The sequence below is a fragment of the Propithecus coquereli genome, unplaced genomic scaffold (assembly GCF_000956105.1).
Source record: "Propithecus coquereli isolate 6110/MARCELLA unplaced genomic scaffold, Pcoq_1.0 Scaffold643, whole genome shotgun sequence".
Classification (NCBI taxonomy): domain Eukaryota; kingdom Metazoa; phylum Chordata; class Mammalia; order Primates; family Indriidae; genus Propithecus; species Propithecus coquereli.
The window spans coordinates 874,452-945,179 of NW_012152430.1; the positions used below are offsets into that span (position 1 = coordinate 874,452).

The 70,728-nt window shown below is 44.1% G+C and overlaps 2 protein-coding genes across 2 annotated transcripts; both read left to right on the forward strand.

Moving 5' to 3' along the window:
• Positions 1-19,742: 19,742 nt before the first annotated feature.
• On the forward strand, positions 19,743-33,445 carry GABRQ (gamma-aminobutyric acid (GABA) A receptor, theta). The gene is made up of 9 exons (XM_012659958.1): positions 19,743-19,902; positions 21,990-22,078; positions 27,059-27,126; positions 28,504-28,724; positions 29,278-29,360; positions 29,878-30,015; positions 30,561-30,713; positions 31,559-31,815; positions 32,601-33,445. The coding sequence occupies exons 1-9, from the start codon at positions 19,754-19,756 to the stop codon at positions 33,360-33,362; spliced, it is 1,920 nt and encodes a 639-aa protein (XP_012515412.1). The 5' UTR covers positions 19,743-19,753; the 3' UTR covers positions 33,363-33,445.
• An 18,447-nt stretch (positions 33,446-51,892) lies between these two features.
• LOC105822887 (melanoma-associated antigen 11-like) lies at positions 51,893-52,848 on the forward strand. Its single transcript, XM_012659946.1, is given in 2 exon segments — positions 51,893-52,082; positions 52,085-52,848. Coding segments are annotated over 2 exon segments (954 nt in total).
• The last annotated feature ends 17,880 nt before the right edge of the window (positions 52,849-70,728 follow it).

Sequence of the window (70,728 nt, forward strand, 5' to 3'; positions counted from 1 at the left end):
GGGAGGGGGAGGAGGGAGGAGGGGACGGGTATTTGCATACACAAAGAGTGCAATGCGCACCACCCGAAGGATGGACATATTTGAAACTCGGACTTGAGGGCGAGGCGGGCAAGGGCAACATACGTAACGTAAACATCTGTATCCCCATAATATGCTGAAATAAAAAAAAAAGCAGATGGTCGTCTCAATTTATGCAGAAAATGAAGTTTACAAAAGCCAACACTCTTTCATGATAAAAACACTCAACAAACTAGGAATAGAAGGGAAGAACCTCCTCACAAGATAATAGACACTTATGAAAAACCTACAACTAACATTATTCAATGGTAGAAAGCTGAAAAGTTTCTCCCTAAGATCAAGAATAAGACAGTGATGCTGGCTTTTGCCGTTTATATTCAACATCATACTTCAAGTTCTAGTCAGAGCAATTAGATAAGAAAAAGGGAAAAAGGCATCCAAATAGGAAAGGAAGAAGTAAAGCTCTCTATTCACAGATGGCATGATCCTTGTGTTAGTCCATTTTCGTTGCTATAAAGAAATATCTGAGGCTGTTTAATTTATAAAGAAAAGAGGTTTATTCAGCTCACGGTTCTGCAGCCTGTACAAGAATCATGGTGCCAGCATGTACTTCTGTTGAGAACTGGGAAGCTTCCACTAGTGGCAGAAGGCAGAGGGGAACAAGCATCACATGGTGAGAGGAAGGGGACAAGAGAGAGAGGAAAGGAGGTGGAAAGCCTAAGTGTACAGTGCTTTTTAACAATCAGATCCCATGGGAACTAATAGAGGAAGAAGTCATTTATTACTGAGAGGGTGGCACCAATCTGTTCGTGAGGGATCTACCCCTGTGACCCAAACACCTCCCACCAGGCCCCATCTCCAACATTGGGGATCAAACTGCAACATGAGATTTGGAGGGGACAAATATCCAAACTACATCAATCCTATTTAAAGAAAACCTCAAAGGATTCCCCCCAAAATATTAGAGTTAATAATTGAATTGGGCAAGTTTTCAGGATACAAAATCAACACACAAAAAAAAATTAGTTGTATTTCTATAGACATTCATGAGCCACATAACAATGTTTTGATCAAGGACGGACCACATAGATGACTATGGTCCCATAAGATTATAATGGAGCTGAAAAATTCTTATAACCTAGTGATGGTGTGGCCATCATACCATTGTAACACAATAAATACATTACTCACGTGTTTGTGGTGATGCTGGTATAAACAAACCTACTGTGCTGCCAGTCTATAAAAGTCTAGCACATACAGTTGTGTACAGTATATAATACTTGATAATAATAATAAACAACTGTGTTACTGGTTTGTGTATTATACTGTACTTTTATCATTATTTTAGATTGTACTCTTTCTACTTATAAAAAAAGTTAACTGTAACATAGGCTCGGGCAGGTCCTTCTGGAGATATTCCAGAAGAAGACATTGTTATCATAGGAGGTGATAGCTCCACGCATGTTCTTACCCCTGAAGACCTTCCAGTAAGACAAAATGTGGAGGTGGAAACAGTAATATTCATAAAATATATCCTTATTCTATAAGCTTTTTTCTATTTTATTTTAATCCTTTTTTTACTTTTTAAACATTTCTGTTAAAAACTAAGACACAAATGTAGACATTAGCCTAATAGAAAAAAGCTTATAGAATAAGGATATAAATAAATAAAATATTTTTGTACATTTGAACAATGTGTTTCCATTTTAAGCTAAGTGTTTTCACAAAAGAGTCAAAAGTTAAAATATTTAAAGTTGATTAGGTAAAAAAGTTATAGTAAGTTAAGGTTAATTTATTATTGGAGAAAAAAATTTTCAAATAAATTTAGTGTAGCCTAAGTGTACAGTGCCTGTAAAGTCTATAGTAGTGTATAGTAATGTCTTAGGCCTTCACATTCGTTAACTACTCATTTACTCTCTAACTCACCCAGAGCAACTTCTAGTCCTGCAAACTCCATTCATACTAGTGCCCTGTACAGTTGTACCAGTTTTATCTTTTATATCATATTTTTACCATACTTTTTCTATCTTTAGATACATTTATATATACAAATATTTACCATTGTATTATAATTGCCCACAATATTCAGCACAGAAACATGCTGTACAGGTTTGTAGCCTGGAAGCAATAGCCTACAGCCTAGGTGTGTAGTAGGCTATACCATTTAGATTTGTGTAAGTACACTCTATGATGTTTGTGCAACAACAAAATTGCATAATGACAAATTTCTCAGAATATCTCCATCATTAAGCATGCATGACTGTACTAGCAATGAACAATCCTAAAAGGAAGTTAAGAAAATAATTTCATTTACCATAGCATCAAAAAGAATAAAATACTTAGGAATAAACCTAACCAAGGTGGTGAAAGACTTGTACACTGAAAACTACAAATCTTTGATAAAGGAAATTAGACACCAATATATGAAAAACATACCATGTTCAAGAATTGGAAAACTTAATATTATTAACATGTTTATACTACCTAAAGTGATCTACAGATTCAAATAATCCTTATCAAAATTCCAACAATCTTTTTTGCAGAAATGGAAAAGCCAGCCCTAAAATTTGTATGGAATTGCAAGGGACTCCAAATAACCAAAAAAAAAAAAAAATTGAAAAAGAACAAAGTTGGAGGACTTGAACTTCCCAATTTCAAAATTTACTACAAAGCCACAGTAATAAGAACATTCTGGAACTGACGTAACAATAGACAAATAGATGGCCAGGCACAGTGGCTCATGTGTGTAATGCTAGCACTCAGGGAGGCCAAGGCAGGAGGATCGCTTGATGTCAAGAGTTTGAGACGAGCCTGAGCAAGAGTGAGACCCCATCTCTACTAAAAATAGAAAAAAAAAATTAGCTGGGCAGCTAAAAATAGAAAAAATTAGCTGGGCGTGGTGGCGTTCACCTGTAGTCCCAGCTCCTTGGGAGGCTGAGGCAGGAGGATCACTTGAGCCCAGGAGTTTGAGGTTGCTGTGAGCTAGGCTGATGCCACTGCACTCTAGCCTGGGCAACAGTGTGAGACTCTGTCCCAAAAAAAAAACAACAAAGACAATAGACATACGGATCAATTGAATAGAATTGAGAGTCCAGAAATAAAACCATATATATATATATATATATAGTTTTATATACATATATATGGTCATATTTATATATATGGTCAATTGTTTTTTCACAAGGACGCCAAGACTATTTAATGGGAAAAGAACAGTGTCTTCAACAAATGAGAAAGGGACAACTGGATATTTACATGCAAAAGAATAAAATTGGAACCTTATCTCACACAATATATGAAAATTAACTCCCAGTGGATCAAAGACCTAAATATAATAGCTAAAACCATAAAATCTTTCCCTTTTGCCCCATTTCTCCCATGTGGTACCTAATGAGTCAAGGTGAAGCATGAAGGGTCAACATGCCTTAGTGCAGTGCTCCCCAACCTTTTTGGCACCAAGGACCGGTTTCATGGAAGACAATTTTTCCATGGGGGTTGGGGGAATGGTGAGTGATGGGAGGGGCCCATAAACACAGATGAAGCTTCATTTGCTTGCCCACTACTCACCTCCTGCTGTGCAGCCCAGTTCCTAACAGGTCGTAGACCAGTACCTGTCCATGGCCTGGGGGTTGGAGACTGCAGCCTTAGTGTGCAAATAGCCATCAAAACTATGTTTATTAACACCAACATGGGGCAAAATTTCATGACCTTAGATTTGACAATGGTTTCTTAGATATAACACCAAAAAACAAGCTACAAAAGAAAAAATAGATAAACTGGACTTTATCAAGATTAAAAACTTTTGGCCGGGCGCGGTGGCTCACGCCTGTAATCCTAGCACTCTGGGAGGCCGAGGCGGGCGGATTGTTTGAGCTCAGGAGTTCAAGACCAGCCTGAGCAAGAGCGAGACCCCGTCTCTACTAAAAAATAGAAAGAAATTAATTGGACAACTAAAAATATATAGAAAAAATTAGCCAGGCATGGTGGCTCATGCCTGTAGTCCCAGCTACTCGGGAGGCTGAGGCAGTAGGATCACTTGATCCCAGGAGTTTGAGGCTGCTGTGAGCTAGGCTGACGCCACGGCACTCACTCTAGCCAGGGCAACAGAGTGAGACTCTGTCTCAAAAAAAAAAAAAAAAGATTAAAAACTTTTGTGCATCAAAGGAAACTATCATGAAAGTGAAAAGACAACCCACACAATGGGAGAAAATATTTACAAAGTGTATCTATGATAAGAGCCTAGTATCCAGAATATATAGAGAACTCGTACAACTCAACAACAAAAAGACAAACAACCTGGTTTTTAAAATGAGCAAAGAACTTGAATAGATATTTACCCAAAGAAGATACACAAATGGCCAACAAACACATGAAATGATGCTCAACGTCATTAGTCATTAGGGAAATTCAAATGAAACCACAATGATACTTCACATAAGTGGAGTCATGCAGTGTTTGTTCTTATGTGACTGACTTTTTTTACTTAGCCTAAGGTCTTCCAGGTTCATACATGTTATTGCAAATGGCAGGATCTCCTTTTTTAAGGCTGAATAATATTCCATTGTATGAATATACCGTATTTTTTTCTTTTTCCATTCATCCATCAGTGGACATTTGGATTGTTTACATATCTTGGCTATTGTGAATAATACTGCAACGAACATGGGTGTGCAGATATCTCTTCAAGATCCTGATTTTGATTCTTTCTAATATATACCCAGAAGTGGGATTGCTGGATCATATGGTAGTTCTGTTTTTAATGTTTTAAGGAACTTCTGCACAGTTTTCTATAGTGGCTACACCATTTTACATTCCCACCAACAGTGTACAAGGGTTCCAGTATCTCCATATACTCACCAATAGTTACCTTTTGTCTTTTTGATAATAGCCATTCTAGCAGGTGTGAGGCAATATCTCATTGTGGTTTTAATTTGCATTTCCCTGACTATTAGTGATGCTGAGCACCTTTTCATATACCTGTTGGCAATTTGTATGCCTTCTTTGGAGAAATGTCTATTCAAGTCCTTTGCCAATTTTTAAATTGGGTCATTTGTTTTCTTGCTATTGAGTTGTAAGAGTTTCCTCTGTATTTTGGATATTAACCCTCATCAGATATATGTTTGCAAAAATTTTTTTATTCTATAGGTTGTCTTTTCAATCTTTTGATTGTTTCCTTTGCTATACAGAAGCTTTTCAGCTTGATGTAGTCTCACTTGTCTATTTTTGCTTTTGTTGTCTGTGCTTTTGGTGTCATATTGATGAAACCATTTCCAAGACCTGGGTCAAGATTTCCCCCTATGTTTCCTTCTAGTATTTTTACAGTTTCAGATCTCACATTTAAGTCTTTAATCAATTTTGAGTTGATTTTTGTGTATGGTGCATAATAGGGGTCCAATTTTATTCTTTTTCAGGTAAATATCCAGTTTTCCCATCACCATTTGTTGAAGAGACTATCCTTTCCGCATCGTGTATTCTTGGCACTCATGTTGAAGATTAGTTGACCATATATGTGTAAGTTTATTTCTGGGCTCTCTATTCTGTTCCATTTGTCTCTATATCTGTCTTTATGCCAGTACCATGCTTTTTTGATTACTATAGTTTTGTCATATATTTTTAAATCAGGGAGTGTGATGTCTCTGGCTTTGCTTTTTGTCAAATTTGCTTTGGCTATTCTAGGTCTTTTTGTTGTTGTTGTTCCATATGGATTTTAGGAATGGTTTTTTTCTGTTCCTGGAAAAAATTCTATTGGAATTTTTATGGGGATAGGATTGACTCTGTAGATCACTTTGGGTAGTACAGACATTTTAATAATATTAAGTCTTCCAATCCATGAACATGGAATGTCTTTCTTTTTTCTTTTGGGGTCTTCTTTAATTTCTTTTATCAATGCTTTGTAGTTTTCAGTGTACAATTCTTTCACCACCTCAGTAAAGTTTGTTCCTAAGTATTTTATTCTTTTTGATGCTATTGTAAATGGAATTATTTTCTTAATTTTCTTTTTGGATAGTTTGCTGTTAGTGTATAGAAATGCAACTGATTTTGTATGTTGAGTTTGTACCCTGCAACTTTACTGAATTCATTTACTATTTCTAACATTTTTGTGGTGGGATCTTTAGGATTTTCTACATAGAAGATCATGTCTGAAATAGTTAAACTCATAGAAGCAAAGAATAGATGGTAGTTGCCAGGGAGTCAGTGGGGAGTAAAATAGGGAGTTATTCAATGGATATAAAGTTTGTTATGCAAGATGAAAAAGTTCTAGAGACCTGCTATATGACATAATTCCTATAGTTAATAACATTGTATTGTGCACTTAAAAATTTATTAAGAGGGTAGATCTCATGGTAAGTGTTCTTACAACAACAACAACAAAAGAAACACAAAGAGAAGCACAAGGAAACTTTTGGAGATGATGGATATGTCTATTGCTTTGATTGTGGTGATGGCTTCATATGTGCATATGTCTAAACTCATCAAATTGTATTTATTAAATATGTGTAGTTTTTTATATATCAGCTATATCTCAATAAAGCTATTTTTCAAAAAAACACACAATGAGATACCACTTTACTCACTAGGATGACTATAATTTTTAAAAATGAAAAATAACAAGTATTGGTGAAGATGGAGAAATTGGACCTTCATATATTACTGGTGGGAATTTTAAATGTTGCAACCTTTGTGGAAAAAAGTTTGGTGTTTCTTCTATAATTTAAACATACAATTAACACACAATCCAGCAATTCCACTCCTAGGTATATTCCCAAGAAAATTGAAAACAGATGTTTTCAGATGTGTACAAAATAAAGACACACACTTAAATTTTCATAGCAACAATTTTCACAATAACCAAAAGGTGGAAACCACCCAAATGTCCAGCAACTGACAAATGGATAAACAAAATAGGGCATATCTATGCAATGGAATATTATTCAGCCTTAAAAAGGAATAAAGTACTGATACATGGTACAATATGGATAAACATAGAAAACATTAAACTAAGTGTGAGAAGCTAGTCACAAAAGGCTACATATTGTATGATTCCATTTATATGAAGTGTCCAGAATAGACAAATCCATAGAATCAGAAAGTAGTTTAGCTACTGACAGGACCAAGGGGAAAGGGAGAATGAAGAGTGACTGCTTAATGGGTACAGGGTCTCCTTTGGGAGTGATGAAAATGTTTTGAAACTAAATAGAGGTGACAGCTGCACAGCTCTGTGAATATACTAAAACACATTGAATTGTACACTTTACTAGAGTGAGTTGTATGGTATGTCAATTATGTCTTAATAAAGATGCTATTTTTAAAATAAGAAAAGAATGAAGGAAGGAAGACCATGTCTATCACCTTGAGTCCACCTATTTAGTGGCCTGGTGAATCTCTCTGTATTAAGGGGCAATTATGACTTCCCATTCATTGCCGGTGCTGCTGGATGTATCTACATCTCCTAGCATGCATTGTGAAACCCTTTGGGTAGTCAGAAACTAGAATTCAAATCCAAGTTAGGCCATGATATCCAGCCTTACTCAAGCCAAGAAACACTACATTTGGCTGAATTTTTCCTTTGCTGTCCAGGGGAGGTGTTTGGTCTATTTAAGCACACTGTATCTAATTATGCCAAACCAGAAACATGAAAAAAATATTGCATCTTGCCCTGTGCTCCATTGTGAACCAGCACCATGTCCACATCAATATCTGAGATGAAGTTGCTGACAGCAGGGTATAAATGCTGAAGCTGCTGCTATAAAAACTTCCCTGAGAGTGTGACTAGAAAGTAAAGGTGAGACATTAGTTAGTTCAGCATGGACTGAGAGCTTTGAATGAAACTCTATTTGAAACATTTAGATTGTGCAATGAAAATAAAACACCAAGTCAAATCATTAGAAATTCCAGGGTAAGATGACAGGGTGGTTCCACCTTGTTAGGGTTTATGACACACCTACTACATAAGCCAAAAACTGTGCTCCAGGTCCCCCAAAGAAAACCTAGGCTGAGTGGTCAATTGCTTTGTAAATTGCCTGATCTAAATTAAGAAGGTGAATTAATCATTTAAAAATGAACTATGATTCATTGAGCTTAGTAGTTTGCATATTACTTGAAGTTCTAAACTCTTCCTGGAGTCTAGTCTGTGTAGGAAAAGGCCTTTTCCCATCTCCTGGGCTTCAGGAGCTTTAAGCTGGGGCAGACACATTTGGGACACATCTCAGGCATTGGCTCCTTCTGGCCTGCATTCTGCAACCCTTCTATACTTATGCTCCTGCCGCTGACCAGAATCACATAGCATCTCTCGAGAACTATGAATAAGGCCAACCTGCTTTAATGACCCACATTTTTTTTCCTGCATCCCACCTGTCTTATTGATTAGCCAGGAAATGGCCACCAAACTCCAGAAGAAGATTTCTTATTTCTTGAGTATTGACCATGTGCTCAGCATTGCTTTAGATATTTTCCATGTATTAATTCATTTTACCCTGTGAGGAAGTCCTATTACTATTACCCTTTAGAGATGAGAAAACTGAGGCACAGAGAAGTTAGGTAACTTGCTTAAGATCACATAGCTAGTGAGTGTCAGAGCTGGGATTCAAACCCAGGCAGTCTGGCATCAGAACTCAAGCTCTGACCTCCATCACATCCCCTCCACTCCTGGCTAAAAAATGAAAGGATAATAGTACTCAGCTTACAGGGCTAGTGTGAGGATTAAATTGTTATTATTAGGCATCTGGAGTAGGGTGGCCATTTTCTGACCAGTGGGCTGGGATAGGGAGTATATTTTGCAAGTTAAGTGTCTGGAACAAGAATTTACTGTAATAAACCTAAGTGAACTTAAAGTGAAGTTCTGTATAAGAAGAGTTCCATAATAATGCATTTCATTGGAAAGAAGCTCTTTTAACAAGTTTACATTTAGTCCAATAGATCAAGGGTCACTTTGACTTCATTTCCAAAGTTCACTCCTAACCAGTATCTGCAAGTTCACAACAAAGCTTTCCTGCACATAATAACTTCTGGAACAGAGTCAAGCACTTAAATATGAGCGCACCCTGTTCTGAAAGCCCTTTGTTATAGTTAAGTGGTGTTGGTGTTAATAAACATAGTTTTGATGGCTGTTTGTACACTTTGGCTGCAATCCCCAACCCTGGGCTGTGGACCAGTACGGATCCATGGCCTGTTAGGAACCGGACCACACAGCAGGAGGTGAGCTGCGGGCAAGCAAGCTAAGCATCATCTGTATTTACAGCCACTCCCCATCTCTCACCATCCGCCTCACCCCCTGTGGAAAAATCGTCTTCCATGAAACTGGCCCCTGGTGCCAAAAAGGTTGGGGACTGCTACACTAAGGCATGTTGACCCTTCACGCTTCACTTCAACTCATTAGGCACCACATGGGAGAAATGAGTCTAGGGGAACGAATTCACTGTATAAGCAACGTTCTCATAAACAACATCAGGAACATGGGAGCTGTCAGGTGGACTGTTGTGGGTTCCTGTGAGCTTATTTTATGGAAATTCACACTGCCCAAATAAATGCTGTACTCACCTCTGGTTACTGTGTTAGCCCACTCTGTAAATTGAAGGGATTAAATAAATGCAATATGCACACATGCTGAAAAGCAAACTAAAGAATGGCTCAATTCTTAAAAAACCCATAATCCCCAAGAATAAACCAAAAGCTTAAGCTAGTCAAGCTTGCAAGCTAAGAAATGAATCAAATAAATAGTTTAAACAACCTTTCCCTTGGGCTTGGCATTTCCAAAGAGAAGAAAAGGGCACCGGGGAGCAAACGTGGCTCCTTGTTGGTTAATTAAGAACACTTAGGCAACGTTCACTGGAATCAAACATTTGTAGCCTGAGTTTTTTTCACTCAGACTTCTACATTGTCAATTAGTCCCTAAAATGACTTATGTAATTTATGCTTTTAGGATGTCAGGTGTTAAAATTACTTTTCAGTACAACCCACACAAACCCTGATTGAGTTTATTCATTTATTTGTTAAATGAGGTAGAGACTCAGGGGAGAAATCATGGTGGACAAAAAGAGTTTGTTTTTAAAGTGAGAAAATATATGGAGAGAATGTAGCTACTGATGAGAGAAATGAAGCTGACAGACTTTTAAGAGAAATAAAAAATGCACAAATGCACACACAGGACTCTAATAAAAGGTATCATGTGATCAGGGCACAAATAGAGACACACAGTCAAAGCCCTCACAGCTGGTTTTAGCGAAAAAGGTATATGGCCTTGGGTTTAAAAGATAGATTGAATTTTGGCAGATGAAGGAGGCAAACTGAATATCTGCCAAGAGGAGTCACTCAGGAAAAGACCAATAGCCCTTTTGGCTTGGAGCTGAGTGCACATGACAGGAAGAAGGGGGAGGAAGGAGCTAAAAGGGTAGGTTGAAGTCAGAATAGATTAAAGAAGGGGTGACCACCAAAGGAGCAAATCAATTAGAAGGCTAGTGCAAAAGCCCAAGACAGAGATGAAGGTCCGAGTTGGGGGTGGGAGCAGCAGTGTGAGGAGGACACAGTGGGCAGAAGCATCATGGAGGTAACTTCAAAAGTCAAATTGAAAAAGAGGTGGTAAGCCACACAGAAAAGTCAAGATAGCCAGCACTCTTTCTTATTGTACCACTTCCTGAAGTCTTCTCCCAAAACAGGAGTCAATTACGATAACACTGCAAAGGAGTAAATGAGAGATTAGCACGGGAGGCCCCAGTTGACTGAGTCAAAGTATAAAATGAACATGCAGTCACTTTGGAGGCTTATTTAATTATGGGACGGACATGTAGTGCTGAGGCAGGATGCCAGGTGTGGCGGCAGCAGGCAGCACAGCTGGCGGTGTGCTCTCAAATCAGAGACAGCACCACTGAGCACACAGCACCACTGTACACATGTACAGGCCCTCAGACGGCATATCCCCTCACCCTTAGACCAATTGCTCTGAAAAGACCCCATCTGAGCATGAGTGCTCCACTGTGAGCAGGGTGGTTTCAATAGCAACCTTCGTGTCTGTATTTCTATTGCTTGGAATTCTTATAATTATAAAACTCAAGACTGGATAGGACCTCAATTTTCAACTGGTCCTGCCATTAGAATACTTTCATAAAGTTCCCATAAAGTGTTCATGTGATCTGTCCTTGAACATATCCAGTGATGGGGAGCTCATTCCATCTTTGGCTTGCCCTGATGTCTTTTCTCTTTTATCCACTCTTTCCTAACAATTACTGTGTTAGTAACTATTCCAGGTGCTTTACCAACTTGATCTCACTTAATTCCCACAACTTTGAATTTACAGATGAGGAAACTGAGGATCAGAGAAAGTGGGTGGCGAGTAGCAGAGCTATGATTTGAGCCCCTAAATCTATGTGACTCTGATGTTCTCTCCACTAGAACTAAGTATAAGCTAAAATCTGTCTATAAATGCCACCCACTGCCAGCCTTATAACATCCCTTCTTGGGAAGAGGGTGCCCTCTTTGAGGTACCCTTATAGACACAAATCTTCTGGGTCCCTTTCATCACTAAAACACTTGATAAATGGTAACAATACTGTCAAAAAAAAAAAAAGGCAAACAAGGCCACATAGCAAAGCCTTCAGAAGGGCTACCTGTCCTTACCCACCCCTGACTCCTCAGCATTTCACTCAGCCTTCTGCTATCCCTGGGGCCGTCTATGAGCCTTCTAACCAATAATTATGATAGCCACTTCCAAGTCTTCATCCTTCATGAGCTTCAACTTAAGGAAATGTTCTCCTCTCTTCATTTCTAGGATCTGTTGAATGATGTCATTCAACAGATATCTTCTGAGTGTCCATCGTAAGCCAGGCTCTGGACTGCATTCTAGGCAGATACAAGATGAACCTGAAACAGTCCCTGGACTAAAGGAGCTTTCAGTCTGTCATGGAAGAGAGATGAAATGTACTAATGACAATACAGGAGCAAAGTGCTATTCTACAGGACTGTTAAAGATGTCCTTGTAGCATGAAGGAAGGAGTCACTATCTCTGCTTGGCCAGTTGGAAAAAGCTTCATAACAGCTGAGCTAGACCTGAAAGTATGAGTATACACAACATTATCACTTAGATGCATAATATAAAAGCAAACTTAAAACCAAATTCTTGGCTTCCCATAACTTCTTTCTCTCAGAGTCTTACCCAACTCAACAAATGGCAAATCCCTTATCTTGGGTGGTCAGGCCAAAACTCTTGGAGTCCTTTTTGACTCCTCTCTCTTTCATATCCTTCATCAGATCTGTCAGGGAATCCTTTTGACTCTACCTCAAAAAGATATCCAGAATCTGATTACTTCACACCACATCCACTGCTACCACTACCACACTGGTCTGAGCCCATCATCTGTCATCTGGGTTACTACAGCAGCTTTCCAACTGGTCTCCCTGCTTCTGCCTTCGCCCCCATGCCTATTTCCCAAGCAGCGGTCAATGTGATCCCACTGTCATAACATAAGTAAGGTCACGTCATTCCTATGTGAAAACCCACTGTCAGCTTCCCATCTCTCTCTGCATGAGAGTCAAAGGTCTTATCACGGTTTACAAGGCCCTACATGATCTGGCCCCCTGTTTCTACTTTGACCTCATCTCCTATTTCTCTCTCCCTCACTCTGGTCCAGCTTCACTGGCCTCCTTATTACTTATTTGAAGACACCAAGCACACTCCCACCTTCAGGCTCTTCCCCTCATTGTCCCCTCCCCTGGGACCCTCTTCCCCCAGATGTCTAGGTGGCTTGCACCCTCTACTTTTTCAGGTCTCTGCTTAAGTGCCATCTTCACAATGAGTCCTTCCCTAATCACCTTATTTAAAATAGCATCCTTACCTTCCAGCCGCCGCCACCCATTCACCCAGCATTCTCTACCCCTCTTGCCTGCTTTGCTTTGCTTTCTTCCACTTACCATCCTCTAATAGTCCAGATACTTTATTCATTTCTCTTATATGATGTTTGTCTCCCTCCCCTAGAATGTAAGTTCCATAATTACAGGGATTTTTACTGTTTTTTTTTTCTTCCCTACTGTTTTGTCCCAGTTCTCAGAAAAGTACCTGGCACGTAATAGGTACTCAATAAATAGCTGATGAATGAATGAGTGATGACTTTCTGGATATACTGGCGGGGAGATTAGGAAAAATGCCATAGATGACTTCTAGGTCACAATCAGGTCCCAACTGAGTGTCAGTTCACAGAGATTTAGAATACCCCAAAGGGAGCAGATTTGCAGGGCACTAGGAGGAGACTGGGATATTTTGGATTCAAGCTACCTGTGAAATATGCAGAAAGAGTTGTCCATGGACCTTCATAACAATGGTAAAGGCACTGGGAGGAATGCAGGGGAGACAGTATATTTATCAAGTTAGGCAAGGCTTTGCTGAAATGATAACTAAGTCCCCAAATCTCAGCAGCTTGGCATACCAAAGTTTGATTTCCAGCTGACACAAGGTCAGATGCTGGTCATATCCTCCATCTCAGGACTAAGAGTCTAGGTTCCCTCCATCTTTGATGTCACCATTTCAACATCCAACTTTCAGGAACACCAGGGCAAGAAAAGAGTGAGCTTAAGGACCATACACTGGCTCTTAAAGTCCTCATCCTGGAAATGGTATGCACCACTTATGTTTGCATTTCATCATCTAAAACTAGTTACACAGCCCCAACTAACTGAAAGGGGTCTGGGGACTGAGGGGACCATCAGGAATACTCTACCTCAGAGATCATGGAGAAAAGCACTCTTTTGAGCAATTCAGGGAAGTACAAGAGACTATTGTTGCTGGTAGATTCAATGCCTTATTGTGAATTATTGCTGTTATCATAAATGTAGAGTATATTAATGTCCAAAGACTATCTAAAAGAAAATCCTCTGGTCAGGTAGAACTTAACCTGAGGGAAGAGGAGAAAGAACATGACTAAAGACACAAGGTACAATAATTAGGAGCCAAGGTAGGTAGTGAAACCAAAAATGAATCAAGGACAGGCATAAGACTAGCAGGGCTCAGGGAGTCACAGAAGAAAGGATCCCTTCTCACCAGGGGCACCGCATATGGCCGCACAGACTGTGCCCTCCGCAACTCCAGGAGATACTCATCACAATTTGTACAGGATCCCTGTTTCTCACCCCTTGGGAATAGAAGCAGGGCTGCCCAGAAGTTATCCATCAGTGGCCTCGCTGAGGGACAGAGCGGCTGACGGTAGTAGCTAAGGCCCAGTGTAGGCATAGGGGTCTATCTACTCGTGCACCAAGACTCCCTCCCTAAGAAAGGTCTCTGCTCCTGGTGCTCAGCCGCCTCTGTTTCACTGAGCTTCTGAAGAAGGTTCTTTTCCTAAATGTCAGCCTGGCTTACCGGAATTCAGGGAAACAATTAGATAAATAGAAAGGTCCATTCTACAATTAGACCAGGAGAGCTGAGGCCCCCTGGTGGCTAGATGTGGTAGTGACCACCCCTTCTGAAGGTTGAGGAAATAAGTGAGGTGAGGTCCCAGAGCTAGGAAGTAGGGATGGACAGGGAGTCCCTTCTGTCTGGATTGTTCCTCCATATTCCAGATGAGAAAGCCAAGGTTCAGAGGCCAAGACGCATGCCTACGTAGCTGGTATTGAAGCTTTAATCTAGATCTTCAGGTTCGTAGTCAAATGCCCCTGTTCGCAGTTTGGTAGTCAAAACACACTATGGTACAACCTGTCACTGGGAGAGAAACCCTAGAGTTAGTGGAACGTTCTCCCTGCTCCTACCCTTCCATAGTAAGGGAGGGAGATACTGTTAGAAGATGCTATAGCTATTACAGGGCAGGTTTCTGTAGGATTGGGCAGGGTGGGAGCTGTGACTACATAAATTGCGAATGCCTAGCAAAAGTGAAGAGAAAGTATGGAAAATCAGAATCAAAAATCCAGCACCTCCTCCCTTTGTGACACTTGGTCAAAATTGTTGGTGACATACCGCATGCTACAAATGAAGGTAGGTTTATGTCTTCACTGTCAGACAGCATTTTGATTGACCTGAGGTCAGGTGATAGAGAAGGTTTTTCTAAGCTCCCACTGTCCTCTCTTGGAGAAAGGGTTTTGGTGGTAATGGAGGAGTCTTTAAGGGTACATAAAAATGTCTGTCCCTTAAATAGAATAAATGCATGAGGGATTTTGAACCAAACACAGAAACTCTGATGCAGTTTCCCATATGGAGCAGAATTCCCTCTATTCCATCTCTGACAGGTGGCCATTCATTCAGTCTTTGTATAAACAGCTCTAGGAACAAGTAAGAAGCCTCACTCTCTCAAAAGACAGCCTATTGCAGTTTTACTCTGTTTATTACAAATAAAAACCCCTGCAGGAATTTTTCTCCATTCCAGCATTGGATAGCCCAGTGAGTAAATACATGTGGCCAAGCCTGACACCTGAGGACCACAGAATTATTCATTTTATATACTTTTCCTTAGGAATGGTGAAAGCTGGGAAAGGGGGGTAAGCAGAAGGAAAGTTTTCTACACCTCTTCTGTGGCCCATGAGATGAGGGACACATACTTACAGAACAATGGCCTTCCAAACATGACAACTGGGCTCATAGGTGTCAGGTTATTCAAACAAGTGTATTTTTTAACAATTATATTTTATCAATTAGTAATAAAATGGATAATATCTTTATAAAATAATCTTTCATGGAAAAATTGAGTAAAAAGCATTCTGAAGCCAGGGTCTAACTCCCATCCCCTACTCTCGCTCTCTCCTGTTTCTGCCCTAGGTCAGGATCTCATTATTTCTAATTGGACCATTAGCATAACCTTCTTTGTCTCTGGCATTATGCACTTTCGCTGTGATGTGTCTAAGAGTAGATTTCTTTTTATTTATTCTGCCTATGATTCATTGGGCCTTTTAAATCTGTGAATTCACATTTCCAGCCATCATCTTCTTCCCACTTTCCTCTCCCTCTGGGACTTCAATTAAATACATGATAGACCTTCTCGCTCTATTCATTGTGTCTGATATTCTCCATTTTAAATTTTTCCATATAATTTGTATCTCCAGGCAGAACTTTGGGCAATTTCTTGTAACCTATCTTCTAATTCAGCAATTCTCTTCTTAGTTGTGTTTAACCCTCTGTTAAACCCATCCATTAAGTTCTCAAGTTTCATTGTCATAGTTTTTAGTTGGAAACATTTTCCTCTATTCTTTTCAAATCGCCTGTATCAATCTTTATGATTTTCTGTTCCATGCAGATATTTTCAAGTTTATTTTTTTATTTTTTGGAATATAGTAAACAACAGTTATTGTAGTCTGTGTCATATAATTCTAATATCTGGAGTCTTTGTGAGTTTGTTTTTGTTGCCTATTCTTTTCTACTGGCTGTCATAGTGTATTTTTTTTTCTTTTATGCTGAGTTATGTTTGACTATGTGCTGACATATTATTGAAAAATTATTTGTACAAATGATTCTAGGCCCAAGATGATAATACTTCCCTGCAGAGAGTCTTTTCATTTGCTGAGGTATTTTCAAATGCCTGGTGACACTACCTGTCCAAGGCCACTTTAATCCAAGGTCAGGGCTCCAGGTTCCCTGAACCACCCAGGTGATGTGTATGTAAGCTACAGGGCTAGGGCTGCTTGCTTCTGGATCGCTATTATCCCTAGGTGGTAGCCACTTAGGGTATCAGCTGAAAGTGACGTTAAGGCCTTGAGCTTTTACTTTTGTCCTCTTTGCCCACGATGCTACCAAAACCACATCTCAATTTCACAACTGTTTCTTCCAGATTCAGCAAATGCCCTCAGGGAAAAGTGGTTTCTAGTGCTGGGCTTCCCTCTGTAGACTCTTATCTTCTTCTAGATTTTAACCTTAGTTCATTATGATGATGATTTCTCTCTATGTTTCAGCCAGTTTATTTAGTTGCCCTCAGTAGAGCAGTTGGTCCAAACTACCTAGCCAGCCGTTGCCAGAGCAGAGATGTGCAACCCCCTCCTAACTGCTCTCCCGACCCCCATCCCTCTTCCTTCCAGCTTCTCCTTCACAAAGTCATCAAAAGATCCTTCCAAGGTGCCACTCTGATTGTGTCATTCCCTTGCACAAATCCTTCAAAAGCTCACTGTTGACTCTAAAATAAAAGTCAAATTCCTCAGTTTGGACAATTAGGCCCCAAGTTCTCTTTCTTGCCTCATTTATTCCTTCGACAAGTATTTATTGTGCCCTGAGTGCGTGACGCTCACTAGGTCAGGTTCTGCCTAATCTCTCACCTCTTACCTCCTTCACCTCTTGTTTTACCTCCAAACTTAAGGGGCAGAGCTGGGTCAGAATGCAGATGGGCCAATTTCCAGGCCCTGATCCCATATTCAGGTTTAAACTCATTCAATCTGGATATTTACAGATATTCTAATAAATTAGCTAGATAAAAGCTCAACAAGTACAAATTATGGTGGCATTTTTGTATTTCTTATTGCATTTTGGGCTATTTTTGTTTTGTGAGTCAGAAATTTCAATGAAGCATTACCTCTAAGGAGAGCAGAAGTAGGGGAGGGCCCTCTGGGATGTAAGTTCTGAAAGTGAATTCATCATCGCCATCAACTATTTGGCAATATTCACAGTCATAAGGGTACCTAGAAACAAAACTTCAGGCTTCAGTCTTATTTTCCCTGACAAATGAGGGAACAGAACAATTGCCTGCAGAATTTGATTTCTCAGTGCTGGGAACGTCCTGCATCCAAACAAATCTACTCCCACCTGCTGGTGGTTGCCTGAACTTACAGTCAAAGCTGACTTAACACTGAAAATACACTGTTTTGGAAATAGGCAAACCCGGATATCGGGTTTCTGGTTTTGGCAACTGCTACTATGCGATCTAGGGCCAATATTTTTCCTTCTCTGGGCCTCAGTTTCCCTATATTACAATCCAGGTGGTTGGACAAAATGACCTGGAATGGCCCTATTATTTTAGGCAAGCAAGGATTGTCTCTACAAGGACATCTGGGTGACCAGAGATGATGGGGTCAGGACTAATTGCAGTAGGGGTTGGCTTGATAGATCTGCTCTTGTATGTGATAGTCAGTGACATATGGGCCCCACCATCCTTTTTTACTTGCTGCAATAACAAGGGAAAGAGGAGAGAAGGAAAAGAAAGGTGTAAGGGTGCTCTGCTACTTAAAAGAAGGCCGGGAACTATGAGACACATTTATAAGTTTGATTCTAAAATCGTTTTAAAAGGGGGAGGGGAAAGAGTCAAACCCTCAGCCATGCAACACTGGCAAATGAGGCTTCACTGGGCACAAGCAATCCCAACTCGTTTCACCAGATGTGGAGGGAAAGTGGAAGGGGGTGTTTCTGTGTGAATGTTCTAGTTGACCAAGAGTGAACTTGAAATCCGTTTTGATTGCAACTTTTCTCAATGGTATGATTTGGGAGGTGCGGTGCTGGTGAACATGACTGAGCTTTATTTGTTGATTCCTTGTCTGGCCCATGGGCTTTGGTGAGGCCTCCTTCTGAACTTGCTTTGTCATGGGATAGGAAGGATAGAGGGGTTTGGGTGGAGGTATTTCTTATCCCGTAAGATCCCTTCTGGTCCACAGGGGCAGTGTTCTGTGTAGTGGGAAGAATAAGAGCCTCTAGTCAAAATGTCAGGCTTTTCCACATGATGGGGCCAGCACCCAGGAGCACTGGTGTGGCCTGGTCTCCAGGAGCTAAGTCCCTTGAACATCCCGAACAGTGACCTTTGTCTTCTTTTCCCCTTCCATGGTGTCAGGCCTGGACCCTCACTTCAACTCTGCATCCCTGGCTAATGGGACACAGTCACACCTCAGGGAGACCCCAGCTGGTGAACCCTGAGTTTTCCCTGAAAACCCAAACTTGGTGCAAAGAGCATTCTGGGGAATTTAAGTCTTCAAGCAACTCTTGAGTTCCTGGAACCCAATTTCTATCCTAATGGAGAAGCAAGCCTGCTGTGACCGGAGCCCTGTTGCAAAGCACATTGGCGACCCCCCTCTACCCCACCCAGAGGTAAGGCACGCGGGGTTACTGGAGGCCGGAGGGTCTGGGAATGACCACCAGTCGGGTACCCTCTGATCCCCCTAAGTGTTCAGGTCTTTCAGAATGCAGATTCAGCCATGGCAGTCACATCACCACCCTCCCTTCACCACAAAATACAAACTCTTGGACACAGGTTCTTCCAAGAGAAACGCACATTTTGCATTTTGCCAAGAAGAGGCACAGGACCGAGTGCCGCTGGCCTCGGACCCCTGCCCAGCCCTCCAGGAGCCAGCCCTCCTCCCCCTCCCCCGGCCCAGCCCCGTCCCGCCCCGCCCCTGTCTGTGTCTGGAGCTGGCCAGGGGAGGACTGCAGAGGCCTGAAGGGGCGGGGGCCCTGGCTGCGCGCAGGCTCCGGGCGGAGGCAGGAGCGCGCGCCTTTTTGTGCGGCTGTTGGCACCTGCCCGATTGGCTGGGCGGGTGCTGCCGTCGGAGTGGGCGGAGCCAGCTCCCAGCCCTGCTCCAAGCCCAGTCGCAGCCTGGAGCGGCCGCAGACGGAGCGCACCTCGCTGCGGCCGGGCGCGCCCTGGGGCAGCTGCTCCTCTAGGGCTCTGGGCTGCGGGATCCCGACCTACCTCCGCGCTCCCTGCTCCCTGTGCCCTCGCTGCTCTCCCCTTAGAGGAGATCCTTTGTCGAAGGGCTAGCGATCCCGCGCCCTCTCGCCCCGCACTGACCCACTCCCCACCCCCACCCCGTCCCTTTCCACGGCCGCGGCTCCGGTGCCCTCCGGCCCCAGAGCTCCGCAGCCATGGGCATCCGAGGCATGCTGCGAGCCGCAGTGCTCCTGCTGCTCATCAGGACCTGGCTCGCGGAGGGCAACTACCCGAGTCCCACCCCGAAATTCCACTTCGAGTTCTCCTCCGCTGTGCCCGACGTCGTTCTGGACCTTTTCAACTGGTAAGCGGGCACCGCCAGGCTAGGCACGGCGGGGACCGGGGCGGGCAGACGGCCTCTGGCCTCTTGGATGGAGCGGGCTGGGGGTCGCTACTCAGACCCGGGCTCACTGAGCTCACGCGTGAGGGCCCTGCCAACCCCTGGGAGGGGGAAGGGACAGTAGGGGCGGCTAGTTGAGATGGAGCCCTATGTTTCAGCCCACCTGTTACTGCGGCGCCTGGCTGCGCCCTGCGTGTGCCCAAACCGCAACGCGGGTGGGTATCCTCACCCCAGATCTGCCCATCCATCCCGGAGGACTAAGCCTCCGGGCAGCTTTCCCCAGTCACGTCCTTTGGTACCTGTGGAATGGGGGCGGGGGGTTCAAGGTGATGAGCGATTCACAAAACATAGACAGGAGAGACACCTGTTTGAGTCTGGATTTTAGTCCATTCCCTGGGCACGCGTGGGCGCGCGCGAGAGACAGTGTGTGTACATGTATGTTTTGAGGACTGAGGGACTCTTTCCAGTGCGTCAGATAGAAATTACTAACTCAACCTCATCCGAGCCCAGAGAGTGTGATTGGTGGCCGTATAACCATAAACCATGTGGCCTTAGATGGGTGCGCTTTTGTACTTACTCCTGTGAAAATATTTGAAGATTCAGGGTTTTTTCTGTGTTTGATTTCAAGTTTGGGTCTGCGAGTACCTGAAAAGATGTTAAACAGTCAGCCTTTACATATAGATACACAGAAATGTTTATTTGTGGTAGCCAGGAGTCCTGAGTATTGGCACATGGGTAATGTGTTGTCGGAAACAGGCGGGAATGCATTGCTTTAATTCGGAAATAATTCATGTGCACAGTTTGGAATGTTACAAAATGAAATTTTTGAGTAAAGATAATTGGCAATAATTTTTAATAATTTTTAAATGGCAAACTAGAAATGATCATGTATTCAGAAAAAAAGGGTGGGGGAGTAGTTCAGCAAGATTCCAGCAGACAGCCCTGCAGTGCCCTCAACCCAACATATCAAACTGCGTCAGTGAACACACATGCAAGCACAGGCGCATGCGCGCGCGCGCGCGCTCGCGCGCACACACGCACACACACGCACACACACGCGCACACACACACACACACACACAGATTTGCAGGGGCTGATGTTCCCTGGGTAATGTGTCAAAGATTCGAGGAGTCACAGTGATGCCAGCGCCTGTTCTCATTCACAAGCCCTCTTGGGGGAAGGATCCCTGTTGAAGGGCTGGGTGAATTGGGTGAACATATTAGAGACCTGTGGAAAGGCCAGCTCTCTGCAGAGCTGAGCTGGGTCCACTTACATGTGCTCGCCTAAGATACTTCCAGGCTAGAAGCACATGCTTAGCAAGAAAGATGCCTGCTCCTGGAATGGATGTCTTTTCGAAGACAGCTCTGAGCCCCAAGAATCTGAAATTGTTTGGTTGGATGAGGGTCATAAATCTCTGATACATGAGCAAGGCTCTCTCTCTGCGTCATATGCCATATGCCAAGTCTTAAAAACAGAGGTGTACAAAAACAAGGTTGACATAAATGTGATAAAATGTCCAGCCCTAGCCCAGGTGGGGGAAATGAGCCAAAGAACATTGGCCTAGCTCAGGAGGACATTGAGAGTGGATGTTGATCTTTCCTGGGGCAATCAAGTGCCCCTAGAAGGAGGACCCCCCCCTACCAAACCAACCTGGAAAGCAGCGTCCAAGCTAATTGCAAGGTGAAGCTCCTTAGGGGGTTGAAGTAATGCATTTTTGAGGGCTCCCACCTGCCCACTCTCTCCTGTCTCCTCTTCTCCTATTGCCTCCCTTCCTTCCCTCCCCCACTCAGTCCTGCCTGGTAACCGAGAACCAGCCTTTTTGCCCCACCCTCTGGATAAAAGCTGGGAGGGGGAGGGGGAAAAGGAGTCTGCGTCAGTGCTGAGCTTCTGGCTGACTCACCCTAGGGAGGGAGGGGAGTGGGGAGAGTGTGGTGCACGTATGACTGGACATGCCTGCGTATGTGCTGGAGAAAGGAAGGCCCTGGCAAGGTGGCCACTGGCAAGTCAGCCACAAGTCGACCAGCATTTACTGATGACTTCTATGTTTCAGCAAAAATTGTGCAAGTGAAGCTGTGGTTCAAAAGATTCTGGACAGGGTGCTGTCAAGATATGATGTTCGTCTGAGACCAAATTTTGGAGGTAAGCCATGTCCAGACACTAGAGGTCTTTGTGTTAGGTGAAATAGAGCTGAGACACAGCAAGCCAGCCCTACCCTGTAAAGCCACCAGTGGCACTCCCCAGCTCTACACCTCTGCCTCCACATCCCTCCTTCCTGACCCTGCAGAGACCTGCCAGGGAGCAAGCACTCCCAGGCTCACAAGCTCCAGGCATTCTGTGCCCCTGGAATTTCTCCTACTTCTTTGCCTTCATATGCCTGAGACCTTCTGCCACCTCCGCACTCCTTTCCAAAGGTGTGGCTGGAGAAGCACTAAGCACAGAAGTGGGTGTGTAGGACACAGCACGCTGTGCCTCTCAGGCTAGAGTTTCTGCTCCATCTCTGGGGAGGACACATTCTTCTACTTGAGTACATTGTTCTTCGGATCCTGGGCACTCGCCCCATTTGCCCAGTTCGAAACTGAGGGCATGGTCTTCTCTGTCTAGTGCACTTAACTCACCCGGCCCCGGACACTTTTACCTTGGCTCCCCCTCCCCCGGTCCATTCAACACATTGCAATCAGTGTGATCTTTATAAATCCAGCCTGAGCACCTCAGGAACTTTTGATGGTTTTATCTAACTGCCAAATAAAATCCACACTCCTCTGTTTAGCACTCAGATCTCTAGCACAGAGATTAGAAATGACAAGGAAACTGACACCCAAACCTCCAGGCAGTCTATACAAATGTCAGGTTCTCCCTAGGTTTCTGCTTAACCTCCCCTTTAGAAAGGGCAACTGGCCTGGACGACACAGCTTTAAGCGATAAGCAACCTACTCAGACCCCACACCACAGGAGCAGCATTCTCTGGCCCTGGGGACACTGAGAAAACTTAGACCAAGGACAGACAAAAGAAAGGGTGCATTAAATATGGGTTACTTGCATTCTGACTCAAAGAATGAACAGAGAGGCTAAGCCGAAGTAAGAACCCAACTTCCTGCCAGAGGCTGAACTAGATAGATACCCACTCTAAAGGGTTAATGAATGCTAACGTTCACATTCGTGCATATGAATAAATGTCTTCTGAATACCCTCACCTCCCAGGAAAGAGTGCACAGCTGGGAGGATTTGGCCTGGGCGGCCTCTGGGAAAACCTCGGCGGTGGCCCCTCCCTCTGGAGAGTGAGGGCAGAGGCACTGCCTGGGATTCAAGGTGAATGTGCTCAGGGAAGCTGGGGAGGAGGGGACAGAAGGCTGGCTCTCCTGCTGCAAGGGCAGCAGCACCTCTTCTGGGTGGGTTCCCCAAGGGAGAGAGATCTGGGTATGGGAATCCAGGTGTTAGAGCGCAGCCAGCACACCCTTGCATGGCATCAACTTCTGGATCCATTGCACCAAACACCAGTGGGTGACAGGGGAGTAGCTACTTCATTTTCTCCTTGCCTCACTCTCACGTTTCTCAGCCTAGGCTGACCAACGCCAACCACGTGAGTACACCAAGCACATTCTCCCCACTGTTTCAGGGCCAGGTTGCCATCTCTGCAGGCATCCAGGGCTAGGGCAGGGGGCAGGGTCAGGAATCAATCTCTGGGGAGGGTTACACTAAGATTTGTGGGTATGCAGACCTGGAGTATGTAAGAAAAGATGGATCCTTGACTTGATTTCACCAAACAGCAGGGGAAGGTGGGAGGGAATGGGCAACTCAGGACCTTCTAGCATTTAGACAGAAGGGGGCACTACAAGCTCTATGTCTGGTGCTGTTATGTGGAGGTGGAGGTGGGGAGACCAGTTGATGAGACAGTTGGGCCAAGGCATTCAGGGTTTGGAAACCCCAGAACTCCCTGTACGGCCCCCCTGTGTCTGAGGTGAAGTAGAATTTCAGGGCTTAACCTCCTCCCCAGCACACACCCCACATACAGGGGCCTCACTTTAACTATGGTCCAGTTCAAACAGGAGCCTTACTACTTCCTGAGAGTGGAGGGCAATGAGAATAGGGGGAAAGTTAACAAAGCCACCTCCTTCTGGCCAAGAGAACTGGAACTCTGCAGTGTTGCAAACTGGGCTTCACCTAGCCCAGCACCTGGCATGACATAGGTTCCCTGATGTTTTGGAGTGAAGGAGCGAGTGAGACATTTTCACCATGCCTTCATTCATCTGCTCTTTCTCTGGCACTATAATGGATGTTAGGGAGGAAGAGGAGTTGGGGCAGCAAAGGTTCCAGGAAGGAGGGACATGATTACCACCACCACTTTTCCTGTCTTCCTAAGTCCATGGGGGGACAGTGATGAGATACAGGGCTGAGGCCATCACCCTAGAGATGACATTTAGACTCTTTATCAGGAAGTTTCTCATTCCCCTCCATTATCCTTTTAGAGATGTGGGTTACCTTACCTAAGTTCTCAGCCTGGCCACTGCTAGCACCTAAGGTGTCCCCTTTAGGTGGATAAATTAGAAGGTCCCCCCTTCCTGCATCCCTGTGCAGGGTTCATGGCTTGGTGACGGGAATGTGAAATGCATTTCAGCTCCCACTTTCCCCTTCAGCCGGGAGCCCTTTGATAGTCTTCTGGCCTGGCCCTTTAGGGTCCCCAGCATTCCACCATGAGGGGTGGGGTTGCCTGAGTGGTGTGGAATGGTCTAGACAAGAAGTCCAACACTGGAGGTGGGGGACTGGCTGCCTGGCCCTCTGGGACTTGTTGCCTGCCTGACACAGCTTCCGTCCTCTAAAGACACGTGGGGGTCCTGAAAGGCAGTCATCACATAGCACTTTCCTGGGACTTGTTCACAACAGCCCTGAATGCTGGAGTCTGGGCTGTCCCCTAATACGGAGGCCCATTTACTTCTCAGCTACCACTCGGACGCTTATTCCCAATAGTGTTTTGCTTGGTGAAGCGTTAGGCTTGGAATAACATTTCCCTCTTTGCAGCTCAGCTTCTGGGCAATCAGCCTGCAGTGAAATCAGCAGGTTGAATTGCAAGCGTCATGTGTGTTTCCCTAGCAGCAGTATGATGTAATATACAGAGAATGATGGCTTTGCCATGGGGCTGGGTGTAGACGGGTTGGAGGTGATGAGGGAACAATAAAAATGTATTTGTCCACAGTGTCTTACAGTTTACTACGTATTTTCATATCCATGGTCACATTCGAGTCTGCCAGTGAGCAGCGCTAACACCCGGGCCTCAAAAAGAAGCTAGGAAGCAGAAACACATTAATACATACACTCGCACATTCGGTTGCACTTGCACATTAACACACAATCACCCTCACACATGCACTCACTCACAGGAGCACACTCAGAAATTCACTCACACACACAGACACACTCACACGAGCATGATCACACATTCACTTCTGCTCACACACTGGCACGCCGGCACATACAGAACATGCACACGATACACAAATACACATAAATTCACTCACATGCTAACACACGCAACACTCATGTGCACAAATATGTACACACACCCATGCACACACATTCACTCACACTCATGAATTCACTCACACACGTTAACACACTCACACACTAACATGTTAATGTACACAAACACACTCATAAAATTAAGTCACACACATTAACATACCCACCACATATAGTCACACAGCCACATACACACACGAACATACTCACATATTTACTCACACATGAACTGGCTCACATACCCAAATGCATTCACAGATTTACTCACACGCTTTAGCACACTAACACACACAAACATGCTCACACATTCACTCACAAATGTGCTCACATAAAGCACCACACTCAAATTCACTCACACATGATCGCACACATTAACACATATACATACAAACATGCTCACACATTCACTCACACACAAACGTGCCCACATATCCAAAACACTCACAAATTCAAAGACATGAAGACACACATTAACATCCTCACACACACATGTTCACTCATACACACATAAACATGATCACACCTTCACAAACATATGAGCATGCTCACATATACACAGATTCACTGACATGCTGAACATGTGCACACATATACTGATGTGTACATGCACATTAACATGCTTTCGCATTCACACACACATGGGCCTTCTCACATACTAGAGCATGCTAATATAGTCACACTTACACATGAACATACTCATACACATGGACACATCAGACAATGCACAAACATGCTAACATATACTCATGTCAACATAACTAGTTCACACATGTGCACATGCTCATGCATTCACTCACATATAAACATGCTCACAAACACAATAACACATCAACAGGCTCACACAGACACTCATACATATTCACTCCCACACTCATACATTCAAATACATGCAAACACTCATACATTTGCTGACATAAACAGACATGTTCACACATTCACATACCCAACATGCACATACCTTCACTGACCCGCAAACACACTCATACATTCCCACATTCATTCCCACTTCCACATGAACTCACTCGTACTCATGGACATGCTCACACATTCAGTCCCACAAAACACAAACATTCACACATGGACATGCTCACATGTTCACTTATGCACAGACATGTTTCACACACACTGACATGTTCACCTGCACATGAAAACACACAAATTCACTCACACATGGACCTGCTCACATACATTCATACACACAGCTCACACAATCACACACAGACACACATGCACTAACACAAACATGCACCCACACACAACTGTGAATCTTGTTTGGGGGCTCATTCCTTTCAGTTTTTATCAGGAAATATTTAGAAAAAGAGTGTTTCACCCCTTTATTTCCTTTGTTTTGCCCTCATCCCTTCCTTTCAGCATATCATGGGTCCACCTTGCTCTAAGTGCTTGACCTGTATTAACTATGAGATCAGTGCTATCATTATCCCCATTTTACCCATGAGGAAACTAAGGCTCAGAGAGGTTAGGTGACTTACTCAAGGTCACCCGGCTAACAAGTGTAGAAGCAGGTTCGAAGCCAGGCAGTCTGGCTCCTGAGTCTGTGCTCTTCTCCTTTATTCTACCCTTCATGTCAAACCCTCTCCTGTGTCGTAGGTGCCCCTGTGCCTGTGAGAATATCTGTCTATGTCTCCAGCATTGAACAGATATCAGAAACAAATATGGTAAGTATGTCAGTTCCAGCCATGGGGCTGGAGACAGGGGTCATGGGACAAGGAGCAGGGTTATAAGCCAATTCCAGCTGTTCTGACTTGTGACAGAACTCACATGGAGGAACAAGGTAGATTTTGCAAACTACAGCCACCTGGAATAAAAAAATAAGTTAATTGAACCCCTACATCACACTATATCCAAAAATTCAGTTCCAGATAGATTATACACTTAAAAGTGAAAGGCTTATAAATATTTTAAAAGATCACATAGGACACTGTCTCTGTGTCTTGGAGTGGGTAAGGATTTCTTTTAAAAGACACAGAAAACACAAACCATAAAAATAAATACTGTCAACTCCTACTATATTAAAATTCTGTTTAGCCAAAACTCCTGGAACTTCTATTTTGCAAAACAAACAAAACCACTATGACAAGTGTGCAGGGATAAGTCAGAATAGATTGAGATATTTGCAGTGTGGAGGACTGATATTCAAAATATACATAATTTCTGTGAATTAATATGAAGAATATTTTAGAAACAGAAAAATGATCGAAAAATGTAAACAGGAATTTCACTTTTGTGAAGAAAACTAAATAGCAGATAAACATAAGAAACATATGAAAAGATGCTCGACCTTGTTAGTAATGCAAAGTAAAATCACAATGAGAACCCATCACATACTCACCAGATTGGCAAAAGTCAAAAGTCAGACAGTACCAATCCGTGTTGGTGAGTTGGAAGCATTGGGAACCCTCAGCCACTCTTGACTCTTGGCTCTTGGCAGGGGCGTAAACTGTAACTTCCACTTCATCATTTTTATTTTGTCATGGTTTGGGTATGTATAGTGTGTTCACCCAATAACATGCATAGCATATTCATCTGTTATCCAGAAATGCAAGTGAACAAATTATAATTACATGTGCCAACCTGAATGAATCTCACAAATAAAATGTTGCGTGAAAGAAGCAGATCATGAATACATGCAGTATGATTCCATTTGGATAAAAATTTTTTTTAAAAGTCTAAGCAATATGTTTTCTAGGAATACATAGACGGTGAAACTCTAACAAAAAAGTAAGGAAAGTATTAATCATAAAATCTAGGATAATGGTTACTGCTGGGGTGTGTGGGAAATGTGTTCTAGAAGGGACACTTTGGAGTTTGAAAGTTATTGGTAATGCTCTGTTTCTTAACCTGGATTTTAATTACACAAGGGTCATTTTATTATTCTTTTTTTAAACATGGATGTTTCATGCAGTCGTCCATAGTCATGATATATTTCAATACACTTGCACACACAGGTGTGTGTGCACACACACACACATACACAAAGAGGACAGAGTTGGAACAACCTAAATTACATCTGGGATTTACCTTTCTCTCCCCAGGACTATACAATCACCATGTTTTTTCATCAGACCTGGAAAGATTCACGCTTAGCATACTATGAGACCAACCTGAACCTGACCCTGGACTATCGGATGCATGAGAAGTTGTGGGTCCCTGACTGCTACTTTGTGAACGGCAAGGATGCTTACGTGCATGATGTGACTGTGGAAAATCGCGTGTTTCAGCTTCACCCCGATGGAACAGTGCGGTATGGCATCCGGTGAGTCCCCCTAGGGTCCTGGGGATGTCCCACCAGGCTTCCTTCTTCCTACTGAATATCCCACAAACACATTCTAAGGGCCACACAAACCTGTCTTGCATTGGCCCCCCTCACTCATCCTACCCAGTAGCCAAAGTGGAACTTTCAGAGATTCCCATAAGCACCTTGACTTCTGCTGTTCCTTCTGTCTGGAGTGACCCTTCCCTCCTTTCCGTGAGTTGAAATCTTGCCCACTCTACCTTCGATTCCTAACTCACATGCCCTCACCTGCTTCTTTAGGAAGGCGAGTCTCTTCCCATCTCCGCATTCAGTTCTCTCAAGGGCCTTTCCCATGCTGACACTCTGTGGTTTTCTGACGTGCCATACATCTGTTCCTTGTTTAAGTCCTGCCGGGTCTCTTGGTGTCTTTGTCACATACAAATGCCCTGTCTCCTCCCTACACATGGGTCGGTCCTCGGGTCACGCTTCCCTCCGCAGCCCTGCAGTTCTTTCACGAGTGGTTGCTTGCCTAGGCTGGGTTCACTTTTTCCTTCCTTTTTGTTGTCCTTTACAGACTCACCACCACAGCAGCTTGTTCCCTGGATCTGCATAAATTCCCTCTGGACAAGCAGGCCTGCAAGCTGGAGGTGGAAAGCTGTACGTTCACCTCCTATGGCCCCTCTTCCTACCTGGGGCTGTGGCAATCGGGAAACCAAAGGCAGAATTAACAGTGAGAGGGACAGCACATCTCTACACACCCTCCTCCTCCCCACTCTCTCTGTCCTACATACATGGGTGATAGAAATAAAGAAAGACAGATGGTAGATACCTGATGATGGGTGATTGATTGGCTGACTGATAGAGGTGTATATATGGCATCTGGGAGCAGATGGCATTTAGGGTATAAGTTGTCCCCTTGGGAAGTGGCACCTACTATTGGGAAATTGTGCACAAGCTGGTGGGTAGGCGCTTGTAGAGTGTCATTGCTGTGCTTTCCTTTCTGTCTAAGAAACTCCAAAGTGAGGGTTCTCTTTCCCCAGTGCTCAGATTCAGCAAAGCATAAAGGAGCCCCCAAAACGGCAAGTTCCAACCATCCTTTGGTTTTCACACTGCTCTGGTGTGAAATCTGCCTGTGCCCATTTTCTGAGACTTTCTGTTTCTCTCCCCTTCGCAGATGGATACACGGTTGAAGACATCATGTTATTCTGGGAAGACAATGGGAGTGCCATCCACATGACTGGGAAGCTGCATATCCCTCAGTTCGCTTTCCTGGGGAGGACGATTACTAGCAAGGAGGTGTATTTCTACACAGGTGGGTCCCACCCCTTCCTTCTCTCCTGTCTCTTGTCCCCTTTGCACTCCCATAAACTCCCAGTGGCCTCTGCCTTTGACCCCTACACTCTTTGCTGCCTCCCTTCCTATTTCCCACTGGTTCTGCACACCTTCCAGGCCCCCTTAATAAAGCCCCAACAGCCCGCCCTCTGCAAGTGAGAAATGGGTGTGGAAGCACTTGGCCCGGTTGACCACATTCTGCAGGTATAAAGGATTCGTGCTCCCCTCATGGCTGGCTTCTCACCCTCCATCTATTTACAGCTTGGAGCCATCTCTTGTCTCTCCCATTCCCAAATTTCAGCTAACATTGAGCAAGTGAGAAAGGAACGGGGAGAGAGAAAACTTGCTATGCCACATGGGCTTGCTGAGATGTGCCATTCTCACTGGCCTTCTCAGGCTGGATGCCTGTGGATGGAGAATTGGAGGCTGAACTGCCCATTGGTCATCCCCCATCCAATGTGTGCCTCTCCACCCTGCAAATCCCCTGAGCCCTGCCACCCTGGCATCAGTGTGTCTCCTTGCCAGGTTCCTACATGCGCCTGATACTCAAGTTCCAGGTCCAGAGGGAAGTCAACAGCTACCTTGTGCAGGTCTATTGGCCTACTGTCCTCACCACTATTCTCTCCTGGATATCGTTTTGGATGAACTATGATTCCTCTGCAGCAAGGGTGACAATTGGTAGGTCCTGTCTCCATCCCAGGGAGGAATGTAGGTTGTCTTCCTCTGAAAAAAAAGTCGAGAGGAAGGAAGTAGTACCTGGCACAGTGTGTGACTGCACACACAAGGAAGCAAGGGCTTTTCCAACAGGCATCTGTGTAGGTGCTCAGCCAGTCCCCAGTGGAGAGACTGACATTGGAGACAGGTGTGAAAAACACATTAGAGTTGGAATCTTGGTATGTTGTGCCCAAAGTACCAGAATTCATTATTTGTTGAGTCCATAAGTAAATGGACAAGTCACAAATTTAGATCAGAAATACAATACAATAAACATTGATTTAATCAAGGTATCAGAATGCCTTACCAGGCAGCAGGGCTTCAAGAGGAGCCGCCCTGAAGGATCCTCTAATGTGCCCCAGATCCAGGTCTCGTTTCTCTTTCACCATCTTTGGGGCAGACTCCTCAGCCTCCTTCTTCAGGAGATCATTCTGGACTAAACCTTTGAATTTGTGTAATATTTTATGGTTCACAAAATTTTCCCAGGGACTAAAGGAAGACGAAAGGGGAAGGGGCCATCACAGGGCAAGGTGGGAGGGACTAAAGGTGTTAATCGCTGAGAAGCCGTGGCTGGGGGTTTGGAACTTGACCGTAAGAGTAATGGGAAGTCATGAACCACTGAAGCCTAGGCTGGGCCTAAGATGGGGAAGAAGGAACAAAGCGAGCACTTTGCAAAGGCACCCCCCGGCCCAGAGAGGTGGAGGCTTTTGCTGAGGGCCCTCCTCACCCCAGAGATGGCCAGGGGCCCAATGGCTTGCCAGGAAGCTCAGCCACCAGAGGAGACTAAGTCTGTGCTGTTCTGTTTGTAGGTCTAACTTCGATGCTCATCCTGACCACCATTGACTCTCATCTGCGGGATAAACTCCCCCACATTTCCTATATCAAGGCCATCGACATCTATATCCTCGTGTGCTTGTTCTTCGTGTTCCTGTCTCTGCTGGAGTATGTCTACATCAACTATCTTTTCTACAGCCGGGGACCTCAGCGCCATCATAGGCGACGCAGAAGGCCACGAAGAGTCATTGCCCACTACCGGTACCAGGAAGTGGTGGTGGGAAACGTGCAGGTTTGACTTTTTGACTGACAATCAGCTTTCCCTGAGCACCTCTCGAGCCCCGGCTTAGCGCTTTTGACCCTTTCGCATTTCTTAGTTCCTTTAATCCTCACACACACACATACACACACACACACACACACACACACACCACATGCACACACACACACATGAACAAGTAACAAGGAAGTAGGACTGTTTATCATCACTCCTTTATAGATGATCATTGTCCAAGGTCACAAAGCAAGTAAATGGCAAGGCTAAATTTCTCCAGACCTTTGGACCAAATCCGGTCCACTTTGCATGCGTCCAGGGCAGGCAATGAAGCTGGAAGGGAAGATGGGCACAGGGAGGCCGAAAGGAAGACAGACACCGGAGAGGCTGGCCTGCCTACCCCTCCTTCTTTGGCACTTCAGACTCCCAAGACAGTGCTGAGGCTTTTGCTGTGGGCAGTACGTTAATGTCCAACAACATCCCTCCTCCTTTGCAGAGAGCCCAGCCCTGCCTGCCTGAGCAGGCCTCCATCCACCACACAGCGCTCCCGAGGGAGCAGCTGCCCCCAGGGAGACATCGGCTTGGCAGCCGCCATGGCCTTCCCTTGCATGCTGACAGCCTCTTGGTCCTGTTCCTCAGCCCCCTGAACACCAGAGACCCCAAAAGGAGATGGCTGTCTGTCAAAGAGATCGACAGTAACAATGCAAGTGCTGATGAGGAAAGCCCCTTCCCTCCTCCCTCCCCCAGTGCATAGCCACCTAGGCCACATGAAACTGATGAGCCTATCCATTATCTCCTCAAAGGATGGCCTGATTATCGTGGAAGACGGAGTCAGCTCTCTTTCCACCACCCCAGCGCAGGCCCCCCTGGAAAGCCCGGAAAGCCTCGGTTCTTTGATGTCCATCTCCGGGCAGGCCCAGCTGGCCACCTCGGAAAGCCTCAGCCCACTCACTTCTCTCTTAGGCCAGGCCCAGCTGGCCACTGCAGAAAGCCTGAGCGATCTCCCCTCCACCTCAGAGAGGGCCTTCCTCAGCTATGGTGTTCGCTTAAATGGTTTCCAGAATGACGACAGTGTTATTCCTACCGAAATCCGCAACCGTGCTGAGGCCCATGGCCGTGCTGAGACCCGTGACTCCGAAGACTCTGATGGGAGCTTGAGCTCAGATGAGAGCCAGGGCCGTGGCCCCAGTGGGTGGCCCATGCTTCACCGTGGCCAGGGGTGTGTGCAAGAAGCAAACCGTGAGCTTGATGAGATCCATAGTTTACATGATGACGTCAATGTTGAGAGCAGCTGCCTTGGCCTTGAGGAGCAACTCAAGTGTGATGCTGATAGTATCTGGAGCCTGGATGATGATGAGCTCGTGGCCAGTGGCCCAGAGAAGGACAGTAGCTCAGAGTCTGAGGACAGTGCCCCCCCAAGCCCTGGGTGCGCCTTCGCTGAAGAGTTCTCCTTCGATCTCTTTAACCCTGACTACGTCCCTAAGGTTGACAAATGGTCCCGGTTCCTCTTCCCTCTCGCCTTTGGGTTGTTCAACATTGCCTACTGGGTGTATCATATCTATTAGTCCACCAGTGGCCCCAGAACAGCAGGGACACTGTGCTCTGCTCCTTTATAGTTTCTTTTGGTTTTATTTTTCCCTCTCTCCTTCATTCATTTTATTTTGTGGCTTTTTTGGGCAATCTAATCAGTTCAACACTTCTCTTTATAAACATGAGGTGGAGAGTGATTGGAAAGCGTGTATTCTGGCTGGAAAGGAAGGGACTGAAGAGGAGTTGGAGGTAAAGAGCACATTGATGTCCTTTCCTGCTAGAAGGCGCTCACCTTTTCAAAGACTTCTCACAGCTAGTAAGCGTGGAAAAGCCCCTGGAAATGTTTGGAGGACGGGGGGAGCCAGGGGAAGGATCTAAACCTTGATCACAAACATTTCTGGGGGCTTTTCTGTCCCCCTGAGGTATCAAAATTTCTTTTTCATGACTTTTTTCTTCTTTTTTTTTTTTTCCTCCTAGGGATTACAGACCTTGCTCACCCTCTGCTTAGGGCTTTATAGGAAAAAGTCAAGCTGGGTTGGGCTGGGGTGCACAGGGGAAGGGCTAGCCATGGCTTGGAAGTTCAGGGAACTGGCCATGGGAAACTCGGGGAACATTTGTAAGTGCCTTTTCCCACTATTTTTGTCATATTTAGAATGTGGCATGGTGGTACAGGGTTGGGAGGGGAATGTAGGTGGGCGAGGCTGCAGAGCGAGATGTCAGGGTAAGTGACAGAGCACACACCCAACAGGAGCTTGCAGTGGGGCGGGGGCAAGGCCAAGTTGGAGATGACACAGTTGAGCTGGCCTCTTTGGAGGAACTGGAACTTCTCTTGCCTATATTTCTGCTTCAGAATGCCTGACACTAGAGACTTAATACATCTGTCTAAGTCAGGAGTTCGCTTGCTATCAGATGCTGAGTTGATCACTAATCACAGAGTAAGCACTTGGTGAATAAGCACCAGGGTTAGGAAAGTTCAGATTTGAGATTTCACTGTCTGACCTAGACTAGCAGACGCACATCTACTGTAAATCTATATACTAATCCTTTCTATTTGTCTAGTGCATAGTGTCAACAAGCTCACTGACCCAACATATCACTGAACCCTCACAGGAGCCCCGCGAGCCAGGAAAGGCAAAGCACGTTGTTCCCAGTGTTGCAAGGAAAACAAATGGAGCTTATGTATCGTGCTTGAGAGCGTGCAGAGAGTGAGTGGTAGAGCCACCCCACTTACTCTTCCTTCTCCTTGTCCTCCCAACTCTCTAAACCAAAGCATTCCCCTTTCTTTTCTCCCCTTTGCAAAAGGGGGTACTCTGGCAGAGTCTGCCTCCCTATCAGGCCCCCAACCTTACTCTATAGTACCTGCAGTGTCTCTGCAGGAACTGGCTGGTGACCAGCCAATGAGTGTGAAGCGAGCAGATGGAGAACATGGGCACTGTCCACCCAGCAGGGCCCCTAACGGAAGTAGGATTGGCCTGCACTCCAACTTGCCATGCAGCTCCACCTCATTGATGGAGGCCGTGAGGGAGTTAGCTTCACCAAGCACTCAACCTGTACCCCCCTTTCTCCTTCTGAAGCCTCTCCTGCAACCCCTCACCCCTCTACCCACCTACCTTTAAGTATGCTTCTGTGTTTGTGTTTCCTTGTATACCTGGATGGGTTCATATGCATCAGGGTAGGTCTATGTGCACTTACAACCATTTGAGAAGCTGTATACTGCTGTGCCTATCCGTGTAAATCTATATTGGTATGCATAGAGGTGTATGTACAACAACGTGTGGATGTGTGGATGTGGATGCATCCCCATGAAAGTGTGGCTTATGTATGTGTGTGCTTGTGTGTATACATATGGGTGTATGCTGAGTGTGTGTGTATAAGTGCATGTCTGCACATCTGTGTTTATCTGGTTTGAATGAGTGTGAAGCAAAATATACCTAACAACATATATATTCCCTGTTGGCGGCCCTTCTAGAAGCACCAGAATTCCTTTGGCCTATTCCCACATGGGGGATGCCCTTTGACTGCACTGGTTAACTGACTGTTTCTTTCCAATTCCCTATTCCAGGGAGTGGTGTCTCCTGGTCCTCATCCACTCCTCATCCCCTCCCTTCACCTATCTGTGCTGTCTCCTGGACAGAAGAGCCAGAGGAAATGAATGTAGTCCTAAGGAGTGGTAATTTAGTGCCTTGAGGTGTGAAATGCTCAGTCCTTGGGATCAGCTACAAGTGCAGAGCATTTTGCCTTGTTCTGGGAGGACATGTTTGGGAGTAACAGGCTGCAGGGAGGGCCTGAAGGATACAGTGAGAACAGAAGCATGCTGCAAACAATGGGGTGGGGAAGGCCAGCAAACTGTACAGGGTGTTGTCTATAACCTTTATTCCAATTGCCTTGTAAGCCTGACACATGTGGCAGCTCGTGGTAGACACAGGCAGGCAGGTGATGTAAAGAAGCCCCCAGGGCATTGCCTGGAATGGCTGCAGGCATGGACTGTGGTGGTGGCCCATTCGGGCACAGGAAACACTTTAGTAGCCTATCCTGGGATGGCTGTTGGCTGCTGGACTCCAGCAACAGGCCCCAAGTTCCACATTGGACTTAGAGTCTAGAACTCTCCACTTCCACCCTTCCAGGGAAAGCAATAGTCAGAGGGGAGAGAGGGAAGTGCAAAGGTGCCCTAAGGACTGCCTGCCTCAGTGGACCCGGCTTGTTGTCTCTTCCTCCCTTCTACACAAGCATAGAGCCTCTCACACTTACACACCCACACAGACACACACCATCACCCACGTGTGCAGACACACGCAGGGGGCACTCACCTTTATCAGTATATACCTATACACACCCAGACATGCACACACTCACATATGGGCACACTTAATCACATGCACGCGCACGCGCACACAGCCTCCCCACACACACACACACACACACACAAATCTTGTAGGACAGTTACAAACAAGAAAGTTGCCACCAGACTAAGATTTTCTCTTTATTTTTGGACACCCCACAGAGAGATCCAGGTTGAGAGGGGAGCAGTAGCCTCATGTCTGAAGCTCCCCACATGGCTGTAGAAAGGCTGGCTTCCTGGAGCCTAAGCACTGCTTGGTTGACTTGGATTTGGGTCTCCAAGACCCTGGTGGGTTTTGAGCCCTGTGGGGGGCGAGCAGTTGATTTGAGATGCAGTCATAAAAGGAGATTGGAGCGGTAGGAACAAAAAGAGGGTTTTAAGATGTGTCTGGCAGCAATGCACATGAAGGCTTCACAGCACAGAGGAAGGGCAGAGAGGCCAGTTGTAAATATCTCTATAAATCCACATAGCTAGATATAATATTATACCTTACAAAGAATATCTTGCCCTAATGTGCTGCAACGAGAGCAGTTGAACTCTACTGCGACTCATACTCTGTAGGTTAAGTGTCAATGTGAGGTGGAGGTTTGGCAATGACACCTTTTCAGGAACTTAAACCTTCTGAGTTTGCTATGGATTTGTTCGTTTGAGCCTGAAAATTGCCAGATCTCCCCTTTGTCAAGTCCTGTATGTGGTCTGTTGTCTGTGTCATTGAGCCTCATCCCCAGCTGTCCCCAGCCCCTCCCCAGCCATGCAAGCCCCCACCTCCAGCTGACTGCCTCCATCCCCTCCCTCTCCTTTCCTCACACCAAATAACTCTGGAAGTGCAGTGTCCAACTGGGTGCTGCTGGGGTGCAGCCAGAGTCTTTCTCAGCCCCAACCAGTCAAAGAGTGCTTGGTAATTTGGAGCTTCGGCAGCATCTGGGATGAAGCAACCCCCACTTTGCTCCTCTACCCACTTTCCCACCCATCCCCCTAGAATCCCTAGAATCCCTTCTGTACCACTACCACAGGAAGGACACCCCCGTCTGTCTCTCCAAAGTGTCGATTGTTGTGGGAATAGGTGACACGTTTCCTACCAAGTTCTTGCCCTTTCCATGTGCCACCGTGGGGTGCCTTTGCAGGTCACGGACGATCTTTAATGGAGCTTGTCAAATGTATTCTTACAATTCATGTCATCTTGTTAATAGCAGCTACAAAGTCTTTGCACATTTAGAGCTGAGTTTTGCCGAGACTGTGGCCGTTCCTAATGAGGGTTCATTATTCTGTATATACAAGAACTAACCCTTTGAGCTATTAACTAATGAATACATTCACTTAGCTATCCACCTGCATGGTACCCTGCTGTGGTGATGAGCAGTAACTTTCTAGCTATTTTATAGCCAAACTTCAAAGGAAATCATGACTTGTCTTACAAAAAGTGCAGTATGTTCATGTCTGTTGTATAGTGTCCTGTGATCAATATGAAATCTATATTATCAGTATTGGGTTTTCAGGGGAGGGAGAGGGAAGAGTGTTAATGTATCTCTCTGATATACTTAAATTATGAAATAGCCCCAGCTGCTCAGGGTCACTTCTATTGACTCCATTTGCATGAGACTTTGTGCCCACCATCTTGCCGGACTGCGTCCCCAGGGTCAGTAGTCATCAGCAGAGTTCAAGGTGCCTGAGTTTAGCACAGCTGGCCATGATGCCTGATATCAGGCAGTGCCAGAAGATTCTTCAGAGCACAGCCAAGTCAGTGACACTCTGAAAGCAGATGAAGTACAGTAAAATCACACACACACACACACACACACACACACACACACGGGTCTTCAGAAGTGGCACTGGGCCCAGGCAAGTGAAAACCAAGAAAAGAAGAGGAGGACCAAGACCCAGCTGCCCTGGATGGCCTGACCCAAAAAGGGGGCACAAAGTACCAGAGCCTCAAGAGATGACTGGGCACCTTCTTTGCCCTCATTAAATGTACATTTTTGCATGAAAAAGACCTTGACCAGTGCGGACTTCAAAAAAATAAAACATAAAGATAAAATTATGCTTCTGAAAAATATACTGAAATAAAATATTGTAAACAGCAAAAAGGGAAAAATAAATATGTATAATGACAAGCACTCTGCTGGGTCATTGTGTCTCCTCTCTGTAGGATTACAAAGTATTGCACGGGACATCTGTCCGGACTCAGGAAGCCTCTGGCTTCCATCCCTCACCATGGCCTGCTTGCAGCTTTGCACATCAACCTCCTCATGCCCCAGGACACTTGAAGCCATAGTTTTCAAGAGGAGGGGAATTAGCAACAGCACAAATGAAATTAGTTCACACTTTTGAACGGGCCATTCCTAATCATTTGAAACTAAAAATTTCAAAACAGAACAAGCCATTGTGGTGCCAAAATACAAGGTAGACATTTAGTTTCATTTTACAGGGTAAGGGGAGTGGGGAAAGCCATCTTTATAAAGAACAAAATTGTTTTCAAAATCTCCTTTGCCGACGTGGATGTGCAGAATAGAGAGCAAGAAAGCCTTCTGAGAGCGGGAATAGAGCATGCTCAGGATTAAAACGTTTGCAGAGTCACATTCAAATGTCCTGCAGTGGTACAGGGCGTCCTTGCCCACATTCCTCCGTGCATCTCCAAGCACCTTTTGATGAAAACTCTGGAGTTGCAACAGGAACCCTAACCCAATGATGCTTTGTGGTCCCTTTTGTGCCCCAAACAGGCCAGGAGTGCCGTGCAAACCCACTCTGCAGAGGCCGCTTTGCTGCTCCAAGCTGGGACATATACAGGATAGAAAAGTTTCTCCGATAGCCCTTCTTCTCCAGTGTTCTGACTCCTGTCAGCAGCCCCTGGCAACACGCCCTGTTCTCCTGGCTCCCCCTGGTCTCCCTCACTGGACTCAGGATCCCAACTCCACTTGCCCACTAAGACCCGACCCAAGGCCTCATTGGCTGCAGAGAAGCCCACTGCAGAGCACATACTACTCAGTGCCTCCCTCACCAAATGCTGCACCCGGGAGCCCCTGCTGGGCCCGCCTTTGCAGTGCAGTCAGCTCCACGTGACCTTCCCACAGATTCCACTGTGACCCCGAGAGGCAGAAATCTCCCTTTCAACTCCTAGCAGCTTTCCTGCTGCTAAAAGCTTACCATGCTGGAGGGGTCACAGGTACATGCGGAAAGAGGAGGTGCAGCTGGAGTGTGGGGAAGAGTTTTCTTGCAGCCGGGACCTGCCATGAGTGGCTGCGTGCTCTTCTGCTGGCTAAGTTGTTGCGGACAAGCGAGGTTCAGAAGGTGGCCACAGGTGGAGTGTGTGGCACTTGGATGGGCCTGACACTGACAAGACTACTGTCACTTGCTGCCTGCATGACTATACAACTACCCCAAGGGCAGGGATGAGAGGAGAGGAATGGCATGCCCCACTTCCCAGCTTCACTAACTCTTGGGGTGAAGGAGCCCTTACCAGCTTCTTCCCAGCTCTGGCATGCTTCCCGGGGCCCCTCAGTGCTGCCACGGTGCTGCTTACCCAATTTAAGCGCTCCTCCCAATCGAGGTCTCAAGGGTGGGAGAGGACAGGAATTGGTAAGGTATACAAGACTGAGGAAGGTTTGGTTTATTTCTTAATAACCTTGAGTTTATTTTTATGCTTAACAGTAATAGGGGATAAGAGACCTATTTGCCATGGGACTCCAACAAGTTTCCATCCAATGATCTGGAAGCTGCTCAGGAACTGCACAGGCAGTCAGTGTCAGAATTTGAACATGAACTTTTCCAATGGCCAACCTAAGATTTGCTGCAACAGAATCCAGTTCTGCATTCTTGACTCCAAATTTCTCAATTTCAGTTTCTTTCCCCACATCTTTCTTTCTTGGAGTTTGTCTCTTTTTTATCTGTGTCCAACCAAGTATAAAGACCCAAATTATGGCTGTAAAAAGTCAAAAAGACTAGACAAGAGAACCTGAAAGAAGTGATATCTTCCAAGGTAGTTTTCTCAAGGAGAAACAGAGGGAGCAGAAACACATCAGCTTCTTAGAAAGTCTCCCTCTAGTGTCACTTGGGGAAAAGAGGGTAAAAATTGATGAGAGATAATGGACTCTGTTGTCCTTCCACACCTCACTCCTGTCTGAAATACTCTGTGTGGCCTTGGGCAAGACCCTGTTCATTTGGGTCCAGTCCTCTCCCAGCTAGGCAGCTCACCCTGACCTCAGGCCAAGTACACCCCTCAAAGCTCTGCCCATTTGGGAAAGATTTTTCCCTTGCCACTCTCTTTCAAGAGCACTCCCTAGTATGCCTGAGATGCAGTACTAGCCATTTTCAGCTTGTACCTTTCCCTTCCCTTCAGCTGGCCATAAATGACCCTCCATATGGCCATAGATGCAGGGTGGGGAACGGGTGCTGGTGCCACTGTGCTGGGTGGTATGGGGGCCTAAGCTATTTGCTCATACAGTTACTTGTGCCCTCTGGTCCTGCTCAGACTGGAACAGGCTGGCACTGTCCTCCCTGCTACTCCCAGTCATTGAATGGGAACAGCCCCAGGGGAAGCAGGCCTCTGCACAGACACAGCTGGGGCTGACAAGTAATGCTGCGCCCGACAGTAGGTTTTCTTACTGGAGACCTGAGAGACACACCTCCATGGCCACAACACAAACATACCTTTCTATTGCTAATGTTGATCTGCCTCTTGCAGCACAAAATGTTTCACCTAACCAAAGACCCTCTCCTGTTACGCCGGCTAGATATGGGCCACAGCTCAAGGAGACTTCCCATCCCGACACACTCTCCATAGAGGAATATGTGGATTCTTTGGCGAGAAAAATGAGAATTCAACCATCCTCTCCAATAAGTAAAAAGGACTCTGCCCCATCACACCACCAGACAATGGCTAGCTACATGGAAATGCCCAATTCGGTATTGGATAATCAGTCAGGACAGGCTAGGTGCTGCTGTGGTGACAATCTCAAAATCCCACTAACTTAACCCAAGAAATGTTTATTTTCTTCTCACGCTGTGTGTCTAATTCAGGTCACCAGGGGAGCTTCTGCTCATTGTAGTTATTGATGTGTGCTTCTGCAATCTTCAAAGCAGGGGGATGGAAATGTAGCAGGGCTTGCACTAGTAATTAAATGCTGCTGTCAGAAGGGAAACACCTCACTTACACTCACAATTCACTAGCTAGAACTAATGACATTGACCCAACTATAAGAAGCCAGGATATTTAGCTTGCTGTGTACCCAGGAAGGGCGAAGCATTTATCATTGAAGAGTACTGATAACAACCATACGTAGTTTCCCTTGATCTTTGAAGGGATGTTGCTTGCTCTTCTTCTCACTTAGAGATACTCATGCCCCCCTTTTCTCTTTTACTGTTATGCATACAAAATAGTTGTATATCTCTATAGGGTACCTGTGATGTTTTGGCATAGAATGTGAATTAATCAAATCAGGGTAATTGGGGCTTCCATCACCTCAGGTATTTATCATTTCTTTGTGTTAGAAACATTCGAATTCTACTATTCCAGCTATTTTAAAGCATACCCTAACTTATTGTTGATTATAGTCACTTTGTTGTGCTATGAAATATTGTTCATTCTATCTAACCATCTAACTATATTTTTTAATCCATTAATCATCCCCACCTTATCCCCCCTCCTCACTACCCTTCCTAGCCTCTGATAACCATCATTATACTCTGTGTTTCCATGAGATGTTTTTAATATTTAGCTCCCACATATGAGTGAGAACACACAAGATTTGTTTTTCTGTACTTGGCTTATTTGACTTAACATAATGTTGTTCAGTTCCATCCATGTTGTTGCAAATCTCAGGCCCTCTTTTTGCACTAGTCTTCTCATCTTTAACCTTGACACATAAGCCATCAACATATGCTAAATTTCCAAAATACTGCTATTCTACTGTGGGTAGTGCACAGAAGGAGCTCCAGGCAATCATTCCCCTCATCCCTTCCCTCCAAGGAAAGGAAAAACAGCCCTTTTGCTATTTCTGATGGGCTGCAGTACCAAAATCCCAGAGGTCACAGGGGCCAGGAGTGAAACTCAGACCCCAGCTGTCTCCAGGTACGGGAGCAGAGCTTTATTGTGTAAGCTTTCCACCTTCACCTCTAAGGTTGTGTATTAGTCAGGGTTATCCAGAGAGACAGAACCAGTAGGATGGATAGACAGATAGATATAGATATAAGAGAGGAGATTTATTAATGGAATTGGCTCATGCAATTATGGAGGCTGAGAAGTCCCACAATAGACCGTCTGCAAGCTAGAGAACCAGGGAGCCAACAGCATGGCTCAGTCCAAGTTTGAAGGCCTTGCAACCAGGGAAGCAGATGGTATAATTCTCAGTCCGAGGACAAAGGCCCAAGACCCCAGAGCAGATGCTGGTGCAAGCCCAAGAGTCCAAAGACCAGAAAGCCTGAAGTTCTGATGTCCAAGGGCAGGAGAAGAAGGGTATCCCAGCTCCAGAAGAGAGAGAGAGAGCAAATTTGCCTTTCCTCTGCCTTTTTGTTCCATCTGGGCCTCAGCCAATTAGATAATGCCTAGCCACATTGGGTGAGGGCAAATCTTCCCTAGTCAGTCCACCAAATCAAATGCCAATCTCTTCTAGAAACACCCTCACAGACACACCCAGAAACAATGCTTCACCAACTGTCTGGGTATCCCTTAACCTAGTCAATTTCACATCTAAAATTAACCATCACAAGTTGTATACCCTATTCTGGCTACAAGAAAGGCTAATGCACCCAAGACACTAAAGCCGAAGCTGAGGAAGAAAGCAAACTCCACAACAGCTGAGTTGGTCCTGAACAGAGTGGATCTGGAGATGACCCAAACCTTCAGTGAAATCTCTCACAAAACCATAAGTCAACCTCTTCCGGAGTCTTGGCATTCCTGAATTCTGCTGAGGCCCCTGTCAAGAGTGAGGGCAGCCGAAAGGAAGTATGTGGAGCAGAGGTGGGGCAAGTGTTGTTCTGGGCCACCAACTACCCTTGGGTAGATGGAATAATCAAGATGGTGTTCTCCCTCCTACAGGGCCCCTCAGCCCATCACCCTGTGGCTCCATTTTGGATGACCCCATTCTCATTCAAAGACTGACCGCCAACCTAAAGCCTTTCAAACCAGGAGCTCCGAATCCCATTTTAATCCCATTTTAATTGTGGAGGATCTTCATTAAGACACTTCAGCAACACACTTCCCCAAACTGGTGGTAGTTCATGTGCTGGTGGGGGAGGCCCCCCAACTGGTACCTCTGGAGGCCCCCTGACCACTTGGATTGAGTTCAATGTCATCCCATGATACTTACCCTCTCCACATTTAGAGTACCTCTGACCGCAGGAAGGGGAGATACCCTCCTTTGCTTCATCAAGTACTCCAAATCCTATTAGCAGGGGCATGCAGAGAGGGATTTCTGCAAAAGAGCAGGATCTGTAGTATACCTTGAAATGAGCCAAACACAGAGAGTGGCCAAAGACCCCAAGCCCCTCCCTCCATCAAGGGCTCTCATCCAGGTGAGGAGGGAGGCAGTACTCTGCTCCCATCACATGTGGACAACCTGGCGTTGCCTCTAAGCCATTAAAGGCCTCCTGGGCCTGGTCAGGGATGTCAGTCCAACATCCCTTGTCAGGAGTCTCTGAAATCATACATCAAGTCATACTTATTGGAGTGCCAGGGCTCTAGTGGCCAGCAGGAGTTGCTGTGGGAGGTGGAATGAACAGATCATTGGTCCAGGTAGCCTTCTCCCAAGCTGCCTGTAGCCACCAGGTCCAGCTCTTTGAAAATGAAGGCCCATGAAGGTAGCAAGGCCATCTGTGTCAGAGACGAGGAGCAGAAGGAGCTGCCATTTCCTCTCTTTCTCCCCAACTCATATCATCTCCATCCCTTCTGGTACTGAATGATGTCCCCAGACTCTTTCAGTCCTTTCCCCTCCAGCATTATCAAAGTCCTACTTGACCCACAATGCTAGGTTCATTTAACTATTCAATATAGTTTTGTGTGTTTTGAAATTTTTTATAACAACAATTTAAAAAGTAGACCTTTAATCCCTCTGCAACTGATTCTTATATAGCTTCAGAAGAATTCCAGTTGCATTTGGTTTTCTATATGGAGATCCAGTTGTTTCACTGTCATTTATTAAAAATACTGTTTTTCCCCACTGTTCTGCAGTTGCACCTTTTTCGTAAATCAAGGGTCCATATATAAAGCATATCTGTTTCAAGAGTACACCATTTCCATTGATCTGCTTGTCAACCACTGCACACATACCACAAACTTAATTACTCTAGCATTTTAATAATTCTTACTCATCTGGTAGAGTAACTAGTTTTATCTTCCTCTATTACTTCAAGACTATCTTGGCTATGCTTGGCCTTTTGCATGCCAATTTAAATATTAGAATCATTGGGTCACATTTCACACAGATATGCACATAAACAGACATATTCACCCACAAAGCCTTTGGGATTTTTTATTTAGATTGCAGTCAATCTGTAGATTAATTAAGGAGAATTAACATATTTATACAACTGAATCTTCATATCCATAATCATATTATACTTTATTTTTATTTAGGTGTTTATTAATTTATCTAAACAGTATTTTTATATTTTTCCATACAGTTCTTAAACGTTCTTTGGCTAGATTTACTCTTCAATATTTAATATTTTGGTATGATAGGTTACAAGCCACATTTTGCTTACTTTCATTTTCATTTTATACTATTTGTTGCTGCAGAAACAAAGTTTACTTTTTGTATATTGATGTTATACTAAGCAACCTTTACATTCACTTTTTTTGATTGAATAGTTTAACCTTAGTTCTTTTGGATTTTCTTCACACACAGTCTAATCATCTGTTAATCATGGATACTTTATTTCTTATTTTATGATTGTGATCTCTTTTATTTCTCCTGCTTCTCATTACTGCACTGGACAGTATCTCCATCAAAATATTGAATAGAAATTGTAATAGGAGGAATCCTTGTCTAAGTCCCAGTTTCAAAGCAAAAGCTTTCAACTTTTCCCCATATATGTATGATGTTTGCTGTAGGTTTTTCATACATATCCTTTATCTAGTTGACTAACTTTCCTTTTTTTCCATTTTTAACAAGCTTTTTATTTTAGAATAGTGTTGGATTTACAGAAAAATTGCAAAGATAGTACAGAGAGTTCCCATGTGGCCCACACTCGGTTTCCCCTATTAATTAACATCTCTTAGTATGGTACATTTTTTACAACTAATGAACCAGTAGTGATAAAATGTTATTAACAAAAGTCCACACTTTCTTTAGATTTCCTTAGTTGTTACTTAATGTCTTTTTTCTGTTCCAGGATCCTATCCAAGATTCTACACAGTATTTAGCCATTATGCCTTCTTAGACTCCTCTTGGCTATGACAGTTTCTCAGGCATTCCTTGTTTTTGATGACCTTGGCAGTTTTGAGGAGTACTAGTCAGGTATATTGTAGGATGCCCCTCTCTTGGAATTTTGCTGATGATTTTGTCATGATTAGATTGGTATTATGGGTTTGGAAAAGGGAGGACCACAGAGGTAAAGGACTATTCTCATGACATCACATCAAAGATACATGCCATCAACAATGACTTATCACTGTTTTTTGTTTGTTTGTTTCATAATGTTACGGGGGTGCAAACGCTTTGGTTACATATACTGCCTTTGCATAGCCAGAGTCAGAGCTACAAGCATGCCCGTCCCCCAGACAGCGCACTGCACCCGTTAGGTGTGAATTTACCCATCCCCTCCTTCCCCTTCCCACCTGCCCAACACTTATCACTGTTGATATCAATCTTGATCACCTGGCAGAGGTAGTGTTTTTCAGGCTTCCCCACTGTAAAGTTACTCTTTCCCCCCTTTTCCACACGGTACTTTCTTTGGAAGGAAGTCACTGTGCCCAGTCAACACTTAAAAAGTATGGAGTATCTACATAATTGATTTGTAATTCTTCTGCACAGGAGATTTGTCTATGCTCCCCCATTTATTTAATCAGTCATTTATTTATCAGCATAGACTCATGGATATAAATTTTATACTTTGAGGGAGAGGGTGGGGTGGAAAAAATTTTTGTACTTTGAGAAATATTTCTTTTTATTGGGAATGTATGTTGATTTTTATTAAATACAATTATGTATAAATTTACTGTGATCAGGGAAATGCAAATTAAAACCACAATGTGATACCATCTTACTCCAATTAGAATGGCCATTATTAAAAAGTCAAAAAACATTAGATGTTAGTGTGGATGCAGTGAAAATGAAACACTTATACACGGTTGGTGGGAATGTAAATTAGTATGAAAATTTCTCAGAGAACTAAAAGTAGATCTACCATTTGATCCTGCAAACCCAGTACTGGGTATCTACCCAGAGGAAAAGAAATCATTATATCAAAAAGACATGTCTACTCATATGTTTACCACAGCACAATTCACAATTGCAAAAATATGGAATCTACCTAAGTGCCCATCAACTGATGAATGGACTAAGAAATTGTGATATATATATACATACACACACACACCATGGAGTACTATCCAGCAATAAGAAAGAGTGAAATAATGTCTTTTGCAGAAACTTGGATGGAACTGGAGGACATTATCCTAAGTGAAGTAACTCTGGAACAGAAAAATAAATGCTACATATTCTCGCTTGTAAGTGGAAACTAAACTATGGCTACATAAGGGCACACAGAGTGGTATAATGGACATTGGAGACTCAAAATGTTGAGGGTGGGAGGAGGTGAGGCATGAAAAATTACCTATGGGGTACAATGTACACTACTCAGGTGATGGGTATACCAAAAGCCCAGACTTCACCACTACACAATATATACATGTAACAGAATTCAATTTGTACCCCCCAAAACTTGAAATTTTAAAAAAATTAATAAATTTACCGTAGATATGATTTGTCTCATTCAATCTGTTAATATATTTAGCCAGTCCTGGGACTATTTGCTCCCAGATCCATCTCTCATTTTCTCCTACTCTGCTCTCCACTATACAGGATTTGACTCCTGAAGGCTACAATTCCTAGGCTCACCAACATTTGGCTGCCATTTTGGTTCAGGAAGATAGAGAGATTAGAAGTTTTTCTCCTCCTTCTTCTGCATCAGGTGACTTCTCCTTCAGTGGCTACATTGCCCATGGCTCCAGCCACCATCAGATAGTCCCACCATGATTCCAGATCCTGTTGAACCCAATACCTAGGCTCCATTAATGCTAAAGTCCTCTCTTTGTCCTTCCCACCTAGAGGTGAGATTGACTTTCTCATGTGGCTAATTATTGGGTTCTCCAACTCTCCCCCGATTAGCTTCTCCATCATTTGTGTAATCAGTCCCCTGCATTAAATTCCCTCTGTATTAAATATTTATAAAATTTTCTATTTTCCTAGAAAATCCTTGACTGTTACACATGGCCAGTTATATTGATTGATCTTCTTGTGTTAAACTTCTTTGCATTCCTGCAATAAACCCAACTCTGTCAACAGCATTTAAACATGTTTAAATCTCTTCTATAACTAATGACAAAAATAAAACAAAACAAAATGCCTTTGGAACCTAAAATCTCCTCCAAGTGACATTCTATTTCTATCATCCTTTTCACAGTCATCTCAAAAATAATTTTACAGCCCTTGTTTGGGGATACATATTGAAAAATTTAATAGCATAAGTAATAGAATAATATATTCAACTTGTAAAAAATTCAAGTGGTACACATAAAGCTATATAACACTAACTGTGTGATACAGCCCAAGTGATACTCGGAGGGAAATGGATAGCCCTAAATATATTAGAAAATAAAAATATTTAAGGGGGAGGAGGGAGGAGTGGGGGAGAAAATAAAAAAAAATATATTTAAAACATCTGCACAATTCAAGAAACTAAAGAATAAATACCATATCAAACTTAAGTTAGTAGAAGGTATGAAATAATGAAGATAAAAGCAGAAATAATGAAATAGGTAACAGTAGAGATGACTGACAAAACACAGTTATTTGAAAATACTTATAAAATAGACATTTTTCCAAGTAGGATCAATTACTAAAGAAAAAAGCATAAACAATGGAAGTTAAATAAAATTGTACAAAACATAGATACCGAAGAGATTTGAATAAGAGAACACTACATATATGACTGCTCACCATTGGTCATGGATGCAACAGCTCCCCATTTAGCATGTAGCCTGTGACTTGGAGTCATTTTTTACAAGGGTTGCAGCTGGACAAATGCTCCGAGTTAGAAGGGAAAGAACATTTCCCACGGAGCATTTAATCAAGGAGCAAAGAGCCAAGATGAGGGCTCTTATGAGTGAGAACTGAGGTGTCCATCACCCCAGAACATAGGAGTCCCAAAGAATCCATCTCTGCCCTGTCAGTCCTGGAAGACCCCAGGCAGAGTTGTCAGGCTGACCACTCCTTCGATTCTCTACAATACAGGCATTGACCTGTATAAGTGAAATTCTGCCTCAAGAGATTCAGGGCAGTGTAAGCCTTAGTCTAATGGGGGCATACTCAGATAAGCCCACGGAGGTGTCACATGCCTCGGTAGGAGTCGAGGTGAGGGCCTTGAGGGTGGACTAAGGCAGCCCTGGACTCCAGAACAGAAGGGGCCCCAGCACTGTACTTGTGGTCAGCTGTGGGAGATCCCATTGCAGAGTGGAGGGAGTCCGAGGTTCTGCCAGGAGTCAAGGTGAGACACTGAGGGAGGACTAGGGAAACCCTGGACCCTAGGACAGAGGGGCCGCATCCCTGTCTCTGCCATCAGTAATGTCCGCTGACTTCTGCCTGAGGGGTTGACAGAGCTGAGGACTTAGTCTGAGGTCCAGACTTCAGGTCAGCGGAGGGGAGAGGGCCCAGGCTCTGTTAGGACTCAAGGTGAGACACTGAGGGACAGGTGAGGAGGTCCCCACTACAGGCAGACAGACCCAAATAATCCAGCTCTGACCCTGCTGTCAGCCCTGGGCCAGCCTGGGACAGAATTGTCAGGCTGAACCCTTCTCCGTTAGAACTCAAGGGACTCTGGGAGTCAGATGCTGATGTGACCCAGAGTCAACTAAGGGCCATAGAGGGCGGGGATCCAGGCTCTGCCACATCCCAGTAGAGAGTCCCACAGTCCATCCTTGTCCCTGCTGTCAGCCTGGAGAAGCCCGGTGTGGGGGGGCGGGATCTGACATCCACAGACGACGATCTGGGGGGCTGAGAGAGGCGAGGCCGTTGGTCTGAGGGGCAGGTTTCAGATCGGCGGAGGGGAGAGGGCCCAGGCTCTGTTAGCAGTGAGGTCAGATGACGAGGGTGGACTGAGGGACCCGTCCCCCAGGTAGAGGGTCCCCAAATTATCAAGCTCCACCCCTGCTGTCAGCCCGGAAAGCCCCGGTGTGGGGGGCGGGATCTGACTTCCACAGACGAGGGTCTGGGGGGCTAACAGAGGCGAGGGCCTTGTTCTGAGGGGCAGGCTTCAGATCGCGGGTTGGGGAGAGGGCCCAGGCTGTTAGGAATGAGGTGAGATGCTGAGGGTGGACTGAGGGGCCCCACCCTAGGTAGAGGGTCCCCAAATAATCCAGCTCTGCCCCTGCTGTCTGCCATTGACCACCCCTGGGCAGACGTGTCATGCTGAGCCCCTCCCCCCAACTTCTTCCTCAGAGGACTCTAGGAGTCAAAGCCTGGTGTGACCCGGCCGAATAAGGTCCATTGCGGGGGGGGGCAGGGGGGGAAGGGGGTGTGATCCGCGCTGTGCCACATCCCGATAGGGGGCCCCACAGTCCATCTTTGCCCTGCTTTCAGCCCAGGGAAGCCCTGGTTTAGGGGGCCGGATGTGACGTCCACTGACTTACACCTCAGGCGTTAGAGAGAAGTGAGTGGAAGGGACGTAGGCTGTATCAGGCAGCCAAGATGCGAACACAGAGATAAGAAGGAGGGGAGGGAGCCTTAGACTTCAGGATAGGGGGGAACCCCACAGATGCCTGCCCCTGCTATCAACCCTGCTGTAAACCCTGGGAGGCCCCATGCAGGGTGGTCTTGACAGCCACCTCTGGGTCTGAGAGAGGGTAGGGGCTTGGTATAGTGAGTATGGCCTCAGGTGACCAGAGGAAGATGCCCAGGCCCTGCTGGGAGACAAGAGGTGGATGGAGATCCAGGATCCCAGGACAGAGGGGCCCCAACCTTGCCCTTGCTTCCATCCCTGGGAGACCTGGGCAGGGTGGCCACATGGGATACATCCACACTTCTTTACAGCCATCAGGAAGGTGAACACCTTGGTCTGAGGGAGGACTAGGGGTACCCCACTCCAGAACAGTGGAGGCCTCACAAACACACCCTGTACCCACAATCAGCCCTGGAAGCTCCAGGCAGGGTGGCCAGACGCGGTGCTCCCTCACCTGAGTGTGGTTAGAACCTTGGTCTGAGGGTTGAAGGTCCAGGTTGGCATAGGAAAGAGTCCCAGGCCTGCTAGGCATCGAGGTGAGGACACAGGGAGATTAGAGAGGGGACCTCCTACCCCAGATAGAGAGAGCACATCCACCCCCTGCCCCTGTTGTTGGCCCTGGGAGGCCCCAAGCACGGGTGACCGGATGTGCTGGCCCCAGACTTCTACCTGCGGAGCATGTCAGGGAGGAGAGGACCTTGTTCTGAGCAGTGCAGCCTCACATCAGCTGAGGGAGGAGTCCCAGGTTTTGTCAGAAGTCAAGATAAGTACCCTTAGTGAGCACTGAAAGTACTTACCCACCCCAGAAAAGAAGGGACCCCACAGAGTCTGGCTTCTCTGTTTTCAGCCCCCTGGGGATGCAGGTGGGAGCAGCAAGATGTGGCAAGCTCTGGCTCTCACGGCAGTGGGGGGAGGGGCATCCTCAGGAGTTGGAGCTTGGCCTGAGCTCAGAGGGATGATGTCAGGTCAGCAGGGGGTGGGTCCAGGCCCTGCCAGGATTAAAGGTAAATACCCTTAGGGTGGGTCGAGGGAATCCCCACCCCAGAACAGTCTGATCCAGGCCCTGCCATCATCCCTGGGAGATGTGGGGCCCACTCACTGCCTTCTGCTCCGTATCAGGGATGTGAGCCCTTGTTCTGAGAGTTTCTCAGCCCAGCAGAGGGGTGGGGTCTAGGGCCCTCTAGGCGAAAGGTGAGGGGCGTGAGTGAGCACCGAGGCGACCATCCACCCCAGAACAGTGGGGACCTCACAGAGCCTGGCCCACCCTCCTGACAACACTGGGGGGCCTGGGGCTGTGCGTGTATCTGCAGCCTGAGGGCCCCTCACTTCCTCTTACATGGGCTTGAGGAACCCACAGTGAGACAGTATCTGAGGCAGTGTCCTCAGGTCACCGAGCAGAGGAGGCCCAGGCAGTGTCAGGAGTCAAGGTGAGGTACACACTCTGAATGCGTGCCAGAGGCCCTGCCCTCCCCAAGACAGAGGGGACCCCACAGCACCTGGCCCCACCCGCCCACTGTCAGCCCTGGAGCCTCGCACTCTGGGGGCCAGCTGCTCCTGAGGAGCCATCTCATCTTCTTGCTCATGTGCTCAGGGGATAGGCTGACCAGGAGAAGAGGAGCCCTAGGAGTCCCCAGAGCATCATCTAAGGAGAAGGCCTATAGGTTGCACTTTGTTAGAGTCCCCAGGGTGTGGTTCTCACTGAGGCCACTGACATGCTTCCTCTCTTCCCAGGTCTGTGGCTTCCCATCACCTAGCTCCTGCCCACACTCCTGCCTGCTGTCCCTGACCAGAGGCATCATGGCTCACCACCACGACCATCAAAGAAATCAGTGCAGCAGTCTCGAGGAAGGCCTTCAGGCCCAAAGAGAGGCGCAGGGCCTGGTGGGTGCACAGGCTCCTGGAGCTCAGGAGGAGGGGGTGGCTGCCTCCTCCTCTACTGTGATCCCGGGAACCCTGGAGGAGCCTGCTGCTGCTGCAACACCGAGTCCTAGGGAGCCTCCTCCTTCCCCACTGGCCTGGCCTCCAATCCAGGGCGACACTCCAATGAAGGCTCCAGCAGCCAAGGAGAGGAGGGACCAAGCACCTCCCAGGACCCAGCAGTCCCGGCATCTGTGCTGCAAGAGGCACTAGAAAAAGAGATGTCTGATTTGGTTCATTTCCTCCTCCTCAAGTATTGCTTGAAGGAGCTGATCACCAAGTTGGAAATGCTGAATATTGTCATCAAAGATTACCAAGATCACTTCCCTGAGATCTTCATCAAAGCCTCCGAGTGCATGCAGCTGGTCTTTGGCGTCGATGTAAAGGAAGTGGATCCTGCCGGCCACTCCTATGTGCTTGTCACCGCCCTGGGCCTCACCTACAGTGAGGAGCTGAATGATAGACAGTGCTTTCCCAAGGCCGGCCTCCTGATAGTCACCTTGGGTGTGATTTTCTTGGAGGGCAACTGCGCCCGGGAGGAGGTCATCTGGGATGCACTGAGTATGATGGGGGTGTGTGCTGGGATGGAGCATTACATCTACGGGGAGCCCCGGAAGGTCATCACCCAGGATTGGGTGCAGGAAGGGTACCTGGAGTACCGGCAGGTGCCCAACAGCGATCCTGCATGTTACGAGTTCCTGTGGGGTCCGAGGGCCCGTGCTGAAACCAGCAAGATGAAAGTCCTGGAGTATGTGGCCAAGTTCAATCGGAGAGACCCCAGATCCTTCCCTCCCCTGTATGAAGAGGCTTTAAGAGATGAGGAAGAGGGGGCGTGAGCAGGAGTTGCAGCCAGGGCCAATGGGGGAGCAGGGCCGGTGCACATCCAGATCCCCTTCCAGCAGCTCCTCCTGCCCCATGAGAAATGAGTCCTTTCTTTACTCTGTGTCTGAAGAGAGCAGTCAGTGTTTTAAGTAGTGGAGGGCCCAAGTAGTTTAGGGAAACCAGCAGTGCATAACCTTTTTGTGTTCCTGTTACATTTCGATGACTTAGAAATTGATCTTTGTTCCCCTTTTGAAATTTTTCAAATTTTGCTCTTTTTCATAGAAGATTTAATTAGCTTCAGCATCTAAGTTGATGAATGATATTGACCACACATGTAATTTTGCTTATCAAAAGTAAGAGTTTGAAAAAAAAAAAGAAGAAGAAAAAAAAAGTAAGAGTTTGCTATTTTGTAAAATAAATGGGGAAACCTTCCATTTCATTTTGTTGCTTGGAACTAGGTGGAATTGGAATTTCATTGCAATAGGCATTTTCTTGGAAATGTGAAAGAACTTTGCATTTAAATATATGGAGTTGTGAAATAGAGAAATAAAATTTAAAGACAGTTATTTCTTGGCATCTCATTCCTTTTTAGGTGTTTTTCTATAAAATTAAAATATATGTGTGTATGTGAGTTTGCTTGGCTTATTTGAGAATGTAGGGGAAATTTAGTCAATAAATAAGAGCCCCTGCTCACTGGCACATTTGTTCTCCAAAGATTCATTGAGCATCTGCTCTTTGGAAGGCCCTGGGTTAACTGAGACACTCGGGTAAGCCAGACCCACCCCTGCCCATAGGATGAGAGAGTCTAGGAGCTGCAGTCATATTATTAAGGTGGTGAGACGTCCCCTAAGTCCTAAAGAACAAGTGACGGAAGGGTTGAAGGGTGGTGCTTCTGGTGAGAGCAGTGGGGTGTGGGTGCCCTGAGCCAGGGCCTTTTGGGGCTTTGGGAAACTGCAGTTCCTTCTGTGGGAGTTGGTTGTAATGAAGCTGGGTGGTGGCAGGGACCAGACTCTCAGACCGTGTGACTCGTGACTTAGGGCTGAGAGCAAAGCCTGGAAGGGAGAACTGTCCTGAGCAGTTCCTTCTGGATGGTGAGCAAAGCAAAGAGGTATTCCAATTGGGGCAGGTGTGGAAGGTGTCCCGTGCTCTTGTCTCACTGCGGCTGAGCACAGTGCAAGAACCAGGTGATCGATAATCATCCTCCGCAGGGATTTCCTGAGAGATAAGGGTGAATCTCCCATGAAGTGAGGCCCCGAAGCCACTGGCCAGGTACTCATCTGCCTGGCTGGGAGAACCAGAGCTGATTCTATTAAAATGACATTTTAATTAGGTTATCTCAAGTGTGATTTGGCCAATTGTAAGGGCTTAGATTTTGGGTGGTGATAAAATGGATGAAAATAGCAGTTTGGCTGGAAAAGCAGCTGGGAGGGAGGGAAGGAGTTGGTCCTTGACTCAAATTCCAGGAGCTTTGAGCTGTATCCAGCTGGGGAAGACTCCCCCACACACAAATTAAATAATAAATCATCTAGGAGGGAATTTTTACTGAGTTTTATCTATGAAGCAACATTTTTGGCTGAATTGGTATTCCCTGTACTATTGCACTGCATACTCAGAGGTTTCCTAGATAATAACAACACTAGTAAAAACAAAATTCCCAGAGGAAAGTGTAGTAGGATCTGAGTTCAAATATAATAGTAATGCAAATAACTGCCAATCATTAAAGATCTAATATATGCCAGACACTGTGGTAGGTGCTTTACATACATTGCACACATTCCAACAGTCCTTCCAGACAGATCCTATCAAACCTATTTCACAGATGAAGAACCTCAAGCTCATAGGGCTTGGTAATTTCCCATAACCACATGGCTAGTAAGCAACGGGGTCAGGACTAGATCCCCTGCTGTTATGGACAGAAGGGTGTCTGCCCTAAAATTCATATGCTGAAGTCCTAATCCCCGGTACTTCAGACTATGACTGTATTTGGAGATAGGGTCTTTAAAGAGGTAATTAAGGTAAAATGAGGTCATTAGGATGGGCTCTAATTTAATGACTGGTGTCCTTATAAGAAGAGGAGATTAGGACACAGACACACACAGAGGGAAGACCACGTGGAGACACAGGGAGAAGACAGCCATCTACAAAACCAAGGAAAGAGGCTTCAGAAAAAACTTACCCTGCCATCACTTTGATCTTGGACTTCCAGCCTCCAGAACAATAAAACACTACATTTCTGTTGTTTAAACCCCCCAGTCCATGGCACTTTGTTATGGCAGCCCAAGAAAATGAACACATATGGTCTGAATTCATCTAGAGCCCACACCATTCCCACTCCTCCCAACCTGAAGCAGACCTTGGTCTTGCTTCATTTCTCTTCTCATGATTCCATAATGTTTCTCAGGCAAACAAAAGAAGGACTGTGCTCAAGGTACTAAAAGCAGGCCTAAAAAAGTGCTACAGAATGAAATGTGTCCTCCCAAAATTCATATGTTGAAGCCCTAAGCCCCAATGTGATGGTCTTTGGTGATAGGGCCTTTGGGAGGTAATTAGGTTTAGTTGAGGCCATGAGGGTAGAGCCTCTATGATGGGATTAGTGCCCTTACAAGAAGAGACACCAGAGAACTAGCTTGCTCTTTCTATCTCTCTCTGCCATGTGAGGACACACAGAGAAGGTGGCCATCTATAAGCCAGAAAGGAAGTCCTCACCAGACACCCACTACACTGGCACCCTGAGCTCAGACTTCCCAGCCTCTAGAACTCTGAGAAAATAAATGTCTGTTGTTTAAGCTCCCAGTCTATAGTATTTCCTTATGGCAGCCTGAAATAACTAAGGCAAGAAGGAAGATGGTAATGTGAACTAAACACAATCTAGGGATTGCATGTGGTTCCTTGAGAGCCAAATCTTCCCAGGTGCCAGCATTTTTGTGCAGTACCAGTCCTTTACTGAATTACAGTGCCGTTTTCCAAGTCTTGCCCCATGTGCCTGCCTGTCCAACTCTGGAATCCGGCCTGCTGCCCAGCTCTCTGTGGCTGCATCCTCTAAAGGCTGTGCTCTGCTGCCAGTGGAGCAGCCCAAAGTCACCTACCCTCCCCCTAAAATAGAGTATTTCTACTCGGCAGAAGTCCCTTAACTGTCCCTCTCCCTCACCCTGGAGCCCCTCTGATAGCAAAGATCCCTTTGATTTTGAATAGTGCACTTTAGACACCTGATCGTCCTGTTGGATGTCTTCAACACATTCCCAAAATGTTTTCCAAATAAGCTGGTGAGTGGAGTCTGATTTGGCCCATAATTTACCAGTTCCTGAGATATAACCCTGAAGTTAGAGAGAAAGTTTTTGAAACCCCCCTGATATTTACAACAGGATTTTAATGGGGTGCCTTATTTGAAACTGGCCACTGAGCACATACATAGATTAAAGAGCTTTCCTGGGTGGTCAAAAACCAAAGCCCCTCATATTAGTCAGCTTAGACTGCCATAACAAAATACCATAGACTGTGAGGCTTAAACACCAGATATTTATTTCTCACAGTTTTGGAGGCTGGGAAGTCTGAGATCAAGGTACTCGCAAATTTGATCCCTGGTGAGGGCTCTCTTCCTGGCTTATGGACAGCTGCCTTCTCTGTGTGCGTACACATGGTAGAGAGAGAGACAGAGAGAGAGCAAGAAAACTCTCTGATGTTTTTTCTTATAAGGGCACTAATCCCATCCTGAGGGACCCATCCTCATGACCTCATTTAACCCTAATTACTTCTGAAAGGCCCCATCTACATATACATAACATTGGGGGTTAGGGATTCAACATATAAATTTGGGGGGAGAGGACACAGTTCAGTTCATAACATCTCCTTTATATTGGTAAATGAAGAAATGGAAATTACTGTGAAGCAAATATCTACTGAAGCTGAATTCCTAAAACTCTGGTATCCTCCTAGGAAGTTAAAAATGGTTCCTTAGTAGACATGCCAGCTCAGATTAAAATGAAAGAATAACCATCTTTCCACTGTTTCTGGTCTATGTATCTGCCCCACAGGAAACTCCTCGCTTTCAGTGTGTCTAACGACATCCTGTGCAGATGTTCAGTCATGCAGAGGGAAGCAGAGACTCACAGGTTAAGATTTTGCCCCTACATCAAATGGAAAGAGGAAGTCCTCAGCCTACTGAGATTACAGATGGTGCTGCAAAGGATAGTCCAGAAAAGTGCTATTGAGTGAAGAAGGCAACTCCTTCCTGCTGAGATGTATAGGATCCTTGGACAACTACATGTGATCCTGTAATTGAAAGCACCTGTCATATAGTAGGCACTTTAAAAAGTTGGAGAGCTTGAGGAAAATCTGGCCTTCTCAGAAACTCCTCCCAGCAGTGAAGGGTGTTGTCATAACAAATTATAGCCGTTGCTTTTTGTTGAGCACCTACTATGTAACAGTTTGTGGGAAAGATTTTAAGTGCTCTTGCACATCTTGTCTTCCTCTCCTTCGTGGACACATGGAAACAGTGCAGTCCACTTGTAATGAGGAAGGGTCATGGGACTATTCTTTTTCACTGGATCATGAGCAGAAGCCTTGTTTGTCCCATCCAGGCACTGGAGAGCCAGTGTGCCATTTCCTCTCATTCTCCCTCCATTCAACGGCAAACAAGGCAACTCCATGTGAAATGGGGGAGTCACAAGGAGGAAGCAGCCTGGGCCCTTGGGTCACTTGAGAACCCCTGACAAACCACATCAGAATTTATATGCACGAAAAATAAACTTTTGTTGTGTTAAGCCATTCAAATCTCAGAATTTGTTGCATGAGCTTGCAGTTACTTCAAATAATACACAGCTACTATTTTTGTTGTCAAGCTTGTTTAGATATTTCAATTGCAAAGGTAATTGTTACAAAAAATTCTAAAAAATAGATAAATCACAATTCCTCTCTTTACAAAGTTCATCTACAGTTCAGTCCCCTCCTCAGAGGTCACCACTATTATTAATAGTAATATGGTGTGTATTATTTTAAAGCTTATTCTAGGATTTTTTATACATGGATGCACTACAAAAATATATAGTGCTTTTAAATACCCGCAGGTCATGATGTACATATTGATCTATCACATGCCTTTGCCACTTAATAAGATGGATGCAGGATCTTCCCACCCTCACTTCTGTAACTACTCCCTACAATTGTAAAGTAGGTGTGTGTCACAGTTAATTAAACCTTTCTTCTCCTGATGAACACGTAAGTTGTTTTCCATTTGTTGCTAGGATTAATAGAACTGAAATAATATCTCTGAACCTGAAATTCTTGGGTAAATATGCATGTTTTCTAATAAGAAAGATACATCAACATGGACATTGGCTTAAAGTGGAAATGGTATGAATAGTTTAATTTTTTATAAATACCGTCAAAATTTTATTCTAAAAATACTGTACCAATTTATTTCCTCAGAAATATGTGTGAATATCCTACACTCTAACTAATATCTTATTTTATCAATCTTTTAAATTTTGGTGAAAATTATGAATAAAATTTGGTGAAGAGATACTGTTTCACTGTTATTTTAATTTGCATCTCCACTGTCTCTGATTAGGTTAATTCCTCACCCATATGAAGCTGGATTCAGGCAATGATGTCCTGAGTAACACCATTCCTCTGGGCTTGATTTAAAAATCTGAAATGCCAACATACCTTTTCCTTTAGAGAAGGAAAGATTTGGTCAGAGTGAACAGGAGCCAGGGAAGGAGAGCAGACAGGACACCTCAGCGAGCGAGGGGTGTTGGGGGGATCCAGAGGAGAGTGGTGGTCAGAGTCCAGGAGAGAGACCACGTGCAAAGCCACGGCCACAGAGCCCCAGGCAGGCTGGCACTCAGGGCTCTGCCTCCAGAGCTCAGCCCAGTGGGAGAAGGACCAGAGGGAGGGAAGGGGGAGGGAGGAGGGAGGACAGGACAAGGCACATGAATGGGCTTGGGAAATCTGGGACCCATCGTTCATCCCCAGCTGGCAGCTGCAGTGTGATCTGAGTGGGCAGGCCTGTTGGGTGGATGCAGACACCCCAGCCCCCTTAGAAGCCCCCAGCTCTGTCGGGAAGAGCATAGCTGGCTCTCTGCATCATTCTGGGTGAGTCCCCTGAAGTCCCTTGACCCCTCTAGTGGTCCAGTGCACCCTTGCCAGGGGCCCAGGCTGGGAGCTATCTTGACGCCTGTAGGGGCCAGGGTTTCATCCCCTGTGTACCCTGGGCCCCCTCAAACTCCACTGTATGAGTAGGTGGGTTGGCAACCGATACCGACAGGTGAGACAGGCACCTGGAACGGCACTGGGCGGTGGAAGGCAGCAGTTCGGCTGCTTGGAGGGGAAACTGGAGGAAGGATGCCCTGGGGATAATTAGCCCAGACTCTGCACATGAGGGGCTGGCTGTGGACGGGTCTTGAAAAAGGAGGTGGCACCCTTCCTTATTAAACTGACGGGGATGTGTGGGGCCCAGTGCAGGAAGCATCATGCACCATCCTGTTGGGAGCACCCACACCTCCAAGACGGTGTTTGGGCCTGGGGAGGAGACATCCACGATGACACTCTCAGGGACAGTTTCCAGGGAAATTCTGAAGTCGGATGAGCCGTTGTGGCACGTCAGGTTTCTTCCATGAAGGCAGAAGGCCCAGGCGGGGGGCAGGCTCCACACTTTCAATCGGCCAATGGGACCCTCTAGTATTTTGATCCATTCATTCCTTCCTTCCTTCATGCATCCAGCAAACACTTATTGAACATCTATTGAGGAGAAACACCAAGTAAACAAAAAAAAAGAAGTGACAATTTACTTAATTCAGTCTGATGGGGGGAGGATGATGAGGTGGAGACACGTGAGAGTTTTAGGAAGTTAGGGTATGTGAAACGATGAGGAGAATATTTAATGATCTGACTTTTGGGGTTGCTGACTAGGTGGAAGCTGCTCCCCTTAGCTGAGGGTGAGGGGGAAAGAGGAAGAGTTGGTCATGATTGGATGAGGAAGAGTGGGGAGGATGGGGTCAGTGTGGACCATGCAGATGGGGAGGTGCTGTAGCCCATCCGGTGGAGGTGTCCAGTGGGCAGTAGGAAAATATCCTACTGTCTATCTGGACAGGGGCCAGGGCTAGACCTGAGGTTTGGCTGCATCAATAGGGGTCGCTTTAGGCCATGGGTTTAGGTTAAACAGAGTGTTGTGCAGATAGTGGCCCACACACTTATATTAGTCCGGGTTCTCCACAGAAATGGAACCAATAATAGGAGGGAGGAGGGGAGCTGCTGGTATAAGTCCTAGAGTCTGAAGGTCTGAGAACCAGGAGTTCAATGGTCTGAGAACAGGTGAAGATGGATATCCCAGCTCAGAAATTGAGAGAATTCACCCTTCTTCCACTTTTTTTGTTCTATTGAGGCTCTCAATGGCTGCCCACATTTGTGAGGGTGATCTTCTTTACTCAGTCTACTGATTGAAATGCCAACCTCTTTCAAAAGCACCCTCACAGACACATTCAGAAATAATGTTTGACCAGCTATCTGAGCCCAGTCAAGTCGACACATAAAATTAACCATCACAAGTCAAACCCTTGTCAACGTGGCACCCATATGCAGCTGCTTAGACCATACCTAATCTCCAAATAAAGACAATAACAAGGTTGTAATTCTGCCTAACATAATACAACTGTCCTGCACACAACCAAAAATAAACTAATCATTTCCCCAGAAGAAGAGATAAATTCCTTAAATGAGATTTTTCTTCTGCTGATATCCCGTAACTTAAATAATATTACATAAAATTAACAATACTTAAATACTGATATGAAGTCAACACATCTATGTTACATGATAAGGGAATAAAGGAGGAAAGAAAATAAAGATATTTGCTATATATATGTATATGTAGAGATACACAAACAAATGTATTTGTAAAAAATAACAGGGTAATAGCCTTCTGAAGTCATAGTTAACAGCACCAGGTAGGTGACAATATTTTGCAGGGCTGGGATTCTCTAGAAGGCTGTATATGCTCTGAATCAGCATCCAATATACGGTGTGGTTTCTGTCATAGCCAGGATTCAAAGGTCCAGGAATTAAGGGGTGGAAGTGGGAGTGGCACCACTCATCTTACCCCTCGTGACCTACTAGCAAAAGTTTTGCTTCCTATTCTCACAACAACTTTATGCTTTGCCGGCCTAGAAGCCTTAGTTCCAGATGGAGGAATGCTTCCTCCAGGAGACACAACAGTGATTCCACTGAACTGGAAGTTAAGACTGCCACCAGTTACTTTGGGCTCTTCATGCCTCTGACTCAACAGGCTAAGAGTTACTGTGTTGGCTGGAGTGACTGCTCTGGACTACCAAGGGGAAACTGGACTACTGCTCCACCATGGAGGCAAGGAAGAATATGTCTGGAATACAGGAGATCCCTTAGGGAGTCCCATAGTATTGCCATGTCCTGTGATTAAGGTCAATGAGAAATTACAACAGCCCAATCCAGGTAGGACTATGAATGGACGACCTTATGAGAATGAAATTTGGGTCACCCCACCAGCTAAAGTACCACAGCCAGCCGAGGTGCTGAAAGCAAAGGGCATACAGAATGGGTAGTAGAAGGTGGTTATAAATACCAGCTACCACTATGTGACCGGTTACATAAACAAGAACAGTAATTGTCATGAGTATTTCCTCATTTTGTTATGAATACATTTGTCATGAAAATGCCTTTCAGTTTGATCCAAGTTGTTGTGTATATCAATACCTTCCTTTTTTATTGCTGAGTAGTATACCACTGTGTGGATGCATCACAGTTTGTTTATCCGTCACCTATGGAAGGATAGTTGGGTTGTTTGCAGATTTTGGCAAATATGAATAGAGCTGCCATAAACATTCAGGTGTAGGTTTTTGTGTGAGCATACATTTATGTTTCTCCCAGGAGTGGCATTGCTGAGTCATATGGTAAGTGTGTGCTTATAAGAAATTACCCAATCATTTTCCACAATGGCTATAACATTTTACTTTCTCACAGTAATGTATGAAATTTCAAGTTGTTCTTTATCCTCATTTGCACTGCCCGTATTTTTATTTTAATCATTTTTCAAAAGTGTGTCATGTTATCTCATTTTTATTTTAATTTGCATTTCTTTAATGGCTAATGATGTAAAACAATTTTATGTGCTTGTTTGCCATTATATGCCTTGGTAAAGTGCTTATTGAAGTGTTTTGTCCATTACTAAAACTGGGTCATTTGTTTTCTAATTTTCAAGTTTTGAGAGCCCTTTATGTATTCTAGATACAAAGCCTTCGTTGAATATATGATCTGCGAATATTTTCTTCCAGTCGTTAGCTTGATTTTTTGACTTTTATTCTGTCTTTCTCAGATCAAAAGTTTTTAATTCTGAGGAAGTCTAATTTAATTTTTTTCCTTCAGGAATCATGCTTTTGGTGCCATGTTCAAGATCTCTTTGCCTATGCCAGGTGATGAGATTTTCTCCTATGCTTTCTTTAAAAGTGTTATTGTTTTTAATTTAACATTTAGGTATATGATACATTTTTTACACATGAGTATCTAATTGTTCCAATACTATCTATTGAAAAGACCAACTTTTTTCAATTTAATTGTCTTAGATCTTTGTAAAACTACAAGCCATACTTGTGTGGGTCTATTTCTGTATTCGCTAATCAACGTCATTGAGCTATATGTCTATCCCTTAGCCAATATCATAGTGCCTTGATTACTATAGCCTTATCTTAAAATCGGATAGTGTAATTGCACTTGTATCCTGTGCATATATTCAAATAAAAAATAAATGGGAAAAAAGATTTTTAAAAAATCAGGTAACATAATTCTTCCAATTTTATTCTACTTTTTAAAATTATTTTTTCTTGACAAATAAAAATTGTATAGATTTAAGGTGTACAACCTGATGTTTTGATATACATTGTGAAGTGATTAGCACAATTAACATATCCATCAATTCATATAGTCACTATTTTGTATGTGTAGCAAGAATATTTAAGATCTACTGTGTTAGAAAATTTCAAGTATACAATTCATTACCATTAACTATAGTTATGATGTTGTACATTAGATCTCCAGAACTTAGTCATCTAACTGAAATTTTGTACCCATTGACCAAAATTCCCCCATTTCTCCCAACCCCAGCCCTGGGCAACCACCTTCCTACTCTCTGTCTCTATGAGTTTGACTTCTTTAGATTCCACATGCAATTGAGATCATGCAGTATTTGTCTTTCTGTGCCTGGCTTATTTCTCTTAGCATAACGTCCTCCAGGTTCATCCATGTTGTCACAAATGGCAGGATTTTCTTCTTTTTTATGTCTGGATAATATTCACATTTTCTTTACCCATTCGTTTATTGATGAAACTTAGGTTGTTTCCATTTATTGACTATTGTGAATAACACTGCAATGAACATGGAAATGCAAATATCTCTTTGAGATCCTGATTTCAATTCCTTTGGATATATAACCATAACTGGAATTGCTGATTCACAGGATAGTTCTATTTTTATTGTTTTGAGGGATTTTCATACTATTTTACATAATGGCTGTGCCAATTTACATTCCCAACAACAGTATACAAGGGTTTCCTGTTCTCCATATACTCACCAACACTTGTTATCATTTGACTTTTGATAATAGCCATCCTAACAGTGTGAGGTGATATCTCATTGTGGTTTTGATTTTCATTTTCCTAATGATTAGTGATGTCGAGCACTTTTTTATATACCTGTTGGTCACTTGTATGTCTTCTTCAGAGAAACGTCTATTCAGATCCTTGGCCTATTTTTAAATTGTTTCTTTTTTTGCCATTGAATTGTATGAGTTCCTTATCTGTTTTGAATATAAGCCTCCTATCAGATATATGGTTTGCAAGTATTTTCTCCCATTCTGTAAGTTGCCTTTTCATGTCATTGATTTTTTCCTTTTCTGTACAGAAACTTTAGTTTGATATAGCTCCACTTGTTTGTTTTTGCTTTTGTTGTTTGTGCTTTTTGGAGTCATAGTCATAAAGCCATTGCCAAGACCAATGTCAAGGAGTTTTTCCCTATGTTTTCATCTATCTTTTTGACGTGCTGTTGGATTTGCTTTGCTAGTATTTTATTGAGGATTGTTTCATCTATATTCATGTGAGATATTGGTCTGTGGTTTTCTTTTTTTGTTGTTGCTTCTTTTTCTGGCTTTGGTATCAGGATGACTTTGGCTTCATAGAATGAGTTAGGAAGGATTCCCTCCTTCTCAATGTTTTGGAATAGTTTCAGTAAAACAGGTGTCAGTTCTTCTTTGTAGGTCTGGTAGAATTCAGCTGTGAATCTGTGTGGTCCTGGGTTTTTTGTTATTGAGAGATTTTTTTATTACTCTTTCAATCTCGCTACTTGTTATTGGTCAGCTAAGGATTTCTATTTCCTCCTGATTGAAGCCTGGGAAGTTGTGTGTTTCCCAAACTGTATCCATTTCCTCTAGATTTTCTAGTTTGTATGTGTAGAGGTTTTCATGGTAGTCTTGGATGATATTTTTTATTTCTCTGGATATCAGTTGTAATGTATTCTTTTTATTTCTGATGGAGCTTATTTGAATTCTTTCTCTTGTATTCCTGGTTAGTCTATCTAGTGGCCTATTTATTTTGTTTATCTTTTCAAAGAGCCAAGTTTTCATTTCATTGATCTTCTGGGAATTTTTTTGTTTCAATTTTGTTTAGTTCTGATTTGATCTTTATTTCATTTCTTCTTCTAGCTTCAGATTTGGTTTGTTCTCCTTTTTCTAGTTCCTTGAGGTGTGACATTAGGTTGTCAATGTGTGATCTTTATGTCTTCTTCATGTCAGCTTTTAGTGCTATGAACTTTCCTCTTAGCACTGCTTTTCCTGTGCCCCTGTGATTTTGGTAGCTTCTGTCATTTTGTCATTCAATTCAAAAAAGTTTCTGACTTCCATCTTGATTTTGTCATTGACCCAAGGATCCGTCAGCAGCAGGTTTATAAATTTCCACGTATTTGTGTAGTTTTGAGAGTTCCTCTTGGAATTGATTTCTAGTTTCATTCCACTGTGGTCTGAGAAGATACATGGTATGAATTTAATTGTTTTTAAATTTGCTGAGACTTGTTGTGTGCTCTAACATATGATCTATCTTGGAAAATGTTCCATGTGCTGAAAAAAAGAATGTATATTCTGTAGCTTGGGGGTAGAATGCTCTGTAAATATCTTAGGTCCATTTGTTCTCAAGTATCATTTTAGTCCAGTGTTTCTTTGTTGATTTTCTGCCTCAATGATCTGTCTAGTTCTGTTACTGGAGTGTTGAAGTCCCTGGATATTATGATGTTGCTGTTTGTTTCTTTCCTTAAGTCTAGTGGTATTTGTTTTATGACTCTGGAAGCTCCTGTTTTAGGCACATATATATTTATAGTTGTTATATCTTCTTGTTGAATTGATCCCTTTGTCATTATATAATGACCATTTTTGTCTTTTTTTTTTTTTACTGTTGTTGATTTAAAGTCTATTTTAACTGGTATAAGAATAGCTACTCCTGCTTGCTTTTGGTTTCCATTTGTGTGGAATATTTTTTTCCACCCCATTTCCTTGAGTCTATGAAAATCTTTACAAGTTAAACAAGCTTCTTGAGGACAGAATATACTTGGGTTGTGCTTTTTTTTAATCAATTCCACCAATCTATATGTTTTAAGTGGGGCATTTAGACCATTTACATTCAATTTTAATATTGATATGTTCAATATTATACCAGTCATCATGTTGATTGCTACCTAGTTGCTTTGTTGTCTCCCTTGTGTTACTGTTTTGCAAGAGTTGTGAGTTTTTACTTTTGGTTGTTTCTACACTGGTAGATGTCAATTGTTCTGTTCAATATATAGAGTTCTTTCAAGGATTTCTTATAGGCCAAATCTAGTGGTGACAAATTCTGTTAGTGTTTATTTCTAGTTTTTTATTATAGCCCTATATATAAGTAGAATTAATTTTTCTGTGCTGACCTTATATCCTGTAACCTTGCTGAACTTATAGTTTCTTTCAGGTTTTCCCTTGCTCCTTCCCAGGCTTCTGGATATGAAAAGGCCCACAGGGTGCCAAGCCAGCAAGTGAGCCTCATGCCTTCCCAAATCTGCACACCTACTGCCAGAGGTTCTTCCAAGTACCAAGTGCATCACCCATTGAAGAGGCCATGAGCTGGCCAGCCAGCCTGAGACCTTAGTCCCCAGGAGGTAGAGATTAGAATCTTTATAGGTTCTTTGCACCAGAGAGGAGACTAAAGACAGTTGTGCCCAGTGCCTACTGTGTGCTGGACTTTGACTGGTGCCCAAGAAAACTGGTAAAGGTGGAGGGAGGCATGATCTCTGGAGTATTCTACCCCCACCCATCATGGACCCACATAGCCTTCACTCTAGTCAGCCTTCAGGCAAAATAGTGGAAAGAAAAAGTTGGAAGAAGGAAAGGAGAGAAGAGTAGACCAGATCTCTAGGCTGTCTATCAAGACTACAGAAAGAGATCAGCTATATAGAAGATTGGGGAAAGAAAGAAAGGAGAAGCAATCCCTTTGTCTATAAGAGAGAGTTCCTGAAATTGTTAGTCTCTGCTATGATTTTGTTTCAAATACAGGAATCTGGCTTGTCAGTGTTCTGGAGGTGCTATGAAAGGAAAAGTGAGGATCTCAGTGAAGCAGAGAGATAGCAGGAAAGTCAGAACTAGACATCCAGCCCAACCTGGTTCCCTGAAGAGGCCACACACACCCAAAGCTGCATAAAATGCTACTTTAGGGGCAATACCATCCTGCAGAGCACCCACCCCTACCTAAGGCCTCATTTATCTTCCTGGGACTATCTACATGATTCAGGCATTAATGGATGAGTTTCTCCACTCCCTCTACTCACACTGCTTCCTGCAGAAGACCTCGTCTCTCCTTCGTTCCATCAGCTAGACATGAGTCACTCTCTAAATAATCAGAAACAAGGGCTGCAAATACAAGATAGACTATTAAGGAGAAAAAATAGGTCCTTGGTCCAAGCACCAGACAGCATGATTTAAATACATGCTGCCCATTTTGAATATAAAGATACTCAGCAGCACTGAGGAGAGGAGGAAAGGAGAAGATTAAGAAACTAAGACACTCAGCTAGAAGGTGCATAGCCAGGGCCTCAGACCTGCATGGAATGGCAATTGCCCACTCCCACCGCCCTTCCTGTGTGACAAACTTCCTCTACTCTCTCACAGATCTGCACTCTTCAAAACAACCCCCAGAGGATGAGTCCGACACTTTGAGAAATTATGGTGGATTGAAGGGAAAATCTGACGCTGATTACAGTCGGTTATAGAAAACCAGCTTGAAATCATTCTCTGAGAAAATATTAACCCTGTTTTATTTTATTTTTTTATTTTTTTAACCCTGTTTTTGAAAAAAGGTAGAAAGGAAAGAAGAAAGGGAGGGAAGATGGGAGGGAGGGAGGAAAGGAAAAGAAGAGAAATATTTTTAAATAAAAGAACCAAGAAGCAAATAAGTGAGAAGAAAGGGCCTGCTTTTGAAAGGACGGAAAAGAAAGGAAGGAAAAGGAGAAGGAAGTAAGAACATGAATGAAAAATTGTAATAGATTCAGTAAATATGAATGTCAGCTCTATTTGCAGAAGGTTTCTAACTAATACTCCCAGCCGCCCATCTATTTATATTAATGACACCATATTGCTCATATTATGCTTTGGGTTGCTTTTTAAAAACGGCTTTATATGGGAGAAAATATTTGCATACTACACATCTGATAAAGGGCTGATAACTAAAATCTGTATAGAACTGAGGATAATCAGCAAGAAAAAATAAAACAACCCCATTAAAAAGTGGGCAAAGGACATGGACAGAAACTTTTCAAAAGAAGACAGACTAATGGCCAACAAACATATGAAAAAACGTTTGACATCTCTAATCATCAGGGAAATGCACATCAAAACCACAGTGAGATATCACTTATCCCCAGTGAGAATGGCTTTTATCAGAAAGTCCCAAAACAATAAATGTTGGCGTGGATGCGGAGAGATAGGAACACTCATACACTGCTGGTGGGACTGCAAACTGGTACAACCTTGTGGAAAGCAATATGGAGATACCTTAAAGAGATACAATTAGAATTACCATTTGACCCAGCAATCCCATTACTGGGCATCTACTCAAAGGAACAAAAGACATTCTATGAAAAAGACACCTGCACTCAAATGTTTATATCAGCACAATTCACAATTGCAAAGATGTGGAAATAACCCAAGTGCCCATCAATACATGAGTGGATTAATAAAATGCAGTGTATGTATACCATGGAGTACTACTTAGCCACAAAAAACTATGGTGAACTAGCACCTCTTGTATTATCTTGGATGGAGCTGGAGCCCATTCTACTAAGTGAGCTATCACAAGAATGGGGAAAAAAAGCATCGCATTTACTCACCACCATCAAATTGGTGTTAACTGATCAACACTTATAGGCACATATAGTAGTAACATTCATCGGGCGTTGGGCAGGTGGGTGGGGGTAAGAGGGGATGGGTATATTCACACCTAATGGATATGGTGTGCACCATCTGGGGGATGGACATGCTTGAAGCTCTGACTCAAGCATGAGGCAAAGGCAATATATGTAACCTAAACATTCGTACCCCTGTAATATGCTGAAATAAAAAATAAATTAATTAAATTAAATTTAAAAAAATAAATTTGAAAATAAATAATAAAAAATAAAAACAGCTTTATTGAGATATAATTCAAATACATAAAAACCACCCATTTAAAGTGTACAATCCAGTGGCTTTTAGTATGTTCACAGAAGTGTGCAACCATCACCACAGTCAATTTTAGAACATTTCCACCACCCCAATAAGAAACCCTGTACCCATTCATGTTCACTGTCCACTTCCTTCCAACCTCATACCCCCAGCCCTAAGCAATCATGAGTCTACTTTCTATCTCTGTAAGTTTTCATATTCTGAGCCTTTTGCATAAATAGAATCATACAATATGTGGTCTTTTGTGAATGGCTTCTTTTACTTAGCATTATGTTTTCAAGCTTCATCCATGTTGTAGCATGTATCATAACTTCATTCTTTTTAGAGTCAAATAATATTCCACTGTATGGATATACCACATTTGGATTATCTACTCATCCTTTGGTGGACATTTAGGTTGTTTCTACCTTTTGGATATTGTGAATGGTGCCGCCATAAACATTTCTGTACAGGTTTTTGTATGGACATATGTTTTCATTTCTTTTGGGTGTATGAGTGGAATTGCTGGGTGACCCAATGTTTACCTTTTTGAACAACTGCCAAACTGTTTTCCAAAATGGCTGCACCATTTTACAATTCCACCAGCAATATATGATGGTTCCAATTTCTCTACATCCTCACCAACTCTTATTATTATCTATCTTTTAGATTTTAGCCATCCTAATGAATGTGAAGTGGTATCTCACTGTGGTTTTTATTTGTATTTCCTTAATGACTAACAAGATTGAACTTCTTCTATTGTACTTATTGGTAATTCATATATCTTCTTTGGAGAAACATCTATTCAGATCTTCTGCCCATTTTTTAATTGGCATATCTGTCATTTTATCTTTGAGTTGTAGAGTTTTGATTTACTCTGGAAACCATTGTCTTATAAAATATATAATTTACAAAAATCATAATTTTTCAGGATATTATTTTTTTCCTCTACCCAATACAAAGGCCGTGACAAGCAAATTCCTTGGCTATCTCATCTATCTGATACTGTAGCAAGTTCCCAGGCAGGTGATCTTCTATTAGACCTCCTATTGATCTCCCACAAGACTCCCCACCTTGGGAAGGCTCCATGCTTCATTTCTTGTACTCTGTACTTCATGTAGACATACAATGGAAGCTAAATGTTTCCAAGATTTTCCAGAAGCCCCAAGGATGACAGATGAATCTGATACTTCCTCACATCCCAGGATTCCCACTATCGTTTCATCCATGGCTCCTGTGAATTCCACACTTTAATGCCAAAGAATGATGCATTTTAAAATATTTGACTGATTTATCAGCACTTAAGTTTTTTTTCATAACGCAGATTATGCAGAGTATCTTTTAAAATATGTTATCAAAAATTGAAGCCTGCATTCACTTTTTAAAAACGTTTTATGTTGAAATAATTGTAGATTCAGGGAAGGTACAAACATAGTAGAAGGGTCCTAGGTAACCTTAATCCAGTTTTACCCAGGGGTTACTATAGTACCATATTAAAACCAGGAAATTGACATTGATATACTATGTGTCAATTTATCAGAAGTATAGATTTGTGCAAATTCCACCACAGTCAAGATACAGACCAAAACACAATACAGAACTATTCAACCTTCAAAGACTTCCCTAGCACTACTCCTTTATAATCGCATTCACCTCTCTCCCCCCACAATTCCTAACCCTTGGAAACCAATCATCTGTTCTCATATTTATATTGTTATTTCAAGAATGCTATTAATATACATGATATATAATAATACAGTAAGAAACTGGCTTTTAATATTGGATTTTTTCACTCAGCATAATGCCCTTGAGGTCCATATAAGCTGTTTCATGTTTTAATAGTTTGCTCATTTTTATTGTGGAGCAGTATGTACCACAGGATGTTTAACCATTCATTCATTGAAGGACATTTTTGTTGTTTCCGATTTTTGACTATTAAAAATAAAGGTGCTGGCTGGGCGCGGTGGCTAACGCCTGTAATCCTAGCACTCTGGGAGGCCGAGGCGAGTGGATCGCTCAAGGTCAGGAGTTCGAGACCAGCCTGAGCAAGAGCGAGACTCCCGTCTCTACTAAAAATAGAAAGAAATTATCTGGACAACTAAAAATATATATATAGAAAAAATTAACCGGGCAGGGTGGCGCATGCCTGCAGTCCCAGCTACTC

Bases quoted from the DNA above. Each gene is read 5' to 3' on its own strand.
- GABRQ (XM_012659958.1), top strand. From the start codon at position 19,754: ATGGGCATCCGAGGCATGCTGCGAGCCGCAGTGCTCCTGCTGCTCATC. The intron at 19,903-21,989 runs GTAAGCGGGCAC...TCTATGTTTCAG, and splicing joins GTTCTGGACCTTTTCAACTG to CAAAAATTGTGCAAGTGAAG. The intron at 30,016-30,560 runs GTGGGTCCCACC...TCTCCTTGCCAG, and splicing joins GGAGGTGTATTTCTACACAG to GTTCCTACATGCGCCTGATA.